Here is a 72,089-nt window from a genome sequence, read left to right on the forward strand (position 1 = left end):
AAGTGAAATAAATCTTGTTCGACTGCCAGTGGTAGTTGTCGAAGACATCAGTGTCATGACTTAGGGACCTTTCTCTCCAAGGAGGCTAAAGAAAGTGCAGAGATGACATCTACCCTGCGGGGAAAGGGCGTGGTGGGTAGGAGAAGGATCAGTATTTTAAAGACATTAGTCACACAGGTCTGTTGAAGAGCCCTCGCCTCCTGACTGGCAACTACTCCACTGAGAGGAAATCAGCTCTCACATTTAAAGTGGGAAATGACTATAGAGAGGGAGAAAATGGTTATTTATTTCCAGACCCTGCCAACTTCCATATTGTGCTCTTGCTGTATCACGGTCACAGACCTATACAATGACAGGAAAAATAATTTCTAATCTTCCTGTTCAAGGAATGTTATTGATCTGCACTTTATCTTTTGTTTTTACTGTGACTCAGCAGGTCAGAACAGCCTCAGTTCCAAGATGTCCACGGGATTAAAATGTGTTACAAGTTAATAGGAGGTGAAGAACTTTATTTCAGCACCAAGGAGAGTGCCCTGCTGTTTTCAAATGGTTTTAGGCATTCAAAACTGCATATTATTCATGAGGCTAGAAAGAAATTTTGAAATGGGGTTTGATAGACTGTGGCTATGAACTCGTTTCACTCATGAGAAAAAAATTCTAATAATTTCTGTAAAATAAAAACTTGCCAGGGTTTTGTGCATGTTCATAATTTCTATGCTTCCAGTGCAATGGAATTAGTGAATCTTTGCCTATTGTCAGGTGTCAAAATCACTGTTTCTGAATGGATCTAGACTAGAGGAGGCTCAGTAAAGTCACGGAAGTGTTACTAACAGATTCAAAGCTCCATGACAACAAGTCTTACTGTCGTTCTCACAACTGTTTCCTTCCTTAGGGCTTGGTAAGTGCTCAGTGAATATTTATGTGAGTCCAGTGGGAATAAATGAATTAATGAGTGATATTAGGTAAGTGACTGGGGGTGAATGGATAAATGCCCATTTGTAATGAAAAGTCATTTTTTTCTGAGTGGTCTCAGAGATCCCTGCATACATGCTGCTCAACAAGAAACTCAAACACATCTGTCCTTGGCCCATAGCGATGGAGTCTGGGTCTCAGACCCTGCCCTTTCTGTGTCCTCAGCCTTCAGTGGGGAAGGTTCTCCTTAGAGACCTGGACATGTTGCTCAGGTGTCAACCGTGCAATCCATCCTCTCCAGGCCAGCACGGCAGCCGCCCACCTCTGGCTCCTCCAATGCTCAGGGCGCCCCGTCAACCTGGCTCTGCCCTGACACCAGATGGACAGGACACAGGCCCAGGAGGCGAGCCCTCCTCCCCTTCCACAAGGCCGCCATGGCTACTTGTCCCTATTTCCACACAGCCCCTTCCTCTGTGCCAAGAGCAGAAAGCATCAGGCCTTGCTTTGCTGAGGGACCCTCAAGAGGCCAGAGGGTCTGAGCCCAGCTGTGCCAGAGACAAATGGCAAGACTGCAGTTCTGCTCTGAGTGGCCACCAGAGAGGACATGGGGTCACCCTGGGAGACTAGAATCTACCAAAGACAAGGCCGAAGGCCAAGAGAAGAGACGAACAGTGAAAGCAGCGTTTAGACAGGTGTTTGCAGCGGCAGAATGTTGGGAAGACTTCTCGGCCTCGGAGTCCCTTTCCCTGGTTTAGGACTAATTTGTGCAAAGAAACATGTGTGAATGGGGTCACGCGTCCTGGTTCCCAGGTGGGCACAGCCCAGTTCTCAGCTCCAAGGAGCCCTCTGGGCTCAGGCGCCACTCTCCTTGGACTGTACTACCAGGGCCCGGGAACGGGGGGGAGCCGCCGTGGAAGGACTGATTTCCATTTCAAACTGCATTCTGCTACTTTGTACTCCAGCACCGCTGGCCAATCAATATTTAATGCTCGGAGGTTCTGACTCTGCGCGAGTCATGTCAGGGGACCTGGGGAGCCAATCTGCGCGAGCTTCGGGGTGATAATTATTCATGGGCTCCTGCCTCTTGTTCTTTCTCTCGCTCGGTCCCACGCTGCAGACTCAGTGCCTTATTCAGTCTTCTCTCGCGCTCGCTGCTGCTGTCGCGGACCCCTCGCCTTCGCCGCCGCTCCGCGTCTGCACCTCCCTGCAATGGCTAAGACAGCGATGGGTAAGGCAGCGCGCCGCCTCCCCGAGCCTGACCTGGAGCCCACCCTCGCCGTCTGCCTTGGAGCTTGGCAGGCATTCGGAGATGTTTTATAGACAAAAAGGCACGAAGGGTAGCACGGAACCGGGGAGGGCTGCGCACGCTGGGGGTTTGGGGAGAGCCGAGAGGAAGGGAGGGTCCTTGGAGACCTAAAGCTAAGAATTTCTTTTTAAAAGTAGACGCAGGTAAGCTGCCTTCCCCTGGCTAGGGAATCATTATGTTGCTGTGGTTAAAAAAAAAATTAAGGCTCAGCGGGGGGCGGCGGGGGGGCTACCTTTAACATTTGCCTTAAATGAGGTTAAGGGGAATTTTGGAAAGTGCTTTGTAACGTCCTTGTCTCTCATCTAGTAAGAAAGAAAGAGGAAGAAGGAAGGAAGGAAGGAAGGAAGGAAGGAAGGAAGGAAGGAAGGAAGGAAGGAAGGAAGGGAGGAAGGAAGGAAGGAAGGAAGAGGAAGGAAGGGAGAGAAAGGGAGAAATTGAGGGAGAGAAAGGGGTTGGAGAAAGAAAAATGCAAAGTCAAAGCGGTCCCGTCTCGGCTGCCTGAAAGATGGGTGGAGAAGAGGGGTGTGGGGGAGAACAAATGGGCAGATTTTATTGTCTCAGTGGCTGGAGAAACCGCTAGTCCTGGGGTGCGGTGCCGGGGGGGTGGGGGGGGCAGCTCCTTTGTTTTGGGGAAGGGAGGGGAAGGAGGAGGTCGGGTGGGCAGCTGCAGGGGGGCGGGGGGAGGGACAGCGGCTCCCGGGCCTGGGGTGGGGTTTCTTTGTGTGAGGAGACAGGGTCCCCGGGGGAGGCACCTGCGGGCTGGGCGCACAATGCGGAGGCCCCACCCAGTGCGGAGCCAGCCCCACCCCCACCCCCACCCCCGCGGGGCGCGGCCTCAACGGCGGGCGGGGCCGGGGCGCAGGCAGCGGGACCCCGGAGCCCGGCTCGCGGGCAGCGCCACGCCCGCCCTGGGCCCCCGACTCCCAGCCTGGGTTTGGGAGGCGCCCTGACCGTCGCCCCCGCCCCGCCCGCACCCTGGCCTCATTGTTCTGTTTTGCAGAGGGAGGAGGAAAGTGGGTGAACATTTTTCTTCTCAAAACCATGTTGCAAAGGGTGATCAGCATAGACGCAGATGGAGGCTTTTTAAACTCCTTTGCTCGTCTTGAGGAAGAGCTTCTGGACCCTACAGATGTGTGTCTGTAATAACAGATACAAAAGAGGTCAGCGGCTTGAGCCACGTGAATATCCGATTCGTAGGTCCGACGGGGCAAAATACTGGCTATTTTCAGAGGCTCAGCTTAGACCCCAGCTGCGTGGGGACGGAGCCCTAGCGCACCCAGGGCCTCCCTCTCCAGCGGGCCTCGTGCCTGGCGCGCTCTCTGGTTCCCGGGCTTGGTGGCCCAGGTGCACAGCCAGGGAGGGGCCCAGGGTCCGAGGCTGGAAGCTGCCCTCCCTGGGACCCGGTGCGGGGAGGCGCGGAGAGAAGCGGCGGGTGTGCGGGGAAGCTCCGCCCTTGCCCCACCCCGGCCGGGAGCTGGGACGAACTTGGGCTGCGTCTTGGCAGGAGAGGGAGGCGGATGGGGAAGGGGGCGGCGGTCGGGGCTCTGCAGTCCTAGGCCCCCTCTCCCCTCCCCACCGCCTGGAGCTCCCGGGGCCCCTCCCTGCGCTCCGCCACCGGCCGGCTGGGCCGGGAGCCGCAGGGCCACACAAAGGCGCGGCCCCACCCGCTGGTGGGAGACCACAGAGGTGACCCCGGCGCGGGTGCGGGAAGGGCTTCTCGCCTCGGTTCCCACCGCCCACGGAGCTGGGGACTCTCCACAGCCCAAGCCCACGGCCACGCTCTGCTCGCCCGGGTTTCCCGGGGTGGGGACCTGGGAGGGACCCCGCTGCGGGCGCGGCTCGGCCCCACCCCTCCCGGCTGGGGCTGCACCGCACGGCCGCCGGGAGGGGGCGCGCGCGGCGAGCAGGCGCCGGGAGCAGAGCCGCCCGCAGAGCCCCCGCCGCGCCCGCCCCGCCCCGAGCTGGGCGCTCGCCCCCGCGGTGCCGCCCCAAGACGGTGCCTGCGCAGTGTCCTGAGCTACCCCCTCCGCCCTAACCCGGCTCCCCTGCCGGTCCCGGAGGGTCTGAGACTGGGGGCGGGGACGCCGGCCCTGCCTCGCTCCGCGCCCAGCGCTTTTGCTGCAGGGGATGCGGCTAACACCCCTGCTCGTCCGTGTTCGTGTTATTTCAAACCATCGTCATTACTATTTCATGATTCCTGGCCTTTCTTGTTCAGAAGGCTTGAATGACTGCATTGGGTTAAGGATGAGCCCTTGTCGCACTCACTCTCCTTCCGCCTACTCCTCCCTTCCCCACCCCTAACCCCCGCCCCACCCCAAAAAGGAATTCTGTCTCCAGTTGCTCATTTTACGTTAGAAAAACGTGTTTTCGGGTTTTCTCGAGATGATGTGTGTGCCTGTGGGTCGGATATGTGCGCGGGTGCTTGCTCACGGCAGGCAGGGCTGTGTGCTAGAGGTTGCTGGAACATTCTCCCCAGAGCACTGTGGCTGCGGCTGTGGGAAGACGCACAGATCGCTGAGATAGGATCTCCGCCATGCAGTCCATAAGATGACATCTATACACGCATAAATATAGGTTTTGCACAAAATCTTAACTCCCCCCCCCCAAATCTGTTCTTCCTGCTGCTGATTCTTGATACAGTCTCAATTCTACACAGAAACGTGCTTGGGGAAACGGTAGCCAGCCAGTGTGCCATTAGTAAAAGCCCCACCCAAATAGGACAGATCTGGTCCTTCTGCCATCAGCGCGCTGCGTCTGCAAATCGCGAAGAGGCGCAACCTCCGCGATATTAAAGTCGTGGGTTTTGAAATCATTCCAGCTGCAAAGCATAATCGATCGATCGCGGGGCGGGTGCTCTTTCCTGACTCGGGAGCAATTACTGTATTCGGCGTGTTTGCTCCAGTCTAGGCGCACAGAATACTCCCCACGCCTCCTTAATGTGGCGGCACCCTCTACATGGGTAGATAAGTAATGGAAGTGAGAAGACCAGGGTTTGGTCAGGATTTCAGGATGAAATTGAATTGAATAGCACTAGCTTATCAATTAATCATATAGAAATATATACAGGGGTGGACAGAAATAGGTTTACAGTTGTGAGTAAGCAAAAACAGTTGTTCTTTTATTATTTATTAATGTATTATTTTCCATATGAACAACTACTGTAAGCCTACTTTTGCCCATGTATGTGTGTATGTATGTATATCAGGTGAATAAGCTGAGCCTGCAGCAAGCATTGTGTGACCTGTTGGCCCAATGCAGATCACTGGTGTGACGGTATAAATGAATACACTGGTGCTGTTTGCCTATGCATGTATGCGTGTTAACATCCTCTGAAAGAAAGTCCAGTATATTTTTAAATAATAAATTAAGATGGGATGATTTGTAATATTGAGATCTAGAATTTGTGTAGCCAAAATAGTTTTGTGATGCGATTTACAGGTTTGTAGTGAATTATTCTAGTGTAAGGGAGAGGGGTGTGTTTTCATTGCTAGAGAAATTGCTTCCACCCTTAGTCACTAACATTTTTAGCAGGGTTTATCTGTTGCATTAAAAACACTTACTTACTGTGGGGTTTTCCCCATTAGTAATGGATAGATTTGGAATAAACATTTTATCATTTGGCCCAATATGCATGCAGCATTTCACTCCGATTCAAGACTTGCTCTCAGCGTTCCAGAAAGCTGAGTCACACAATAAAATACTTTTCCTCCCTATAATTTAGGATCAAATTAGTTTCTGAATTCTGTGAATATTCAGTAGTTGCTATCAACAATAATTTTAAGTTAAATCTGTACAATTAAAAAGTAAATGGAAGATGAATCAATTACATATTAATTGGGGATAAATCCAGACCATCTTTAAAAAAAAAATCCTGATTTATCAATCACCATTGTTTCTCACTCGGAAGGTATGGGGCTGACCATGGACCCCGCCCACCCCTGAGCTGGTTCCTCACTTAAGGCTGGTGCAGTGGCCTCCCCAAGGTGGCTGCCGGCTCTGGGCGTGGCCACCCCGAACCCCTGCAAGCTAACTCTAGCTCACACCAGTTTCCTCTTTGGTTTTGGAAAAACACACATTCTGTGGTCACAGGATGTGTGACCTTATATGAATAATGCAAGAAATCTGTCAGACAAGGGGAACAATACCAAGCTAGCCACTATCCCAGATGTTTCCAGTACCAAGGCCAGTTCCCTTTCCTGGTTCTCTCAAATGGAAACTTTGAAGTCTGCATTAACTTTTCCTTCCACTAGAGGGCAATCGAATTCCCTAAAGCAGCGGTTCTCAACCTTCCTAATGCCGCGACCCTTTAATATAGTACCTCACGTTGTGGTGACCCCCAACCATAAAATTATTCTCGTTACTACTTCATAACTGTAATTTTGCTACTGTTATGAATCGTAATGTAAATATCTGATATGCAGGATGTATTTTCATTGTTACAAATTGAACATAATTAAAGCATAGTGATTAATCACAAAAACAATATGTAATTATACACGTGTTTTCCGATGGTCTTAGGCGACCCCTGTGAAAGGGTCGTTCGACCCCCAAAGGGGTCTCGACCCACAGGTTGAGAACTGCTGCTCTAAAGAGGTAGATTAACCCACCTTCAAATACTTTTTTTAATGAAATATTTTTAATTGGCTTATTCGGTTGCTTATTTGCTACTTTAGTGCTATGCTTTACCCCAGTGGAATAAAAAGGGTTGTGAGCCTGGTCAATTACAATGTATTCTCTTACAATTTTACTTTCTAGTTTCACTACATTGTTACTATAATATCATTTTATGTTAATTTGGGGGGAGGTGGATAAATAGTGGAAAATGGTCCATAGTAATAGAAAAATTACTAGGAAAACACACATTAATGCTTAAACAAAGGAATAAATTAAACAAAAACATTGTTTACTGACTCATTTATTTACAATGTGCTTGATGTTTGGGACACACCTGAATTTCAGTGGCCAACATCCGTGGCCACCTTTGCATTGGTAGGGAATTTCTTTCTCTTATATTTCATGTAATTATAACCCATCTGTAAAGTATTTGATAGTTTCATGTGACTGTGTTCCTCAAGCTTTAATGTGCACATGAATCACCTGTGATTTTCATTAAAATGTGAATTCTGTTAGGATATCTGGTTGAGACCAGACATTCTACATTCCTAACAAGCTCCCCTGGATGCTGATTCTAACCACCAATCGGGTCAGTTTTAGAAACAAAATGTGTGCTATACACGTCCCTTTCATAATCAGCTCTGGTATGATGCCTTCCTATTTTCAAATCCATGGCCAACTTCACAAAATATTTCACTTCCAAACTCACATGCTTAGGAAGTTCATTCTTCTGGAGTTACATATTTTGTGCCATCAATCTCTCTTCATGGGATTTTTAATATATATTCCTGTTGCAGGATGTAGGACTCAGCAAAAGGCCTTCAGGAGAAATGCCCAAAGGAGTATGTGTGCATGTGTGTGCGCAGGCATGTGTGCATGTGTGTGTGCGTGTGTGCACGCGCACACACGTGTGTCCAAGAAAAAATGAATGTGTCTTGTGGTACAGTTGAGAAGGACTGATAAATCAATATTCAGCATCGCTAGCTTACCATTATTTACAAAACAATGAGTTCAATTTGGAAGTTTTTAGTTGTGGGTTAATATACAAAAGTCTGAAACTCCATTTGCCATACAACTTCTACCGAAGCAATTAAAACAGAGGGTGTGTCCTAGCTGGTTTGGCTTAGTGGACAGAATGTCGGCCTGTGGACCAAAGGGTCCTGGGTTCAATTCCAGTCAAGGGTATCAGGGTCCCCTTTGGCCCAGGCCGGGGCTCACGCAGGAGGCAACCAATCGATGTCTTTCTCTCACATCAATGTTTCTCTCTGTCTTTCTCTCTCTCTTCCATTCTCCCTAAAAATCAATGGAAAAGTATCCTTGGGTGAGGATTAACCACAATTAAAAAAAAGGAGAGTGTGAGCTGCATTAACACTGCCGCTCACTGCCCCATACTCACTGTTGGCGCACGCTCTGCCAGCATGTCTTCCTGGACCCGCATGCGGACGCCAAGAGCAGAGTGTGGCTGCAGATCAGAACACAGATTACCTGTGGGCTTCCTGCTTCCTTAAGCCAGGAAAGGACCCCCCCTTTTTTCTCTTAATACTTTCTAAGGAAGTCAAGCCAGAGAGGAAATGGGTCTGCGAGGACCATCAGCAAAGACATCACATGTCAGTCCTCGCCTGCAGTGGGTGGCTGCCTGCAAACATGACCACATTCCTGGAAATGTTATCCTGCAAAACAACACTACACACGAAGAAAATCAAATGAGAAATGCAGTGCTTCCCAGTACTGAAAGCACCCCGGCTAAAACTGGCCACGGAGTGGGGAGGATAAGCCGTAAACGGCTTGACTGGCCCTTTAAATCAGCAGTTTTACTGTGACCGTGCTTTTTCCAAGAATCACTTTTCTGGCACAAAGATTTCTATAACAAGCGACTTTTATTGGTGGATTCACCCCTTACATAACTTGCTAGGCACTAAGCACTTTACACATATGACCTATGTTAACCATCCAGTAATCCTTGAAAGTAGGTCATAGTACAGGTGGGGAAGCTGAGGCACAGAGCGGTGAGGTGATTTAGCCAAGGTACCATAGTCTGTCAGATCCGGAATCTGGGCCCAGACCATCGGCTCCAGAATCCCCGCCTTTAGCCAACACCAGATGCTCCTGGGCCTGCTTCCTGGCGGGGTGACCCCACGGGAGAGCAAACCTGTGAGGTCACCGTTGAGTTTCACAGGCCTGGGGCGGTCCCCCCCTCTCTGGGCCGACTCGCCTTGAAGAGGAAACGCCTTGAAATCGATGACTAGTTTTAGTAGCTCACCTGGGACTTATTAAAAAATTGCCATGATTTGGGCTTTTGGGGAAAGAGAGTTAAGAGATCTCGGGGGGTTGCAATGTAGGGAGCATGTGGCTCTCTGAACGGTGCCCTGAGAGGCAGCAGGGATTTCTGATGTGGACACGCTAGGATGACCAGCTTCTGGGGAAGAATAAACCCTGGACTTAATCTAATCAGTGTCATCTTGGATAACGCATTTCAAAATGGATCCTTCCATTGACCGTAGATATCCAGTTCTAATATTTTGTCTTATGAAATAAATCTAAAGGAAATATGCATCCCAGGCACCCACATTTAATACGGTCGTTGGAATCGCTCCAAGCCCCGCCTGATACTACTGCCTCTGAAGCCGGCAGGCGGCAGAGGTCGCGGGAAGGCTGTGACACCGTGCAGCATTGTTTAATTACCTTTTAGTGAAGGCAGCACGCCTGTCGTTTGTCAAGGAGACACTGGCAGCCGTGGAACCTGTGTTTGTATAGCCCACTTTCCTGGCCGTGATTAAAGACAACATTAGGTGTACACGCTCTTACAAAACACTTTTATGTGGCTGTAAAGGTTAATGAGTGCACCCCGCAATCCCTGCGTTCATCGTGGAAACAGCTTCGCCGGGACCTGTACTTCATAGAAGAGGCCACATGTTATTCTACCCAACCACAGCAAAAAATTTAAGGTTTTTCTTATTAGTGATTTTGCTGACCTCTAGGTTACAATATTTACTGCTTCGAAAAAGTACAAGATTCCAAAAATTTGCTTTCTAATCAGAGTAGATCGTTACGGTTCTTCCATGGCACAGGAAGGTACATTACGAAGAATGTGATTTTTTTTTTTTTAAGCAAAATCATTGCAAAAGCACCACCGGTAGGAGGGCTTATATGGCAGGTATTCTTCCGGAGCAGCTAGCTGTGCTCTTGATGTCAGAGCTTGTAGTCATCATTGCAGCAAGGACTTCCTGTAACGACGACCATCAGTAATAAGAATCGGTCAGTCTTCTAGCTGTCTGTCTTTATGGCAGGGCTAAAAGGAACGGATGCCATGTCTCGAAACCTAGTCCCACAAGCACCTGTACAGGAGGGCATTAAAGTTTCAGTTTTAGCCTCCTGTTTTTTTTCCCCTACAAACTGCAGCCAGACAGTTTACTTTCACTCAACAAATCTACTCATTGTAAGCCTACTAGTAAATAGTAATCTCCCCGTTTGGCCTTCCTAGTGGACAGAAACCAAACTCCCAAGGCAGAGCTCCGCTTAGACGTATCGGCTGTTGCAAAGCTGAGACCAGAGAATCTCGGGAAGATGTCCCTGTTCTCACCCCCAGATGAGCGGAGGGGCGCCAGCCATCTCGGGCCGGGGACCAGGCTGGGGAGACTGGCGCCTCCCTGGGGACCCGGCTTCAGAACATAATTGTCGTTATTGCTGCCTAGAGCTTCTTACTCCCAACACTGGCGTCCACTGCTGTTATTTAAGTCCTAGCTTTATCTGAGAAGTGCCAGCTAGCATCCTTTGCACTAGCATTGTTCACGAACACAAATTACCAGAGTCAATGCTAGTCTTTTGATGCACATTATACATGATCCAAGACTCCTGTCACTTTAAAAATCATCTTTTCACTGGACTTGAGGGCTACATTTTCCTTTTATAGTTTTTTTTTTTTTTTAAGAACAGACACAGAAGATTGAAAAATGTTCAAAAGGGAAAATTAGGATCGGCCTATATTAGACCTTGTAGTTCTTAAAAAAATCTTTTTAATCTTCATATAACGCCCAGAAGATGGGCATAGCACACAGGTTGCTCTGTCTTAAAATGAAACGTGTGAAAGTGATTCGGATCTGCCAGGCACCACATAAATTCAAGGGGTGCGTTTTTCATGATCAGTTAGGTGGAATGACTGGACATTTTATTCATGAAAACCTCAATGCACATGCATTCAGGATGAGTAACGGGGAGCAAGGAGCGCAGTCAGAAACTGAGTCGTTTGCTTTTTGAAAAATACTTCCCAAATAACAAAAATTGAACCCTGGACTGTGTGCTCAGTGGTCAGGGCTTTGGCCTGTGGACCAAAGGGTCTTGGGGTCAATTCCCGGTCAAGGGCATGTGCCTGGGTTGCAGGCTCCATCCTCAGCCCCAGTTGGGGTGTGTGCAGGAGGCAACCAATCACTGTGTCTGTCATTGATGTTTTTCTTTCCCCTTCCCTTCCACTCGCTCTTAAAATCAATGGAAAAAATATCCTCCGGTGAGGATTAACAAAAAATGATAAATAAAAATTGAAATAAAAGTTGAGTGGCTTGTTCAGATAAAAGCGTCTGATATTTTCAAGGGCTTGTGCTTAGGTTCAACTTAAAATTCTTCTGTAAAATTCTTCTTTTAAAAAAAAGAAAAAAAGAACGTTGGCTGAGAAGAAGCAATAACTCATCCAAAGTTCTATTACAGCCCTAGCCGATATGGCTCAGTGGATAGAGCGTCGGCCTGAGGACCAAAGGGTCCGGGTTCGATTTCAGTCAGGAGCACATATCTCAGTTGCAGGCTCCTCCCAGGCCCAGGCCCTGGTCAGGGCTTGTGCAGGAGGCAACCAATCAATGTGCTTCTCTCACATCGATGTTTCTCTCTGCCTTTCCCTCTCTCTTCCACTCTCCCTAAAAAATCAATGGAAAAAATGTCCTCAGGTGAGAAGTTCTATTACAGTCAGTCCCCACTGACTTTCCCCAAAACCAGCCTTCTTTAAGGGAAGGGGCCCGCGGTGGCAGCAGCCAAGTGGAAAGAATTGCTGGGAAAGGCCTCAGCAAGCAGACACCGAAAATGGAAGAAGGCAGACAAGCCAGAGGCAAAACTCAGTAGCGTTTTCTCCTGGCTCCACGCTTGCCCTTTGCCCACATCACCTTGACATTCTCTGCTCCGTGTCACCCCCGAGCAACTGCACAAGCAAAGCAACCAGGACCAGACAGACGGTCAAGTGCACGGGAGGCTTGGTCTGAAGCTCACCCAGAAGTTACAAACAAGGAAAAGCTCTCTGATAAGGAGATACTTTCAACAATAAAGATTGTGTGTGGGTTTAAAAAAAAAATCAGTACTAATAAATTCCACCAAAAAAATGGTCAGGTCAGGGAATGTTACTATTCCATGTAAGAGAGAGTTACCCTGCCTCCCTATTCACTACCTGGTCATCCTTGAGCAAATTATCATTTCTGGACCACAGGTGTCTCAGTTATGAAAGGGGAAAATAATAGCACCTAAATCACTCAGTTGTTAAGAGGATTAAGTAACAGCTAAAGGATAAGCACTTTGTAATAAAAATAATAATCCCCTTTCTAGACCCCTTATATGAATGATGGAAACACTAAATAAGAATATTAATTTGAAGTAAAAATCTAGCCCGGCCAGTGAGGCTCCGTTGGTTTGGCGTCATCCTGTGCACTGAAATGTGGGGGTTCAGTTCCCAGTCAGGGCCCAGGCCTGGGCTGTGGGTTCGATCCCCAGTGGGATGTGTACTGGCGGCAACTAGTAGATGTTTTGTTCTCACATTCATGTTTCTCTCTCTCCCTCCCTCTCCATTCTTCTCTCTCTAAAATCAGAAAACCATCTTTTCAAAATGTTTTCATAAATAAATAAAGTAAAATTTTAAATTATTTGAGATATCTTGGACATATAACATTATATTAGTTTCATGCATATAACATGATTGATATTTGTATATGTTTTAATAAATTCCAATACTTTGTAATTTCCACATGTAATAACAAATCTACTAGAAATTACTTAGAATTTAGGAACTGATCACTACTCAATAATTCCTTGTGATAGAGGGAGAACTGATATTATATTTATTCTTTAATATATTTTTTATTGATTTCAGAGAGGAAGGGAGAGGGAGAGAGAGATAGAAGCATCAATGATGAGAGAGAATTGTTGATTGGCTGTGTCCTGCGCGCCCCACACTGGGGACTGAACCTGGAACTTGGGCAAGTGCCCTGACCGGGAATCGAAACATGACCTCCTGGTTCATAGGTCGATGCTCAACCACTGAGCCATGCTGGCCAAGCTAATATTATATTTATGATGCAGCTGCCAATATAGTGTATCTCCAAGACAAATCCACTCTGGGTAATGGCAAAATTAAAAGCACATTTCTCCTGCATTTATTTCTCATCTTATGTTTTTCTGTCATATTTTGTATATCATCCCACTTTAAGTGTGTGTGTATATATATATATATATCTATATATATATATATATACTTAATGTGTATATATGTATATGTATATACATCTATAATAATAAAAGTATAATATGCTAATTAGACTGGACAGCCAGACGACCTTCTGGACGAAGCCAGGGCTGCAAGGTTCAAGCCCCTTGCACAAATTTTGTGCATCAGGCCTCTATTGACAGTTTCAATGAAAACAGTTTCAATAAAACTGACCCTTCTCACCTGCCCAGTAAGGCTCATCAACATAAAATGTCACATTTAGTAGAAATAAAAACTAATTCCAGAATTATTAAAATGTAGACATCTCCTGAAGAGCAATAGCAGGACAGGGAGAATTATAGCACACACACACAGTCTCTGATTCTTAAAATCTTATTAAACCATCCGTTTCATTCAAATCCCACACCCCTTGGCTGTTATCATCTCTTCTTCCTGCCTCTCCAGTGTCCTCCCTGCCTGGCCCTTTCCTGCCTCCTACTTCCCTTTCCAACACCCTTCCTTCAGCTACATCATTTCTTTCACAGGCATTTTCTTATCTAGATCTGTTTAGCCTTCCTCCCCTCAACCCATTAGTAGAGACCCATAAGGAAGATCCTAGAACCAAACTTCAAATAGAATGTTCCTTAGATGCCTATAGTGGGGGCAAGGATATGGATTCTCAGAGTTTAGTATTATTTCTGAGTCTTTCACGAGAGTAACACCTTTTCAACTGACAGTGTTTCTGGTACCAATCAAGAAAATCTAAGATGTTAGCAGAATCTAATTGTTAGAATAAGAAAGATGTCCTGAGAAATCAAATTAGTGTTCACCCATCTGGCACCTGACTTACCAAAGGCTTAAGGGAGGACAGTTGACTAAGGAAATAAAAGAGCATTTTAACTTTGGTTTTGCCTCCAAAATATCAATTCACATACATGTATGGTACACAAACTAGGAATTACCTCTATGACAAATGCAGATAAGTGATAGAAATACATGCTTACATTTACAAATACAGTAGAGTCCTTGTTCCAAGTTGATATTGTGATGATAACAATCTAGATATAAAAAATACTCTGTTTCATATTTTACGCCATCAAATACAGATAAGGTAGACACCCACTTTCTCAGAAATATGAGATGATGACAACGGAGGAGCTTCGTCTTAAGGCATTGATACAGTTTAAATCCTCCCAAGGTCATAATATATTGCCCTCAGGAGGGAAGCTCAGCCTTAAAGAAAATTCAGACATATCTTCACTAAAAAAAAAAATCTAACAAGGTTTTGAAATGCCTCGCCAACACTCAAAGGAGGAGAGAAAAGAATGGCATCGCTTCTATCAACCAAAAACTTTGTTAAAAGTCTTTTTAGTAGTAGAGCAAATAAAAGAAATGAAATTTAGACTTCAGGATGAACACTTCTTTCTTAGTTTAGGACTAATGTTGAAGAAATATTGAGTTAAGCAGCTTCGAAAGAATTGGATTTCTTTTATCGAAATTTTTCTTTAAATGAAATTAAAAAACGCAGTTGCTCTGTATTGGTGATGCATTGCAGCAAGCTATATAACAACCTACTAAGAGAGGAGATGCAGGCAAATGGAAGTTGGGAGAGACGCTGGGCTTTCGGTCCTCGTGGCTGAACAGAATAAACTAATTACCTAAACCAACTGAGAAGGAAGATGTCCTTCTTGACAAATAACAAATAGCCAAAACTTATTAATAATTTAAACATATAAATTGATGGGCTTAAAGTAACTTAATAGTGCTCACCAATCCAAGTCAATCAGGTTTCATAAAAATAGAAAAAATGCAATAACCAAATCAAACTAAAAATCCTTTATAATATACAGGGTTTGGCAAAAGTAGAGGTACAATTGTTCGTATGGAGAATAATTAATAAATAACACAGGAATAAACTCTGTGTTCTGTGTACTCACAACTGTAAACCTGCCTTTGCCCTATCCTGTATTTCCTCAAAGTCTGAGCAAACTCTACTGGTGTTTTAAATGAAATCATTTTAGTCTATTGCATCTTTCAAGAAGAAAATCAGTGAAGGCGGTCCCAAAAATATAACTAAACGAGTTGACCGATTTGACTTTTAGGAAATAAACTGCCTCAGACTATTGGACCACAGAGCAATCAAACTACCAAACACATCACACACACACACACACGCACGCACCCACACCCACACATGCACGCACATACTATAGATCAAAATCAAGTTAAAATGTGCATCAGGAGCTTAATTTGTAGCATGAAAACAAGGCAGCACAAAAGAGCTGAGAGCCACTGGTTCCATCTATGTTAAGACTCAGACAATGGGAGACAAAGAGGGTACAGTGCAGAGAGAGGTGGGAAAGTGGGTTCAAGGTCTAGTAATCATGGGTGGAGGTTCAGGCCTTCAGCACCAATTAGCGGAGAGCCTGGCTCTGCCACTGCCTGCGGTTCACTGGGGGAGAGAGCCAGCCAGGCCCACAGCTACCTCCCCAGTGTGCCGGGGGCTAAAGGTACCTCCACCGGGAATGACAGCTTTTTTTCCCTGAAAAAAGGGGTGCCTTTAGTCCATGTTTATAAAAATGGGTAAGTTTCAAATAAGGAAATTTTTCAATGAAATCCCTCAGACGCCAGTGCGATCTGAGTGCTGTGAGACCAAGCGCAGGCGCCGTCTCCTGCGTTCGCCCTCTTCTCTGACTGTGCCCTGCACTCTGCCCAGAGGCTTTCGGAAGAAGGCGTTCAGGTTGAATCAAACTAGGTATTGAAGCCAAGAACCTCCGGCCCTCGCTAGTCTCACAGGAAACATGAGAAAGGAAGGGAGAGAGAAGGCGCTAACAGACCTGGGCACTCGCTCTGCGGGAGCCATCCAGGGCACACGTCCTCAGTCACGTCCAGGCCTCTGGGGACTGTCCTTATGGTCACGCACTCGAGTGCCCACTCAGACAGTATGAGATATTTCCTCCCAACGTAGCACCTTACGAACAGTCCCAGAGCATTTCCTATTAGCTCTCCCCTGGTAACAGGAAATCTAACCCAGACGGCCACGCCCTACTCCGCAGTAGCCAAAACTGAGGAGACAAATAAAATTTTGCCCAGAATGAATACACGGAAAGTATTTTATGACACTACTGATTCCAAATCAGGTAACAACGAGATGGTAGGGATGAGAGCTCATGCTGGTGCGGGCGTTCTCACACAAGCCAAGTGAAGTAGAAAGTTTACAATGTTTACTTATTTGGCCTTTCAAAATAATGGGGCGGGGCATATTGTCATGAATAATATATCTGTTGAAACACAACATCTATGAAATTAAGAGGTAGTTGAAAGTTGGAGCAAAGGGCTCAGAGCTTATGATGTAGGCTTAGAAGACTGGGGGAAATAACTATAAATGTGTGTGTCTATTTCATATTTTACCAAGTAAGCAACACATCTCATTTTAATCTATCCCACAATCTAATCTGATGATTAAGTCTCAAGAACAATTACATTGTTCTCCTCCACTACTCTGTTCCTCAAAGAAAAAAACACCACTCTCCACATTTATATACACACAGGGAAAAGAAACAGAAAAATTTCAGGTAACTGCCTGCCAACATATATCACTCTTCAAACACCTGAATAACTGGTGCAAAAGTGTTTTCCTAAAATACCTGGATAACACCACTTTCTCTATCTCCTTGACTGTGACATGAGCATGTAAGGATATACTTACCCATATAATAAGAATATACACTCAGGACTCTCGCTGGTTTTTCTCAGTGGTTAGACCATCGGCCTGTGAACTGAAGGGTTCAGGGTTCACTTCTGGTCATGGGCATGTACCTTGGTGCAGACTCAATCCCTGGCCCTGGTCAGGATGCGTGCGCGAGGCAACCAGTCAGTGTGTCTTTCTCACATCGATGTTTCTCTATCTCTGCCTCTATCTCTCCCTTCCACTCTCTCTGGAAATCAATGGAAAAATATCCTCCGGGTGAGGATTAACCAATATATATATTACATATTATATGTATGCATCATGTGGCTGAATTTTAAATGTGTGTATATATATATGTGTGTGTGTATATATATTATATACATAACTTATATAATATATATACTACATATATATGTAATATATAATATTTTTTTCAGAGTCCCTGCTCAGCAACTCTCCCTGAGTTTTCTCACCATCTGCACCAAGTAAAATCCACAAGTTCAAAAAAAGGTTTCTTTCTTTCTATAAATCTCTATACTTACTTGTGCCAATTAAACAGCAGACGCCAAAGGAAAATGGGAAGATAAAAAGTCTTGGATTCTTTATTTTAAACATCAGTAATCCTAATATACCAACAAATAAAAAGTAATCCTTTCTGGTTAGAAGCCATATGCAGACGGTGAAGGTGTGTGTTACAAATCTGAGCGGATTGTTGGAGGAAGTGAATAGTTACGTTCAAACTGAACTCCACTCTGACCTGTCGCACGCTGCGCACGTTCCCCCACTTCTCTGAGTGTTTGCTTCATCTGTGAGTCTAGGCTAGGATAGTCCCTCTCCCCTGGCTGTGTTGAGACGACTAAATGAGAAAATGCATGCAAACGGCTTAGCCTGCTACGCTGTTTGATCTCAGCGAATGGCAGCCGTTACCAGTATCCGCAGTTCATGTAGCCTTTCGGAAGAGTGGCAAAACTACCACTGTCTGCACATCACTAGGCTGCGTGGATATTGCTGTAGAACCCTTAGGCATCACGTGGGCTGAATTGTAAATGAAGTCACTGGAGAAATACACCTACTTGCAAACATTAGTAGTTGATCGCACGTGCAACCAACTCTGAAGATTACATGGAGCTGCCGGTCACCTCCCACATCCCGGCAAAGGCGCATCCAGCTCTGCTCGCATGCATTGGGGTGCTGTGAACAGAGTGATACAGGCTGACTTTCAAAAACCGATAACAACAGTTGTCAATTCGAAGTATGAAATATCAATAGTGAGATATTATTAGCGCGTTTCTAATAGCCTTTGCAATTGCTTGGGATTTTTCTTATTCTGCATACAAAAGTTTATCCAGCTTATGTGCATTTCAGCCCCTCAACACATGCCTACTCTCTGCAAGAACAACTCGCTCATGGGACTTCGTTTTCAGGACACTTTCTCTGGCAAGCTTCCCTTGACCACCACCCGCGAGGGCCCCCTCCTCTCTGCCCTGGGCCCTCACTCAGGTGTTATTTCCTATCAAGGTGCTTCTTTCACAGTCTCTTGCATTTCCTGTCCTTTGCCCCTGGCACTACCATTTCCTACGCCAACCACGGTGCCCTCAAACTTCATCCAGTCGTTTCTTAAGCGTGTCTCCCAGCGGCAGGACTTTCCGGCATACAGTGGCCAAATAAATGTAAGGAGGGGCTTTTGTCAGGTACCTGCCCTCCTTTGGAAAGGTTTAGTGGCTCCCTGTTACTAGGAGGAATGTCATGGCCAGGCTTTGACAGTGAGAGGGGATGTTACTGATGGGCTTAAACCAGCCCACTGCCACCTCTGCTTCTCAAAGTTTCTCAGAAATATTCCTAAGGGTTGATGCAAAACCAAACTCCTAAGCTTATGTTTCTTTTAAGATTACATTTAAAATTCATGATAGTCTAACATTCTTAGATAAAATCTATCCATCCTTGTTTCCAGGCAAATATGATGTCGTAAGTCACAATCCGTTTCCATGAGCAAAATTTCCGAGTATCTTACCGGAAACCTTGGCGCAGAACTGGCTCCCAGGAAGACTTCCTACCATGGTAGCACAGCCCGTGGCCACGCTGTCTCGCGGGCACAGAGGTCCCCATTCACAGATACCAGGAAGTGGGTGATACTTCCTGGAGTTTTCAACCTTCTGAGAACCCAGAGTCCATGAAAGTCTCCCATGGACTCTTTAGAGCCCAACTCAATGTCCTTCCCTCCATTTTCTCTGGCTGCCGTATGAAATACAAGACACCCAGTTCCATTTGAATTTCAGAAAAGCTAAGGAAGATTGTTTGTAGGTCTCATGCAATATTTGGATTAAACTTGACTCGGTGTCCTATGTGTGTAGTTGCTAACTCTAGCAACCTGACTGTGAACCATTCCTGGCCCCCGCCCCGCCCTCCTCTGACCAGGCAGGCCCCGCTCTCTGGGCACAGCGATCCTCATCCTGAAAACTGAGCTGGAGCAGGCCTGCCGGCGACCTTGACGTAGCGTTACTGCGTTTCATCCAGAGCCCCAGCTTTGTCGTTGGCCTCAGATGACTGCGCTCTGAGGGCCAGTTGACTAAATGCTCCCTTGGGACCTTCCCAATCTAGCATTCGTAGCTCTAAAGCGCCCGGTGCCGCATCTGTTTCTCGCTGGCCAACAAAGGCACACCTGCCGCTAGAGCGCAACGGTATCTTCTGCGGGTTTGCGTTTCCCAAACCTGCTCGCTCTCCCTCGGGCCACAGTGGTGATCAGAAGACCCTGCCAAGAGGCACGTGCTACCCGGGAAGTTCAACACATTATTCCAAGTTAGGGCACCATATGCCTATCATTTTTCTCCCATTTTTCTTAATGTATTCATCTCACTAATTAAAGAATCAACATCTGGCCGTCACTTGTCCTGGTGACCACGAACAGTGGTAAAATGCCCTCGAGGTCGCCTGGGCAGGGCACCCCTTGGAGGAGAAAGGGGGAAAATGAACTGGAAAGGGGAGGTAAGGAGGAAGGAGGTGCCCATCTGAGCTCCTGCAGCCACCTGGCGAGGTGGGCACCCACACTGGGTTCCACAGAGAGCAAAGGAGATCCATGCTGGGTCTCAGGCCAGGTTTTCGATGTGTGTTGAAAGGGGGAGATGTAAGAAAGTGCCCTTGGGGGTGAGGAGAAAGCAGCAGCCTGGGTCCCTGGAGGATGTATCTGCTCACTAGCTATATCCCGGTGCGTTCTCTGCCATCTCCAACGAAGGCCTTCAGGCTGAGCCAGCTCAGGACACCTCCTGAGTCTCACGTACACGCCACAGGCCTGCGCGGGCGCTGCACTGCCCCCATCTCTGCTCGTTTCTGCTCCTGCTTCCTCCAGATCTTTCCCGTCGCTCCGTCCTGTCCTGCCAGATCTCACTCCTCCGCCTTCCTTCCTGTAATCCCCGTCCTCCACCATCTTACCTGACCGGCTGGAACACGCCATTTATGTCCTGTGTAAGAACATGCACTTCAGAGTTCGGGCTTAACCTTTCATCCGCTTATGTTTTGTGAAAGAGAGCAGAGCGGGGTCCCGGGCCGTATATGGAGAAGGCTATTACTACTGAACTTAAATGAAGCATTCAGAGGAAAACGGGGCCCTGGCCAGTGTGGCTCCGTTGGTTGGTCAGCATCCCGAACACCAAAATGTTGCCGGTCCGATTCCCAGCGGTCAGGGCACAGGCCTGGGTTGCGGCTCAATTCCCGGCTGCTCACTGTCCCACTCCCACATCGATGTTTCTCTCTCTCCCGTTCTTTTCCTCTCTCTAAAAACCAATAAAAATGTTTTTTAAAAGAGGAAGCTGAGGGAGGGGAGAGTCTAACCGAGCCCTTTGTTCCAGCCTACAAGGAGAAAATGAAGGAGCTGTCCATGCTCTCGCTCATCTGCTCCTGCTTCTACCCCGAGCCCCGCAACATCAGCATCTACACTTACGATGGTGAGTTCACACCAGAAGGGCTGCCCCTGGGAGGGCGGGGTCCTGTCCTTTCTCCCTCCCAGCTCCTCGTCTGATCAGATCTGTGGCTGGTGGAGCTCGCTCCTCGCGTGCTGGGTCCAGCTATCAGGCCTTACTGCTTGTCTATGGCTCAAAACAGTTCGGACGTGGGGCCGCTAACAGGACTGTATGTGGGAATGGAGGACTTTGTTATTTCTCATCATTTAGCCTGAAAGTGCCTCCAGCCTGCTAATTTCCACACAAAACCATCGAAGTCTGTGCTACTTGTTTTTCATGTGAAGCCCATATTTATGCCAAAAAAAAATCAAGTTTAGATTAAAAACAATTCAGGCTGTTTTCTCCTAAGAATGTCTGCCATTACTCAACGCCCTGTGGGCATTGTTGAGTTCCCCAACAGCGTAAATATTTATTCTCTTAAAATATATCCATAATCGCACGGCAGAAAGAGGTCCTGTATTTTCCACGCAAGGTGGAGCAGAGGGTCCTACGCAGCTCTGTATCCCTATCTGACAGCACAGCAGGGCTGCTCTCAATCGCCGGGACTCGGGTGATTAACACAGGCCCAGCTCTGTGCTCACCATCCGCACACATTCCTTCCTCAGACATGGAAGTGAAGCAGATCAACAAACGTGCCTCCGGCCAGGCTTTCGAGCTGATCTTAAAGCCACCGTCTCCCATCTCAGAAGCCCCTCGAACTTTAGCTTCTCCCAAGAAGAAAGACCTGTCCCTGGAGGAGATCCAGAAGAAACTGGAGGCCGCCGAGGAGAGAAGAAAGGTAACTTTCCTGTACATTTTTAAAATGTATGCTTAGTTATGGTTGACATACATTAGAATAGTTTCTCTCTCTCTCTCTCTCTCTCTCTCTCTCCACACACACACACACACACACACACACACACACACACCCCTGGCTGAGGTTCCAGAGGACAGCACCTGGAAACGTGAGGGCCCTCAGTGGGCCTGGAGTCAGCCTACTTCTAGTAAAGGTTGCTGCTTGTAGACTAGCTAGAGCCAGAGGTCTCAGACACTAAAGAGCTCCACGCCCTGGTGCCCTGCCCCCATCGCGGGCCCCTCGCCCTAAGGGAGAAGGCACAGCCTCAGGTAACTTTACTCCAGGGCTGGTGGTGGGAGGCGTGCAGGTCCGTGCTCCTCCCTCAGGTCTGCGTCCCACCCCCAGTGCAGTTTGCGGTTTTCCTTGGAACTAGGAACCACGCCTCCTCCCTCTGAGATTTTTCCTGCCAGATGCTCCCCGGGGATGAGTGCCAGGCGCTGGCCCTGCCCTCCCCGTCTGAGCTGCCTGGTGAAGTTGCTCCTCCCACGGGCAGGATCTGCCCTGGGAACTATGAGTGTCTCCTGTGCTCACCTAAGCCTGGATAGCATTCTTTCTCCTTTTCCACTGGTTTGTGTTAGAGACCTTTTCTTTTGCCAAATTTTAATTCTTCACAATCAGATGGCCAAGAAAAGCCAAGGGTATTAGAAATGGAGGGCACTCAGAAACCCCAAGGACTTTGCACACAGCGGCAGTTCTGTCTGCATGTATCTGTACCAACGATGTGAATGTGGGCATCCATCCCATGAAGATACCTTTAATCAACCCAAGTGGAATTACTTTAGCTAATTCATACCTACATTGTATTTTCCACAGACTTTATCATCATATGTTTCTAGGATTATTTAGTTACTAAGAATATACTCTATGCCCAATCTTGTGATTTGAATGTAAACTCTGCATTTATAATAATTTTTAATTTTATTAAGATGTTGTCTATAAAAAGCCAACCCAGTAAACACTTCTATGTGACATGTATAAAGAGAATGAAGACAGTCCTTCTAAAAACTGAAATTTCTAACAGGGAGTGCAGGACAAGCACATGCCTGTGTGTGTGTGTGTGTGCGCGCGCACATATGAATATATGTGTGCATATACATACAGATATATACATATGTATGTAGTATCAACTAACAAGCCTCAAAGATTAGAAGTCCTCAGGCTAACTTTTCTGAACCAGAAAATACTGTCTGTTTAAGGTGAGAAACAACACGATCTCCCTGTGGTTGAAAACCGTCTTGCTGTGTCCTGTCACACACTGATCGCGATTTCACTTTCCACTGCAGGGTGATGTTCTTGAATGTCGGAGGAGGACTTCTTTACTTCTTACGTATATATTTATTGAATTTTCCCACGTACTGTTGCTCTAAGTCAGAATTTTAAAAGGAGGAAACTAGCTACTAACCTGAGTGTATGTATAGAGCATTGCTCTAAAAATATTTGTTCGCTTTGGGGGTTGTTAATTATAGCTTTCCTTGCATAGCCGAGCTAAGTTAATTTCATCCGTGACCATCCACCAAGACTTGGCTGCTGACAGATATTAATTATGACTGTAACAGCAGCGAGCGGGCCGCATGCAGGCAGTTAAGTCCTCCCCATGCACTGACATCAGAGGACACGGGTATCTGTCCTAGGTTCACATAGGCAGGTTCTGGACTTGGTTAGAATACAAACTCAGTGACTGAGCTAAAATGGAAACTTAGAGATGAAAATTCAGCATCATGGTTCAGGGTGTTGCTGGTGTTTCTAGATTGGGCACTTAATTGGAAGGAAATCCTTAAAAGAAAAGGAAGAACAACACAAAGATGATCAGTGTTAACTGGGAGTTTTCATAAAACTCCGTGAGTTAACTACTTGCTGGTTCTGGTAAAATTCCTGCCCCATAACAACAGTAACTTATCAGCAATGAGACATTTATACAATTGAATTGAACTGGAAATTGGCCACGTGGCTAACAGACATCGACACGTATAACCATCTGCATTATGACTCCCAAGAAAAACGTTTTTTGGAACCCTTTAAAATCAGTATTCCTCCTCATTTTTGCTATGCCTTCTTGTTACAGTCTTCAAGGCAAAAATCATTATCTAGATTATGTCCTGGCAGTAGGGCTTTAATTAGAAGAAAATACAACTAATTAACAGAAAGTATCAACCGAAAAAATCATTAATTGATTTTATTCTGGTGGGTCGTACTGACTTAATTAGTGTTCATTTGAAGAACTGTTCATTCTCTTTAAAAAGCCTTCAGCAAGTGCATATATCTCAGCGATTATCTAAGCCAGGACATGCATATAACCAAAACCCGGCTCAACTAGCTAACACGAGAGCAGGGTGTGTGACTGAAAAGTCTAGGAGGGGTTGCAGCTTCAAACCAGCTGGATTCAGGAGGCTGAGCAATATTGTCAGAAAACATTCTTTCCATCTGCTTCCAATTGGTTTCAATAGTAAGAGTGTTTAGTTTCAAAGAGTCATCCCAAATTATTGTCCTCTAAAATTAGCAGCTCCTGCAGAAAGAGCTCCTCTTTCCTAAGAGTTCTACCAAAAGCCCTGGAACTAAGTCTCGATGGTCTGTCCTGGATCACATGCCCGACCTGGGGAGACAGCACTTTGATTGGCTAGCCTGGATCACATGACCGGACGAGCCTTCGCTAAGATCTCTGAGGTTAGAAGTGAGGAGGAGTGATAAAGACTACTGACATGTTCTTACCTGAAGAAAGGGAAATGGATGTTGACAAGAACAATTACAAGCATCCACAGTTTTTATCTGCAAATGTTAGATAACCATTAGAATAATGATTTTGCTCATGCACTATTCACTTTGTAATTCTCTTCTTTAGCCCTGCTGACATCCTGTGTGGATATTTTCATATAAAAAGAACAAACAAACAAAAACCCATCTATGCAGCTATTTAGACCAGCACTGCCCAGCAGAAATATAATGTGAGCCACAGATGTATTTTAAATTCTTTGAGCAGTCACATTTACGAAGATAAAAAGGAAACATGGAACTAGCCACGTGTGGCTACAGCTGGAGGGCACAGAGACAGCTGATTAGACCTGGAAACTTGTAGTGAACAATGGAGGACCTTTAGGCCTAACTTTTCCAAAGTGGTACCAGATAATTATTCAGATTCAACTTTACCTGGTATTCTTCCTTACATACTCTCTAATAGTTACATTGATATAAAGTCACAAAGAAACTTCCACGCTCTGATTGCAATCTTTGCATTATACAAACCAGCACAGGTGGAGTTTAGGACCAACAGAAAGGGGTGGGCTCTTCTAAATCCCACACTTCCTTCCTTGCCTACCGAGGTCTCAGTTTATGTCAATTCCTCACTATGGGGAGGGGGCTCCTCCAAGCCCCTTTTACTTGTTACTCTCTCTTGTGGTCATAGGTGCTCAGGACTATTTTTCCTTTGCAGTCCTTAGCACAATTGGTGCACACAATTGGTGAGCATATGTTTATCTGCATATTTACTTAGCCCTATATCCCTCATCTAATCTAAGAAAAGAGGAACATGCAAATTGACCACACATCCACTATGCCCCAAGCCATACCCACCAGCCAATCCGAGTGACTATATGCAAATTAACCCAACCAAGATGGCGGCCGGCAGCCATGGAGCTGGAGCAAGCAGGAGGCTTGGTTGCCCCGGCGATGGAGGAAGCCAAGCTTCCCGCCTGTCCTGGCCAGCTGTGGCCTCAGCTCAAGGCAACAAAGTTTCAATTATAGAAGATAAATAAATCCCAGATACCTGCTTCCAGCCAGCCTCCATTGGGAGCTTGGGTGGCTGGGGGCCGTGGCCAGCCTGCAAACAGCCATCAGCCCCTCACCCAGACTGGCCAGGCACCCCAGCAGGACCCCCACCCTGAAGGGGCTGTGGTCAGCCTGCAAACAGTCATCAGCCCTCACCCAGGCTGGCCAGGCACCCCAGCGGGGACCCCAACACTGAAAGGGTTGTGGCCAGCCTGCAAACAGCCAGCGGCCACTAACCCAGGCTGGCCACACACTCATGGGGTGAGGGTTCCCACTGGGGGCCTTGGCCAGCCTGAAAACAGCCATCAGCCCCTCACCAAGGCTGGCCAGGCACCCCAGCGGGTCCCCCACCCTGATCCGGGACACCCTTCAGGGCAAACCAGCCAGCCCCCACCCATGCACCAGGCCTCTATCCTATATAATAAAAGGGTAATATGCAAATTGACCCTAACAGCAGAACGACTGGGAATGACTGGTCACTATGACACACACTGACCACCAGGGGGCAGACGCTCAATGAAGGAGCTGCCCCCTCGTGGTCAGTGCGTTCCCACAGGGGGAGCTCTGCTCAGCCATAAGCCAGGCTGATGGCTGCCAGTACAGTGGTGGTGGTGAGATCCTCTCCTGCCTCCTCAGCAGCACTAAGGTTGTCCGACTGCAGCTTAGGCCTCCTCCCCGCTGGCAAGTTGGGCATCCCCTGAGGGCTCCCGGGCTGCCAGAGGGATGTCTGACTGCCAGCTTAGGCCCAATCCCCCAGGGAGCGGGCCTAAGCCGGCAGGTGGTCATCCCCCGAGGGGTCCCAGACTGCAAGAGGGCACAGGCCGGGCTGTGGGGCCCCCCTGAGTGCACAAATTTTTGTGCACCAGGCCTCTAGTCTATACTAATAAAAGCGTAATATGCTAATTAGACCAGACAGCCAAATAACCTTCCTGATGTCATTTTGGACATCCTTCCAGATAAAGCCGCAGTGACGGGGGCCGAGGCAGAGGCAGCTAGGTGCAGTCAGGCAGGCAGGGGAGCAGTTAGGGGCAATCAGGCCGGCAGGGGAGCAGTTAGGCAGGCTGGCAGAGTGGTTAGGGGCAATCAGGCAGGCAGGCAGGCAAGTGGTTAGGAGCCAGCTGTCCCAGATTGCGAGAGGGATGTCCGACTGCCAGTTTAGGGCCTAAACTGGCAGTCGGACATCCCCCAAGGGGTCCCAGATTGGAGAAGGTGCAGGCCGGGCTGAGGCACACCCCCCCCCCCCACCAGGCACAAATTTCATTCACTGGGCCTCTAATTAGATTATAAACTCCATGAAAATACACGTTATATCTTCTATTTAATAGTGCTTGGCCATAGTTAGTACTACAAATATTTTTAAATGATAACTTGCAGAACAAATGCTAAAGTGGCAATATGTAACTTGTTTTTGTTTCATCCTCCCATCATAAAACAAAATCATAGTAAGTTTCCAAATGACACCTTCAGAAGTTACACTAAGTACACTCTACAATCCAAAGAATCCTCCGTCTGGGGAAAACCACTCAATCAACAGATATGTATTGAGCATGCTCTATTTGACAGGCCCTGTTCATCAGGGAGACCTCACCAACCTTACATGTCAGTGGGGGAGACACAGCAAGTACAAAAATGTACATGTCAGGTGATACTAAATAAAGCAGGCCAAAGGGAATTGGTGGTGCTGAAGTGAAAAGCTCTGTTCATGTGGGGTGGTCGGGAAAGGCTTCTTGAATATGAGAACATTGGAAAAGCAGCATGAAGGGTAGAACATTGGAAGCAAAGAGAATGGTGAGTGCAAAGGCCCTGAGGTAGGAGGATGCTAGGATTGTTTGAGAAATAACAAGGAGAACAGTGTGGCTGAAGCAGAAAGAGCAGGGGGAGACTGGTAGACAGTGAGCATTTTAAGGAATTTGACTTTGAAGTAAATGGAAGGTCACTGAGGAAAATAAAACCATTTCATTGCTTGATATGAATTGCAACTTCTTTTCACAGAAATATCTGCTTTAAAAAGCTGGGTGACTAGAAAAATAAAGAGTTTTAGATAAATAGAGAAGACATGAATGGTTCCAGGACTACTGATGCCCAGAGAGGATGCAGGAAGTGTTTTCAGGACAGTGGGTAGACCAGCAGTTTGAACTAGTGGATCTGGGTGGGGGTGGGCGAGCAGTGAGGTGAGATTGTGGAGGGCCTTGAATGGCAAGTCAGGTGCTCACATTCCGTTTAGCGACAAGGAGTCGCTAAAGGCTTTCACAAGTACAGATGTCCAGCTTCGCCCAGTGGTCAGCTACATTTCCACTGCCCTGGACCCATTGCCTCTCCCATATACTACACATTTTTAAAGACTCAGCCTGTCAAACATACTACATTTAAATAAGTATTAATAAATTCCTGTGTCATGGTTATAGTCAAAGGAATCTGTAACTGCCAATAATTCTGACCATCATAAAATAATAAACATTTTCTCACTCAATTGATATAATTCTAACTCAAAGTAAATACAGAGATAGCTGTGGTCATAGATGTGAAATATGATTTCTGGTAGGGCTTTTAAAACATAAAAAACTATGCGTTCCCCTCCATTAGCCCCTGCTCCTGAGAGCTCAGGGACCACATCTGGGCAGCAGTGACCTGGGCTGTGTTGCGGGGCCTCTGGGTTCACAGCTGGACGGCTGCCCCGAGGCGCCTCCACGCACTGGGAATTCACTCCGTGTTAAGTGTCCTGACAGTTTCCCGGCTCCTCGCCCCATCTGCTGACCCAACTGCTGCTCTGACCATCTGGTTACTCTGTTGGACCAGCTTCCCTCAGGATCCTCTGACCCAGAATTAATGCTCCATTGATTAGCTGGTGGCAGTTTATTATTTAAAAAAATAAGACCTTTCCCTCTTTTTCTCCCTTTTTTAATTATCTCTGGGAATCCACGGTCACCTCCGTGAGACCATACTCTCTCATGAGGGCAGCTTGAAGCTCATATTCTGAAATCAAAGTTTCCATAGTGCAGCTGACCCACTGGGACAAAATGGTAGGAACACTTAGTCATCCATCCTTCCACCCACCCATTCATTCATTCAACAAACATCACGTAGCAGGAGGCAGAAGAGCCACGCTAGCCGTGCATCCCATTGGCTCAGGACAACGTCAGCTTTACTCCTGCTGTTCTGATATCATCGGTATTATTTCAATCTCCTACGTGTCCTGGTCTGGACAGTACATGACACGGACATCCTAACCCGGTGATGGTGAACCTTTTGAGCTCGGCGTGTCAGCATTTTGAAAAACCCTAACGTAACTCTGGTGCCGTGTCACATATAGAAATTTTTTGATATTTCCAACCATAGTAAAACAAAGACTTATATTGTTGATATTTATTTTATATATTTAAATGCCATTTAACAAAGAAAAATCAACCAAAACAATGAGTTTGCGTGTCATAGGTTCACCATCCCTGTCCTAAGCCAAGCGCAGTGTTTACGAGTGTTTCTTAAAGCGTGGTGGTTAAGAGCATATGGTTAAGAGAATGTCATGATTCAAAGCCTGTTCCACCACTTAATGGCTGTGTGACTTTGAGCAAGTCACTAAACTCTCTGTCCTGTTCTAGCCATCTGTAAAGTGAGACAAATAATAGGGCCTACATCACGGAGTCACTGTGAGAATTAGAGGAGTTAATTACTCCACACAAAGACATATAACCAGCACCGGGAAAGCACTGTTAGCTGTTACTGAGCAAAAGCACACCCAGTTCCTGACTTCACAGATAACATGTTCTAGCAAATTCATAACTTTATAAAGAAAAGAAGTTCCTCAGTAATGTAAATACTGAAATGTTACCATACAGTGTATTTCATAAATATTTTTAAATATTAAGAATGTTATTTATCCAATTATAAAGAAAAATAGTTTGATAAGTGGCTTGAAAATTTAATGTTATGAGAAAATGATGAAAGCTGAAGGATTTAAATGACATTGATAAAATCTTGTGTTAAAATTGATTAAATTATGAAGAATGCCACTCAAACCAGCCCTGTGACGTATAATTGGCATCCTGACAATATTGGCACAATGAACTCCCAAGTCACTTAACTGCTGAAAGAAAAATGTGTTGCTTATTTTTATAAAATGGCATAAAAGTAGGTCATTAGTCACCAAACTTGATAAACTTATCTTTTGCATTTGTTGGCAACTCGCATTGTAGGTGGCAATTAACGTCGAACCAGGAAAAGAGGGGGTGGACTGTACAGCAATAGGTCCTGAACTGAAGGGCAGGGTTATTCGCAGTTCCCATTACCATGGCCACAGACTCCTCACACGTGTCCAGCTCCCCGGGGGCTGTGTCCCGAGGAGTTGACCCAATAAATGGGCACAGGCTTTCGCAGAAGGGCTCGTTCTAAAGACTTTGGATTTTAATCATTTTAAATTTCTTATCCTGCTTCTGGTCCTTCAACACAAAGTGAATATTGCACCCTTTCATTTCACACACTCCCATTCAGTTGTCATATTTTAACAAGACATTATTTGAAACTTTAATTGGGTTAATGTTTTCTTCATCATTAACAGTAAATCAATCATTAGATGATCTCATGAGTGTCTGATAAATGGCGCTAGATGGAAAGTAACACACCCAAATGATGAGAAGGGACAAGAAAATGATGGGACAGAAAAATATTTTACTTCAGAAGTGAATGAAAACTAGCCCTTTCTACATGCGGTCTTAAATCTCCTTTGTGTACCTAACATAAAGTGAGCTTTACATACCCCTCAACTCAAATGTATCTTCCATTCGCTTGCACAGTAATTAAGTCTTCTACTCAGTAATATAAGAAATGGCAGTGAGCTCTCTGGGCAATGCTGCAGTGTTCCCACATGAACAATCGCTCTTCTCCCAGACGCATCATCTCTCCCTCCGCGTGCCTCTCATGTACTTACTCCAATGATGCCAAGTCCAGCGTGACGCCTGGAAAAGGCGTTTGACGATCACCTGCCTGTCATCCCCACAGCAGATGGAGAGGGCTCCTCGGTCTCCCAGGATGCCCCACTGGAGGTCTCGGGTCTATAAATACATTTGCCTTGATAACAGCTGATCACTCCCATGCCCTAATTTCCTATTTCAGAATTGCAGTGACCTTCTACATGAGGCATGCCACTCAGAACTGTCCCTCCATGGCCACCTCCTTTTCCCTTGGACAATTTATTTTTAGCAGCTTTCAGCAAATCCCACCTGTGTCAGCCAGTCCCTTGCTCTCTGCTAATCTACAGAAGGGAAGGACAAAGCAAGAGGGCCTATGTGACCATGTCAGGAGCCCGACTTCTGCAAAAATGAAGGCAAATGCTTCCACTCCTGTAGGTCACGCCTTTATTCTGCGCCCCATACTCATTGTGTGTCATGTTTTCATGCACTTTTCTGGATGACATGCCTATTTGCTCATTGATAGAAATAGTGGGATCAGAACCAGCTGTGACGTGGGAGATTCCACAAGAATCAGGAGAGAATCAGTTTCTCCCTGACGTGGGGGATTCCACAAGAATCAGGAGAGAATCAGGAAGGGAGTTAAAGTTTTGGCAGTGGTATCTGGGCGCTAGGCTATGAAAGAGGGAAAGAGAAATGCGTTCTGCAGCGAGGGAGTGACAGAGACTTGGGGCCCAAGGAAAGGCCCTCGAGACTCCTTCAAGAAGCTGTTTGAGTTGAGTGCATCTGAGGAAGGACCAACATAGGGAGCCATAACTATTTTCTCAGCGAGGCATTCATTTCATAATCGCTGTCTCAGCTGCAGTTTCTCAGAGACACAGATAAGTGTCAGGTTGTAGCCATGCGTTCGCTGAGACGCAGTGGCTGTCGCCGTCCCCTCCAGTGCCGGTCTCTGCCGTGTGGCAGTGGCCGCACGCAAGCGCACCCTGCACTGCTGCCTCGGTTTCTGTCTCACCCCGTGAGCTGCGCTAATGAAACGCACTCGCACCCAGGCTGGGCCTCTCATTTCGCCCCACTGGGTGCAGAAATGCTAACGCCATGTACCGGGCATTTCAGCTGAGCCAGTGCCACTCCCGGATGCAGCAGGCTAGGCCTCTCTCCACCACTGACAGTGGGGCCCGCGGGCGCTTGCTCCCACAGACCCAGGGTGCCCCACCTCGGCAAGAAGTCGACAAAGGTGTGTGTTGCTATCTTAGCCTTTTAATTCCAAGGGCTTCCTTTCCCAGACCTTTTCCCCTGCTGTCTCCTGATGGTCATCAGCTCTTTTGCAGAAGAAAATTAAGAATGCAAGATCCAAAGTTAACTTGAGCACCTGGAAAATTAACAGTTACACAGTTACCCCTTAATAACTACCCGAGGTAACTCTCTCCGCAGAAAAATGGCCATAAAAAATCCAGGGGGCTCCCATTTATCCAGGTGGGCCCATCTAGCCAGGTGGCTCCTATGTAGCCAGGTAGTTCCCATCTATCCAGGGGGCTCCCATCTAGGTAGCTCCTATCTAGGCCACCAGGCTGGGTGCGCTGAGGAGGAAGAGGGGAGGGCCTGCTAGTACCCTATCCAGAGAAGAACCACCCAGAAGCCCTGTCCACAGAGAGGGCTTGAAGTTACATCTTGTTGGGCTTTATTTTTGTCTATTTGGTTTTCTTTCCTGGCGCTGCCTCGGGGTTTCCTGTCCATTACAAGAGAAACCTCGATTCCAATCTTACCTCTAGTTCTCAGACACGTGGCACCCTCATTTGTGATAACCCAGACTTCTCTCCCTCTGGAAGTGCTCCGGTCTGGGGGTTACAGATTGACTGCGTGTCTGAGATGAAGGATCAGTGGTTTCCTCCTGTTTCTTTGAGGTCCTCACTGACTGTGACATTTTCTATCGCTGCCGCCCATTCAGTGGATGAGGGTGGTGCAGAGGAGGGAGGTAGGAAAGGGTTGTATCATCACCATGAGGACCCTGAACCCACTGATGTCAATAACTCAAGATGTTTGCACACAAATATCCTGCACACAGGAGGCAGCCAGAATTTTACACCTGAGTTTAGCTGTACCAGTAACAATAATAATGGCTTCCATTTGCCCAGTACTAGCTTACTCTGTACTGGACACTAGCTGAGTGCCTTGCAAACATTTCATTTGATGCTTATAAACAATCCTATGAGATAGGCACTATCTTTATCCATATGCCAAAAGGTAATAACTGCGTAAAGACTTTCTCGGAGAAAAACTTTAAACACACACACACACACACACACACACACACACACACACACCTTCAATCAGTCTCTCTTTCTCTCTGAAACAATTCAGTAGCCCTGGTAGCAGAAAAGGAACAAAGTCGACGCAGGAAGCTTCACCAATAGTCCACCTGCAGGCAGGAGGACGAACCAGCTAGAAAGTGCTTTTCATGTTTCTCCAGGAAAGCTCCATTTGATTTTGAACTTGTTTTGTGTTAACATTTCCTCCTTGTTTTTTATATCGGTTTAATGCAAACTATAAGGAAGCAGGAATGTGGCCCACGGAGACGTCAGTGAAACCATCATGGGGTTAAAACTAGAAGTGGGCTCAGCTCCCAGGATTCTCTAATCTCCCATGTCAACATGTTCCTGATAAAGGTCGGAATAAACACATCCACAGGACTCATCAGGCTTTCTGTAGAATATCACCATTTTTCCACGTCTGTAGAACTTTATCTGAGTTTCTATCCCTGTCAGATCTCATACTGTTTATACATCAAGATTTATTTAGTAAGACCCCATGACCACTACCTTCAACTATTGATGCTTTTAGTGGTATTAATACTTAACAGCCCATGGAATATATTTCTTATCTGCCATTCTGTGGATACTCACATTTTATCCATCTCAGAGGACCAGCCAATCCCATGGAATTGCCCAGAAACAATGAGCGTGTAATAATTTAGTCTTACCCCTGGAAAGTCCAGTATTAAACATCTATGTAGTTGTGGAGGAGCAAATGAATGTGGAAAGAAGTTAACACATCCAGGGTCACCAACACAGCTGAAACATGAACACAGGCCTGTGCCAGTGTGCTTTTCAAACATACACCGAGAACTGCCTGCATTATAATCACTAAGAATACTGGTCAAAAATATAGGCTCCTGGGTCTCACTAAACAGCCACAGAATCGAAATCTCTGGCGGTGGACACCAGGCCTCTGCTTGTTTACCAAGCTCCCTGGTGGCTGTTAACATTCATGCGCAGAACTGTGCTGCCCCCTGCTGCTGCAGGTGAATGGCAGTCCAGAAAATGCAGAGCAAAGGCAGGGGTGAGGGGTGTCTGCTCCTGGTGTTGCTGCTCAGATCACTAAGCAACCACAGGGTTTCAAAAATGACCTAGGTGACCTCAGAATGCTACAGAGAGGTCACAACAAAGACTTCCTGTCGTCTGCGGCCTTAAGTTTGCACTATAGACAAGTCTCCAAGGATAATTTGGCACAAGACAAAAAGGGGGGGTTAGGGAGGGGGAGAGGGGCACGGAATTAAACCGGGAAGTGAGTGTAGTGATTAGATTGGCGAAAGCAGGAAGTTCGTTGCAGCACCCAGCCTACAGCTGATCTAAAATAATGAGGCAGAAAAAAGACCGACCTTGCTACAGTCCTCAGGCTGTACACCTTGTCCTCAGGCTTCAGTGGATGTTGCTACCCAGTGATTAACGACAGCATCTCCTGTCACATAAATGCATAGCAGCAACTCATAAAAAACACAGGAACAAAAACTCCTCAGTGAGGGTTAAATGTTTCTTCTAAGACAGCCTGTCCAGAAAGCTCACATCTGAACATCCAGCTCCCTCCTGTAGGAAACCCTGAGGCATGGTGGTAAGGGCCCAATGGCCAGCGTGCTCCGGCCAGACACGCTGCTTGTTTGCTAAGAGCGCGCTGGGGTCTGGGCCACCCCTCCTCCAGGCTCGCGTTGGGTGCCTAAGAGGACGTGTTTCTCTCTCCCAGTCTCAGGAGGCCCAGGTGCTGAAACAGCTGGCGGAGAAGCGGGAGCATGAGCGGGAAGTCCTGCAGAAGGCGCTGGAGGAAAACAACAACTTCAGCAAAATGGCCGAGGAAAAGCTGATCCTGAAGATGGAACAGATTAAGGAAAACCGTGAGGCTAATCTAGCTGCTATCATTGAACGTCTGCAGGAAAAGGTAATCACCTCGGCGTCCTAAGCAGGTGCATTCCTCAGACACCGCTGGGTGAACTGCAAATCTGGCACCAGAGACTGGGTCAGAGCCTGTGCATGCGGGCACAGCTCGCCCCGTGCTCGGCCCTCAGTGTAGACAGACCTAGTGGGGCTGTAACATGGGCCGGGCTTTGGGCCCCATCGGGAGGCTGGAATTGTGTCAAACTTCCAGGGGGAGTGGGTTAAGGGGGCCTAGTTCATGCTTTTCCAATGTAGGAAAGACCACTGCACTAACCTTCAGAGCCAACCTATTGGAAATATTAAATTAGGACCATGCAATGCTTCATACATATATACTATATAATGCTTAATTTTAGTTTAACCACTATGTAATGTTAAGTACATCAATATTAAGTTGGAAAAATATATTTATCAGAAAAGGACAGAGTATGTATGAATGGTGGGAACCTGTTGTCTCCACCTAGGAACATCTACGTGGAAAGCTCGGCTGTGATAACACTGCATGGAGCCAAAGTGAAGGGGAGCAAAGGAGAGGTGTTCATTTCCTCACGTCCATACCCTGGTGCCATTCTCTCCACCAAATGTAAACTCGGTCCCACCAGTCAGGATGAGTGGTGCTGCAGATCCTCCCCAAAATGTTCCTTCTTGCCCTTCTGTGGGCTCTGTGCTATACCCAGCCAGGGCCACCACCACCCACCACCTCCACTATTGCCATCATCACCACCACCACATCACCATCACCACCACCACCATCACCACCATCACTACCACCACCACCACCATCACCACCATCACTACCACCACTATAATCACCACCACCACCATCATCACCACCACCACCTCCACCATCACCACCACCACCATCACTACCACCACCACCACCATCACCATCACCACCATAATCATTACCATCACTACCATCACCATAATCACCACCACCACTATCATCATCACCACCACCATCATCATCACTACCATCACCACCATCACCATCACCATAATCACCACCATCACCACCACCATTCTCACCATCACTACCATCACCACCACCATCATCATAATCACCATCACCACCACCACCATTACCACCCCTCAAAACCTTCCTTTCAAAATGGACAATGTAGCTATGAGTAGTCAACTTCTGTCCATTTTCAAATATCAGATTAAGCCTTGTGAAAGAGGGTCTTTGAGATAGGCTGCCTCAATCCTTTTCTGAGCAGTCACCCTCCCCACCTGTCCTGGGTGCGATCGCATGCTAGGCACTGGAGATGCAGGGAGATATGGACTGTCCCTGTCACCAGAACACTGAGTGAGAGTTTAGACACTCCCGGCCCCTGTTTTCTGATTATTTCTTAGGAAGCTTCATGTCGTCTGTTAGAGTTGGCCCATCTCATCTACGAATCCGGCAGCCTCAGCTTGACATTCTAGTGATTCTTTGTTTTTTTTCACTCCCATTCTCTGACTACAAATATCAGGCCAGAACCAAAGGAAATCAGACCTTAAACCTAAAATATATACAGTGAATTCCATGGAGATTTTCATGGGCACCTGGACTCGGGAAGGCTCAGAAGCTTTGCTGGGCAGGGCATGTGAGGCTCTGGGGGTGTGTGAGGTTCGGGGTGACCTGGGCAGGAGCCAGAACAGCCACTGGATGCCTCAGTCAAACCCTAAAGTTGCGATTTAACTTCCTTGTGTAAGCCCAGTCCTTTCACACTCTCAGAACTATTTCACCTACAGTACATGGGTCAGGTCAGCATTCGGAGGAGACACCAGACACCAGCTCGCTGCAGGTTACATATGGTGGTACCATAGTGAGCGCTTGACTGAGATGCAGGAGAGCAAAGCTCCACTGGCTAAAATTTAGACCCATGGCCCTGAACATTCCTCCATGTACCCTCAGTCTCCACTTTCCCACGCAACTGGTGAGATGCCTGCTGACAGGTTCTGGTACCATGGACAGCGGAGAAGCACTGTGTTCCATTCAGGATCATTGTGACTCCTCCACCTTTACCTCACATCCTAGGCCCTAAAAAAACCCACGTGGCATTGCTAGGCATGGGCACACTCATCTCATCACAGCAGGATTCGCATTCGACCTGCAGAAAGTTCCCCACCTGATACATCAGGAACCCTGAGCAGCGGTCACTGTTTGGATTTACACAGTGGCCGTAACAGTGAAAATTCTCTTCTGGTCATAGTTTCGGTTGAATACAATGGTTGTTGTTTTTTTAAGATGTCGTAAGTCTCCTAAGAGCTTCTGCAATGTGACACATATTGGGTTCCATGTGTTCCTTTCTTGGGAAATGAGAACATTTCCTGAAGGTAGATGTCAAACGAGGTTCCTTCCAGTCAAGCACACCGCATGCAAAGGAGCGGGCGGGTTCCCCCAGTTCTGCGTAGAGCAGACAGCGGGCTCCGTGACCCAGCTTGTCCCTTGGTGTCTTGCAGGAGAGGCACGCTGCGGAGGTGCGCAGGAACAAGGAGCTGCAGGTGGAACTGTCCGGCTGAGGCGACGGAGGGTATGGTGCGCCCCGCGGCTAGGAAGTCCCCCTGCCTATAGCATAAGGGATCATGCGATATCAGTATGAGAAATGTGTGACATGGTTTAAGAAGAACTCACTATTTAAAAAACACACAGAAACAGAATCAAAAATAAAAGAAATTAATGCGGTCTCTTTGCAGAATGTTTTGCTTGATGTTTAAAAAAAAATACCTTGGTTCTTATTTTGTAAATACTTACATTTTTGTTAAAAAATACAAGTATTGCATTATGCAAGTTATTTCATAACCTTACATGTCCTGTAACAGGCTTTTGACGTTGTGTCTTTCCACGCAAATGAAATCGCTGGGTCTGTTCCTTCCGAAGCTCCCCACGTCTGACTCCCTTCCTTGCCTTTCTCATTCCAACAGAAAAACGAGGTCAGTAGACAGTCTATGGTGCTAGAGATCCACCATTGCCTAATGACCTAGACAGCGCTGTCATCCCTGAACTTGACCGAGCCCATCCCTAGACCACAGGTGTTATGACTCCACACCTAACTCTACATTTGTTCATTCATCACCTACTTACTGCCTAGAAATGGCAAAACCAGGCTAAGAATACCCACCAATCGTAGCATTGACATTCGCTTCTACTGGATTGTGTGCTCCCGATGTGCTTCGGTTTTAGAAAGGGATGGATGAGAAGACAGGCCTGAGATTAATCTGGGTGGAAGCAAAAAAAGGGACCCTTTAAAGTGCTGTTTTAAACGGCTCCAGCAGCCGCGAAATCGCTCTTCGTGAAGTGGGCTTAGTTCTCTCCTTTAAGTTCTGTTGATGGAATGAATTAATTAACGTGTCAGGTGGCTTATTTGTGGATGCCATGATGGACGATGTTCATTTTAAGCTCTTACCTATAGAACAAGTACATGATGCTACTGAATAGTTTTCACTTGGAAACTGTGAGCTGGTCATTGCGTTGAAATACACACACACACACACACACACACACAAAGTCAGAAACACTGCGGACTTTCACACAAGCTGGTCTTTCTTCCCCAGTGTGAGGCAATCCTGCCGATTAAAAAAATATATATCACTCCATCTGCGAGGGCTGACACAGTGAAGGGGGTAGGCAGGGCACTGTGCCAACTAAGAATCACCAGACATCCACGTCAGGACCTATCACAGTTTTGAAGTCGTTTCTCCCCACCTCCCAACTCCCCAAGGTTGCTGCCTGCATATTTACTCTTCATTAGTGCTCTTTCCTGTATGTCATTGTGAGCAAGCTGTGATGAATAAAGAATTGGAGTTCTGTGAACTAATCAAGGGTTGGTCTGTTCTCTTGCCCCCTCACGGGTCTGAGCCCAGAGTCCAGATCTGCAAATAGCCAGTGGATTAGACCGTCTCAGCAGCAAAGACCTGGAGCGTTTGAGACCTTGCTTCCCGACATATGTCGTCAGTTTGGCTCAAACTCACAAAAATTATCTAAAATAAACAAACAAGTAAATAAGCAAAGAGACAGTAATTAGAGCCTGAGGAAGCCAGTGCGTGCTGGCGCCCTTCCCCTCTGGAGCGGCAGGCGGCCTCTCTTCTCTGTCCCTCTCTCAGGCCTGCACGGCAGGAGGTATCTTTGATCTGGTCCCCTTAACCACCTTCAGGACTGATGGAGGCACCACAGGCTCAGACCGAACCGATCGTTCTGAGGGTGAGAGCCCCTTTCAAAAACCCTGGAAGGTTCCTGGCACCCCCTCAGGCTCCCCTGGCCCCAGGCCACCTCCCCAGCCTGTGAAAGTGCGGCCTCCCTGCCCTCCTGCTGCATCCGCACTGCCAATCACAAGGTGCACACATGGGTACAGCGGGTCCTGCCCATGGCCCAGATGGTCCTACAGGACCAGTGGAACCACGTCCAGTTTAGCAGGAAATCATAAATAATTGAAACCACACGGATTTATGAAAAAAATAAACTGGGCTGTCATCCATGGCAGTGCTAAGAAGCCAAGTTGAAGGTTGAGGCCATCTGATCTCCACCTTGAGCATCTGTACTTGTGGGGAAAATCTAGCCCTGCAGCACTATGCACACAAATGCTTAAAAACAGGAGCTCCGTGATCCCTTTTTTGGAATATCAATCAGCTTCTGATTGGTTTACTTTGGTGGTAACTAGAGTCACAGGCATTATTTTCAAGGGTAAGAGAACAAAAGGGTAAAAAAGAAAACTCTAGCACACAAAAGCTTCCCGTGCATATTTGTGTCAACCACCTCTGCAGGTTGTAATTCCCTAACACACCAGCCCCACGGCTGAGGCTCCCACAGACCCTTCGTGTATTCAAGGTAGGAGCAAGGTTTATGAACACTTATTTAAACCCATTGGTCCCCAAAGTCTCTTCAGACCTGTTTGTGATGAAGATGGTACCTCACCCCCTAAATACCCATTAAATAAGGAATCGATTCGGTTCTGCGAGCTCTGTGACAGACAGTGAGCCTGGCCACGATGGTCTGCAATGGGACACACTGTCACGGAATTGTCCCCTCTCCGTCTTCTTGGGTCATAATCAACTCTTCTCTCTTCCTTGCCCCCCACAGTCCAGTGGCATCCATCCTGTATCAATGGATAAGGATGTGATGGATGTTTTATTTTTTTTATTTTTAGAGAGAGAGAGGAAGGGAGAGAGACACATCAATCTGTTGTCCCACTTATTCATGCATTCATTGGTTGACTCTTGTATGTGCCCTGACCAGGGATCGAATCCATAATCTTGGCATATTGGGACAATACACTAGCCCACTGAGCAACCCAGCCAGGGCATGATGGATATTTTAGAGGCCATCCATTTCTACATCCAAGAAGCGGGCCTTTCTGCTAACTTTTAGGTTAGCAGCAGCACTCAGGTCTTTGAGGAAAAATAAATGCTATGCTCTCCTATTCCAATCGTACTGCCGTATTTTTCCTACTCATATCGACCAAGCTTCTAGAAGTTGTTTCTCTTCCTTCACCTCGTATGTACCCCTTCACCTACCGCCGTCTGCCTTCTGCCCTGTCTCCAGTGAAACTAGTCCCACCTGCACCAATGGCCCCTTTGCTGCTAAACCAAATAGAAACTCAGTCTGGCCAAGACGACCAAGGTCAGCCCCAGGTCCTACCTGCCCTAAGAGTCTTCCTGGAACCTCTCCCACCCGCTCAGCTGGTGAGCCACCCACCTCTCCGGTGTGCCCCCAAAGCGCTCTGTGCACAACACTGGAAGCGGCCAAGGACTGCGGCTAAGGTGGAGGTTAAGGTGCCCAGCTTTCGGACCCTGGGCAGGTGCTTGTCTCCTTTAAATTTCCTCACCCGGAAGTTGGGGTGGTTTCCGGACTCATTGTTCTCACCTCCTCACTCTCTCCATGCACCCTGGCCCTCTGCCCTGTGACTCAGTGGTACCTCCCCTCAGAGCAGGCCGTGGATGCTGGGTGTAGCCATGCAGCACACTGACCCCTGCAACGACAAGGGACTGGACCGAGTTGAGGCTTGAAATGTGCAGAGGCTTGCCAGCTTTCACTCCCAGCCTGTCGCCAGGGCGTGCCACCCAGGGGCTGCTGGGACGGGGGCATGACCCGCACCCACTCAAACACCTGGGCTGTTGCCATGCCTGGCCGGCACCAGCCTGGAACCGGAAAGAAAACATGCAGGAAAAGTCAACGCATCATCCTGAGCCCCCGAGACTTGACGTGGCGTGTAACACAGCGTTACTCTGAAAGGGTCCATGTGACGTCTGAGACGATCGCTGAGGTTAAAGGAGCGAATATAAGATGCCTTCACACGGCACCGGGTGCGCAGTAAATATCCAATCGTTATTCATTATCAACATAGGTCACCTGCGCTTTACTTTCTGTTTGCTTAGCTGTTCCTCTCATTTAACCATTAGTTCCTCTAAGGCAGAATCTCTACATTTATTATTGAATCCCTAGCATTGAGCAAGTGTTACACACACACACACACACACACACACACACACACACAAATGCAGGAGCAAAATGAATGAATGCGTCCAGCTGAGACGAATACGTAGCGCCGTGCTTGGCCTCTGTGGGCACTTCATAAATATTCGCTTCCATCAGGCTTCCTTCCGCTGCAGCCCAGCAGTGTCTGCTTGGTTTTACATTCTTTGAAATTAAGCTTTATGTCCTGCAAAGGACCGTTTTAGATGATCAGAAACTTCTGTGAAAATTGGAAAACTTGCCAACACCTAACCATGGAGGAAAACAGGTTTAAGTTACTAGGGTGAACTCACTGACAGGGATTGAACACCACTGACAGAAACCGCCGTCCTGAACACTGAATGCGCATTGTCCCCTTTAAGCCTCCAATTCCTTCTGTCAACAGCATCGTTTCCAATGGCAACCCCGGGACACTGCTGCCCCGGCAGGCGCCTGTCCCACCCAGGTGGCCTGGGGCTCTGCCTGGCTGTTGGTGGCCACTTCCAGGCCATTCTTCCTCCTCCCAACACCCATTCCTGACTCTCATGTCGCCAGACCACTCAGTCTCTTCTCTCCATTGTTGGCGGTCACTGCCAGCCCCAGGCACGCGCCCCTCGCTCCCTGTGATTTCTAGTTCCCGGTCACTGTTACTCTCTTCAACCCCATTCCTGTCCTGACCACTGGCCATTTTCATACCACGCAGATGACGCTTCCACACTCTGCTCCGAGTCCCATGACATCCCCTCCTCTGGTGAGCCTGCCCCTCTGCTTTCTCTACGCCACCCAGCTCCTGGCTCTGCCCTAGACCGAGTCGTTATCAGGACTCACAATCCCTCCACCATCTCCATGCCAGGAACCCCATCTTTGGCCTTCGCCTCCTGTTTTTCCAGCCGAATCCCTGTCCTTCAAGAACCCAATCCCTGGGTCGGACCTCGTGTGTCCTTCCCCCGACGGTCATCACGTCCCCCTTTACCAGCTTCTTTTTCCTGGCAATCATCGCAGTCTCTCTCGTCTATGTCCAGACAACTGCCTCCCTCAGTGTGCTGTTTCCAGCTGGCCAAACCCATGACCTACTAAACTAACTCTCCACTGAGCCCACGCCTGTTCCCATGCAGATGAACACAGCTATCCTGACTGGCCTTCCTTTAAATTCAAGAACATAAACCTCAAGCAAGCCTTTCACATGTCCCAGCAACCACGCTTTAGTTCTCTTAAACCTCCTCGAACTTCTAACGTCTCCTTCTCATCGTCACACCCAGCTGATGACTCACTGAGAAACGAAGTAATTGGGATACGATACGCGTGGACCCCAGCAACACATCCCTGCCCCTCACACTCCTGCTCCGCCTTTTCTGCTGTGGCCAGGGATGAGCCATTTCTACACGAGGCCCAACTTCTCTCACCAGCTCAGATGGATCGCTCCGGGAATTCTCCCCCCTCCCTCCTATGTCATGTTTCTTTCTACGGCACCAGCGTTAAACATGCTATCACTTCTTCCCTCCTAGAAAAATCCTATTGCACTTTCCCACCAGCCACTGACCCATTCCCCAGCTCCCTGTGCAGCACTGTCTCACTCACTGCCCTTTCTCTCCTCCTCATCGCTCTTGAACCCTCTCCATGAGGCCTCAGCCCACACTGCGCTGTCCTTACGAGGCTTGTCAGGCTCCCCACGATCTCCATGCTGCTGGGTCGAAGGTGAATTCTCAGCCTCATCTTGTTTGACACTATTTGACATGACTGATGCCTGTCTCCTCTATGGCATCTTTCTTTTTCTCTCTTTCTTTCAAATCCTCACCTAAGGATATGTTTGTATTGATTTTTTTTTATTTTTTTTTGAGTGAGAGACACATGGATCAGCCGCCTCCCATACGCATCTCAACTGGGGATCAAACCCACAACCTAGGTATGTGCCCTGACTGGGAATTGAACCCACAACCTTTTGGTGAACAGGACGATGCTCCAACCAACTGAGCCTCCCGGTCAGGGCTTCTCCCTGATATCTTCCTTCTCAAGGCCGTCACTGCCCCGAACGTAAACATCATCTACATACCGACAGCTCCCAAACCGTTATCCCTAGACTCGTCGTCTGAACTTCAGTCTCATAGAGCCAGATGAGCACTCAACATCTGCATTTGTATGTTTGTACAATGGGCACCTCATTTCAACATGGCCACTGCAAAGCTCCCCTCATTCATTCCCTCCCATCCTGCTCCCTCCGACTTCGACTTCATTTTCATCCTTCTAATTGCTGTCAAAACAATGTAGTCATCTTTCAGACCACCAGGGGGCAGTGTCTGATCACATGTGCCGACAACTCTTTAACCCCGGCAATTGTTTTACACGGGAAGCACCCCTGTCCACTCATCTAAGAAATAAAAGACTTGGACATAAAATACTACCCATTGCTTTGACATCACTAATTAAATACATGATGACAAATATTGTGGTTGGATTAAAATGTATTAAAATGGAAGAAAAAAAGAAATGTGTTTCATATCCATAATCTATAATTATCCTTATCTAACGGAACACATCTCCACTTCCCAATTGGCCACCACTCTCACCACCCAGCCGCTGGTGCAGCAGGTGCTCACCCCGGTGACAAGGAGTCCGGCTTCCGCTCGGCACTGATGCTGTCTGAGCACTTTCAGCCGCTGCAGCCTTCCCAGTGAACGGCACTGCTTCCCCTCCTCACAATTCATTCAGATAGACAAGAGGCGATTATCACTTCTGGTTGGCAGATAAGGAAACACGGAGGGCGCCCTGCTTTTCGGGGCAGAACTGCTTTTCTGGGCAGAATTGAAAGCGGCCTCCCAGTGGACAGGCTGCCCAGCACTCACTGGATGCAGCACCAGCCCCAAGATCGGGCCCCGAGCGCTGCCATCGCCTGGGGAACTGGGATGGCCAGCTGCTCTCCAGGTGAGACACCTAGAGGTGCTATTCCTGGCAGAGAACCAGGGCTATGAAGAAGGTGGTTCCCAGAGGCCTCGGCAACATCTTCACCAGGAACCATTAATGGGAGATCCCAGAGACTGTTCTAGAAAATAAAAGCCGTAAGAGCTGGAAGGTAACAAGCCAGACTTTGCTACCTGGTTATTTGATCAACTGGCATTCATTAAACGGCACTGTGGGAGTCACTGTGGGGCTGGCGATGTATAGAATAGTGTCCTTACTCTAAAGGAACATAAATCTAATTATGAGAGCATGGCATCGAGTCACAAAACATTTGTTCACAAAATATAAAACAGACTCTGCTTCTCTGTGGCTGAGTTCAACAGAGGTTGTCAGTAAGGATTTGTTGATTACTTCTTAAGTTCCAACTATGAGGAGGTGTAAGAATGTGTATAAAAGGCCTGTGTTTGTCCTTGCAGACCTTACACTCTCATTGTAAAGAGTATGATTTATTCTGTTTATTAATTTATTCACTGAAGATTACTGGACCACCTATAACATTGGAGTATCATGAGAAGGAAGAGGGAGATGACTAACCTGCAATCCCACCCAGGAGGAACTCAGCCTGGTAGGGGACACACACCTGTAAACAAATGGTTTACTTTCAATGTAGTGTGTGTGCATGGGAATATATATAGACAGATAAGTATATTATTACTTTGAAGATTGAACTATTTGTAGGTAGATAGTGTTAACATGAGCATGAGAATGAGAAGAAACATCACCAAAAGGTGACATTGGAGGACAGAGGGTGTTTTTCAAGTAGACTCATGAGTGAAGGGTCTTCCAGGTAGAAGGAACTTAGTGTGCAAAGGCACTGGATCAGGAAATGGCATGATGGTTCATTCATGGCTGAAGCACAAGGTAGACACTGAGCAATGACGGGAGGTGAGAATAGTAGAGAAGCAGGGACTAGATGGCAAGTGGAAGGGGACTTCAGCTTCACACAATAGAAAGCCATCTATATATATAAAGAGCCAGGGGCCATCACAACCGAATGGATGACCGAATGGAGGACCAAACAGGCTGAGTGAGGTGACAAGGCCGGCAGGGAGGTTAGTGAGGGATGACCAAACAACTGAGCACCAGGCTATGTGGGGCGACCCTGCCAGCAGGGGGGTTAGTGAGGGACGACCAAACGACTGAACAGCAGGCTGGGTGGGGTGACCAGGCCGGCAGAGGGGGGCAGTTCGGGGTGACCAGGCCAGTAGGCGGAGGCAGTTAGGGGTGATCAGGCAGGCAGGCAGATGAGCAGTTAGGAGCTAGCGGTCCCAGATTGTGAGAGGGATGTCCAACTGCTGGTTTAGGCCGGATCCTAAACCAGCAGTCGGACATCCCCCAAGGGGTCCGGGATTGGAGAGCGTGCAGGCTGGGCTGAGGGGGACCCACCCCCCATGCACAAATTTCGTGTACCGGGCCTCTAGTTAAAGTATGACGAGGAGACCAGGGCAATTTCATCTGTGTATTAGTAAGATTATTTTAATTGCTTTGTGGATGATGGTTTGAAGTAGAATAAGATTAGAGGCAAGGATATAAGAGTCTATATCAATAATCAAGACAAAAGCTAATGAGAGAGATGGAATGTGGAATTATTTAGGATGTAGAACCAAAACCACAAGGCAGCCAATTGATACTTGATATAAGGGATGAGAAGTGTCAACAATTATGTATTTCTATTGAGACTTCTTAGTTTCTATTGGGTCATGACTAGGTGCCCTCAACTCACCCCTGCCCACCAGCAATAGGAGAGGAAATACAAGATAATGAATGAAAGGAGTTCAGGAGAAAGAGCTCAGGTGTAACTATACCGAGTTCAAGAAGCAGGTGAAACACCTAATGGAGGTGGCCCATAAAATGGTTGAAAGCTGAGGTAGGAACAAGGATAGTAGATGAGACCAACCTGAACACAGGAGAGGTAAGGAAAAAGGTGACACTCCACAGACTATACAGCCAAGGTCATGGTGAAAGCGGGCCCTGAGGAAAAGTATTCTGGTGATAAGATGCAATATATGGTTTAGAGACTAGAAAATCTCAATCAGAGAGGTGAATGGAGGTTGGTAAATTTTTCAGGACATGAAGAATATAAGATTATCATTTATGTTCACAAAATAAAAGGCAGGACCTCCCAAATTTAGTACCAAAAGTAGAGTTTCCTGGTGAAGAGGAGAGGGTGGTATAATATTTGTTATATACTTGGCACTGTTTTAAGCACTTGACATATATTAATATACAGGGTGGGGCAAAAGTAGGTTTACAGTTTTGAGTACATGAAACAGTTATTCTTGTTATTATTTATTAATTATGACATTATTTTCCATATGAACAACCTCAAACCTACCTTTTTTTGCCCACCCTGTATTGAATCTTCCCGGTACAGTGAGTGGATATAATCATTATTATTTTGTGAGTGAGGAACCTGAGACTCAGAGGTGTCCAGTAACTGGATGGGGTCACACAGGTAGTGAGTGGTGGCGCAGGTGCTGAGCTGTACAGCCACCCTTCCATCCCTTCACCACGCTGCCTCCCAAGCTCGTGGGCTGCTCTGACTCGGGGCCTTCCCTTTGAGCCCGTCCACCGCCACCACCATGTGGATTCCAGGGAGGTCTGCTCTGTCCCCTTGCAGCACGGATACAAGCCAAGACCTGTAAAGTCTTTACTAAGTCATAAAAGAGAATAAAGTGGAAACACAGGAAGAGCACTCGGAAAACTAATCCGACTAATAAAACCCAAGTCTCTGATGCTTTTATAGTTGGGCTGCCCTGTTCTTTATGCTTTGCTCTGAACACAGCACTCCGTCCAGCGGCTGCCATCCCTACACGCCTCTTGCCTGACTCCCTCACCTTCACCGGGTGGTAAAACCCATCTTTAAAATGGGTGATATGGACGCCTAACTTGAAGAACGTCGTTGTTAGTGAAGCTTCTTCCTCATTTCTACGGCTTTACCAGCAGGCCCACCTGTACCCAGGTGACTGACATCACACCTGACATTTTTCTACCAGTGACACTTCCTGCCCAGGACCCCCTGCCCACACCCTTCACCGTGAAGTGTGTCTTCACTCTTCCATGAGTTACCCAATACACCACACCAAATGCTGTGTCCACCTGAATTAGACACCTGTAAAATGGGAGTATTTCCCCATAAAGTTACAAGTGTTGGACCAGGGAGGAAGCTTAGGACATAGAGAGGAAAGGACTGGACTTGACAAAGTCTTGCTAGAAGAGTTGAAGATGAACTTAAAATTTCAAGCCCAAGGAGTACAAGATGGCAGCAGTGTAGGGGGATGCTAAACTCACCCTCCTGTGAACAAAATAAAAAATACACTCACGTAGGTAGCAATTGCTCCTATAAGACAACCTAACACTGAATGGCCAGCTCTGACAACAAACAAGGGAAAAGGCTGGGGAGTGGAGGGAGCCCTTGGGGGCTATGGGAACTCCCTGGGACACTGCTTATGGTTCCCTCCACCTACGGGGGCAGTGGGAGCGCTGCTGGGGGCTTTGGCCTTCCTGCAGTATCACCATGCTGCGTTCACAGCATTGTAGCCTGGAGCTTTGGCCTCTGAACAACGGGAGCAGCAGGAACATCAGATGTCAGCACACCCTCCTGGTCTCCCCACCAACAGCTGTTCCCCAACCCCCCAAAGGCCCTGCCCTGGCCCCTGAACACACGCTCGGCTCAGCACCTACAGCCTCCTGGCACTTACAGCCGGCACAGGGCTCGCTTCCACATGGACCACCGGAGAGAAGGAGGAGGGAGACTGGGGAGAGAAGGCTGGTGACTGTGGGGATCCCCTGTCATGAAGTTAGTGAGCACCATTGCTAGGTCCCCTGCACCTCCATAGGGCAGGTGGGGTTCTGTCCAGCTGCTTGGGCTTGCCTGTAGGGTCACTGAAGTGTGTTCTGGACACATTGCCTGAGCCCATTCCAACCCCAGCAAAGGGAGCAGGCAGGGCCAATAGGACAGTACTACCTGCACCTGGCCTCCCCATCTGAAACTGCTCTGGCTCCACTGGGTGGGCCAGTGCCCCAGGCACCTTATGAACCCACCTGGCTTCTACCAGCCTGCCAAAACCACCCAACACGGTCTACACAGAGCCACTTTTGTTTAATTCAAATAAACAAACAAAATGAAAAGACAGAAGAATATCTCTCAAATGAATGAACAAGAATTCCCAGGTGTTGGGGGAAGATTAGGGAAAAGGAAATAGTAACTTGCCTAACAAAAAATTCAAAGAATCAGTCATAAGGTGGCTCACCAAACTTAAGTGGAATAAAAAAACTTAGGGAGAACTTCAACAAAGAGTCAGAAAGTATAGGAAAGAACCAAGCAGGCCTGAAGAATACAATAACTGAAATAAAAAGCACATTATAAGAAATCAACAGTAGATTAGCTAACACAGAATGGACCAGTGACCTGGAGACAGACTAGTGAAATCAACCAATCAGAAAGAAAAAAAAAAGAGTTACAAAAATACAAAGATAGCTTAAGGGACTTCTGAGATAACACCAAGCACTCAAACATTTGCATTATAGGGATCCCAGAAGGAAAAGAATGAGAAAAAAAAAAAGGAACAAAAATTTTATTTAATAAAAAATAATGGCTGAAAACTTTCCCAACCTGGGAAAGGAAACAGACATTGAGGTCCAAAAAGCATAGCATTCTAAACAAGATGAACCCAAAGATACCCACACCAGGACATATTGTAGTTGATGTGGCAAAAGTTAAAGAGACAGTCTTAAATGAAGCAAGAGAAAAACAAGTTACATTCAAAGGAGACGCTATAGGGTGACCAGCTGATTTCTCAGCAGCAACTTTACAGGCCAGAAGGCAGTGGTTGGGACCTCTTTAAAGAGCTGAATACAATCTAGAATAATTTACCTAGCAAGGAATTCAGGAAGAGATAAAGAGCTTCCCAGACAAGCAAAAACTAAAGGACATCATCACCATTAAACCAGTTTTACAAGAGATGGTGAAGGTCTTTCAATAGAAAAGGAGAGGCCATAACCAGAAATAAGAAAACAGGAGAAAGAGAAAAGCCTTACAGGTAAAGCCAAATGATAAATACAACAAGTCAGATATTCAAAAGCTACTAGGAAGGTTAAAAGAAAAAAGTATCAAACTCAGCTTAAACTATAGTAAGTAGTTAGGAGATGAACAATACAAAAGATCTAACATAAAGCATGGAGGGGGTAAAGTGGAATCCTTATTGAATACATTTGAACTTAAATGCCTAGCAGCTTAAAATCAACTGCTACAGATAAAGAATGGTATATATAAACCTTATGGAAACCACAAGCCAAAGACCTACAAAGGATGCACAAAGAACCAAGAGAAAGGAACCAAAACAAGACACTAAACAGCAAACCACAAGGAAAGAGATCAAAAGAAGAAAGGAACAGAGGACAAGTATAAAAACAACCAAAAAACAATGAATAAACTGGCAATAAGTACATACTTACCAATAATTACATTAAATGTAGGTGGGTTAAATGCTTCAATAAAAAGACATATAGATGGACCCTTGGACAGTTTGGATTAGTGGCTAGAGCATCAGCCTGCAGACCCAAGGGCCCCAGGTTCGATTCCAGTCAGGGGCACATACCTTGGTTGCAGGCTCCTCCCCTGCCCAGCCCTAGTTGGGGCATGTGCAGGAGGCAACCAATTGATGTGTTTCTCTCACATTGATTTTCTCTCTGTCTTTCCCTCTCTCTTCCACTCTCTCTAATAGATCAATGGAAAAATATCCTCTGGTGAGGATTAACAACAACAAAAAAGACATAGGTAGATGACTGGCTTAAAAAAACATGATCCATCCATATGCTGTTTCCAAGAGACACTTCAAATTGAAACATGCACCCAGACTGAAAGTGCAGAGATTAAAAAAAAAAAGAAAAAGATATTTCATGCAAGTAGAAATGAATGAAAGCTGGAGTAGCAATACTCACATGAGACAAAATGGACTTTAAAACAAATACGTGAAAAAAGACAAAGAAAGACATTGCATAATTACAAAGGGGTCAATCCCAAGAGAGGATATAACAATCACAAATATCTACTCACCCAACATAGAAGAACCTAAACATATAAAGTAACTATTAATGGACATAAAGGGAGAAATCCACAATAATCTATACTAATAAAAGGGTAATATGCTAATTAGACCAGACATCTTCTGACATCCTTCCGGACAAAGCCACGGTGGCGGGGGCTGAGGCAGAGGCAGTTAGGGGCAATCAAGCAGGCAGGCAGTTAGGGGCCAGTGGTTCCGGATGGTAAGAGGGATGTCTGACTGCTGGTTTAGCGGGATCGGGCCTAAACTGGCAGTCAGACATCCCCCAAGGGGTCCTGGATTGGAGAGGGTGCAGGCTGGGCTGACGGACTCCCCCCCCACACACAAATTTTATGCACCTGGCCTCTAGTACAATAATAATAGGGTATTTTAATGCCCCATTCACATCAATGGATAGATCATCCAGACAGAAAATTAATTATGAAACAACGGCCTTAATGTCACAGTAGATGAGATCAACTTAGTAGACATTTGTAGAACTTTTCACCCCAAAACTGCAGAATACACGTTTTCTTCAAGTGCACATGGACTCCTGGAAGGGCCTTACTATGCGCATTAGGGCTTTTGCAGAACCAAATATAGGGGTTTGCATTGCTTCCTGGTTCAGTCTTGCAACCATGTTCCTTCTGTTCCTTCTCCAGGATACACCACACATTAGACCACAAAACAAGCCTCAATAAAGTCAAGAAAACTGAAATCACATCAAGCATCTTTTCAGACCACAATGGCATGAAACTAGGAATCAACTATGGGAAAGTACACAAATGTGTGGAGATGAAACAACATCCTACCAAGCAACCAATGGGTCAAAGAGGAAATCAAACAAGAAATCAAAAACTACCCTGAAACAAATGAAAAGGAGAACACAACTTTGTAAAATGTATGCGATGCAACCAAAGCCGTTCTAAGAGGGAAGCTCCTAGCTTACAGGCCTACTTCAGGAAGCAAGGGAAATCCCAGATACGCAATCCACCTACACCAAAAGGAACCGGAGAAAGAAAACAAAAAACCTAAAGTAAGAAGGAAAGAAATAGTCAGGATCAGAGTAGAAATTTTGAAAAGTAGAAAAGGTCAATAAAAGTAAGCTGGTTCTGTGCAAAGATAAATAAAATGGACAAACCGGTAGGCAAACTCATCAAGAAAAAGAGAGGAAAGCCCAAATAAACGAAATCATAAATGAAGGAGAAGTTACCACAGAAATACAAAGACTCACTGAAGCGTGCTGTGAACAATTACACGCCAGCGAGGTCGACAATCCAACAGCAATGAATGCATTTCCGGAAGCACATCACCTTCCAAGACCAAACCAGGAGGCAATAAAACCCCCTATATTTGGTTCTGCAGAAGCCCCAATGCTGTAAGGAAAGCAGGCCGCCCAGGAGAGCGCACTCTCCTTGTTGGATAACCTTCCATCAGGGAAACGCTCTGAGGCCAAGTCAGCCCTGCTGTCCCCAAGCGGAGGGCGGGGGCGGGAAAGGGGGGGAGAGCCTGCTGGAGGCTTCTGTCCCGCCTGCAGGAGCGCCAGGACCTCCATCGAGTCACTTCACCTGTGCCTCGCTTCCCTCCCTTTAAACAGGATACCCCATTTTCCTCCCCGGAAAGCCTATGCTGAGGTCCAGGGGCCTTTGTCTACAGCGGCTTTGAACTTGTTGGAAGGACGTCCTGCACAGGTTGGCGTGATCCCGCTCCCATGGAGGTAGGTCCATGACAACACGTGCAGGAAGGTGACCCGCCTCGTGGTGAAGCCCACCAGTGTCCCCGGGGTCAGCAGACACGGAAAGCACCCCTGCCGGAAGCTGCTGGCCGGGAGCGGGGAGGAGACCCGGGTCTAGTCGTCACCATTTGTGTAAGAGAAGGTGACAGACCTCAGGCAAGGCCAAAAGAACGCACCCAACCAGGAAATCCTGAGGGGTGTGTGTGTGTCTCTGTGTGTGTGTCTACATGTGTCTTTGTGCATGTATCTCCTGTGTATCTCTGTGTGTCTGTCTGTGTGTCTGTGCGTGTGTCTGTGTGTGTCTCTGTGTGCATGCGTCTGTGTGTTTTGTGTGTCTGTCTGCATGTGTCTCTGTGCATGTATCTCTGTGTGTCTGTGTGTGTCTCTGTGTGTCTGTGTGTGTCTTTTTGTGGTCTATGTGTGTGTCTGTGTGTGTGTCTGTGTGGTCTGTCTATGTGTGTGTCTGTGTGTGTGTCTATGTGTGGTATGTCTGTGTGTGTCTGTGTGTCTGTCTGTGTGTCTATGTGTGGTCTGTCTATGTGTGTGTCTGTATGTGTGTCTATGTGTGGTCTGCCTGTATCTGTCTGTGTGTGTGTCTGTGTGTGGTGTGTGTCTGTCTGTACGTGTGTCTGTGTGTGTGTCTGTGTGTGGTCTGTCTATGTGTGTGTCTGTGTGTGTCTATGTGTGTGTCTATGTGTGGTCTGTCTGTGTCAGTGTGTGTGTCTGTATGTGTGCCTGTGTGTGGTCTGTCTATGTGTGTGTCTGTGTGTGGTCTGTGTGTGTCTGTGTGTGTCTATGTGTGGTCTGTGTGTGTGTGTCTGTATGTGTGCCTGTGTGTGGTCTGTCTATGTGTGTGTCTGTGTGTGGTCTGTGTGTGTCTGTGTGTGTCTATGTGTGGTCTGTCTATGTGTGTGTCTGTGTGTGTGTCTATGTGTGGTCTGTGTGTGTGTCTGTGTGTGTGTGTCTGTGTGTGTCTATGTGTGGGTCTATGTGTGGTCTGTCTGTGTCTGTGTGTGTGTCTGTGTGTGTGTCTATGTGTGGTCTGTCTATGTGTGTGTCTGTATGTGTGTCTATGTGTGGTCTGTCTATGTGTGTGTCTGTGTGTGTGTCTATGTGTGGTCTGTCTATGTGTGTGTCTGTGTGTGGTCTGTGTGTGTCTGTGTGTGTCTGTGTGTGTGTCTATGTGTGGTCTGTCTGTGTCTGTGTGTGTGTCTGTGTGTGTGTCTATGTGTGGTCTGTCTATGTGTGTGTCTGTGTGTGTGTCTATGTGCTGTCTGTGTGTGTGTCTGTGTGTGTCTGTGTGTGGTCTGTCTGTGTCAGTGTATGTCTGTGTGTGTCTGTGTGTGGTCTGTCTGTGTGTGTGTCTGTGTGTGTCTATGTGTGTGTCTATGTGTGGTCTGTCTCTGTGTGTGTGTGTGTGTGTGTCTGTGTGTGGTCTGTCTATGTGTGTGTCTCTGTGTGTCTATGTGTGTGTCTATGTGTGGTCTGTCTGTCTGTCTGTGTGTGTGTCTATGTGCTGTCTGTGTGTGTGTCTGTGTGTGTCTGTGTGTGGTCTGTCTATGTGTGTGTCTGTGTGTGTGTCTATGTGTGGTCTGTGTGTGTGTCCTTGTGTGTGTGTCTATGTGTGGTCTGTCTATGTGTGTGTCTGTGTGTGTCTATATATGTGTCTGTGTGTGGTCTAGGTGTGTGTCTGTGTGTGTCTATGTGTGTGTCTATGTGTGGTCTGTCTGTGTCAGTGTATGTCTGTGTGTGTGTCTGTGTGTGGTCTGTCTATGTGTGTGTCTGTGTGTGTCTATGTGTGTGTCTATGTGTGGTCTGTCTCTGTCTGTGTGTGTGTGTGTGTGTGTCTGTGTGTGGTCTATGTGTGTGTCTGTGTGTGTCTATGTGTGTGTCTATGTGTGGTCTGTCTGTGTCAGTGTATGTCTGTGTGTGTCTGTGTGTGGTCTGTCTGTGTGTGTGTCTGTGTGTGTCTATGTGTGTGTCTATGTGTGGTCTGTCTCTGTCTGTGTGTGTGTGTGTGTCTGTGTGTGGTCTGTCTATGTGTGTGTCTGTGTGTGTCTATGTGTGTGTCTTTGTTTGGTCTGTTTGTATCTGTGTGTGTGTCTGTGTGTGTGTCTATGTGTGGTCTGTCTGTGTGTGTCTGTGTGTGTGTCTATGTGTGGTCTGTCTGTGTGTGTCTGTGTGTGTGTCTATGTGTGTATCTGTGTGTCTGTGTGTGTGTCTATGTGTGGTCTGTCTATGTGTGTGTCTGCTTGTGTATAAAATACAGTTGTGCAGACAGGAGCTTGGAGATACCAGTTCCATTAGAAAAACTAAGTTATCTATCATTGCTTCCAGAAAGCAGATTCTAACAGCCTCACAACAGCTTCTATGGGTTACCGAAAAGCCTGAAGAATACCCACATATGCTTGGCCAGGAGGTGAGAGATGAGGGGTTGCCAGCACTGTCTATCCACCCAGAAGTCTGTGGGTTCCTGCAGCCAAAAGCCAGCTTGTGATTGTCCAAGTGGCGTCAGCTCTCCCTGCCCTGCTCGCCTCTGCACTGGCTTCCGGGCGCTGATATCCACATGCCAGGTGTTCTCAACTAAAAGGTTTCTGGAGCATTCTACAGAGAAACATGAATAAGCCACAGCCACCGATCTCTAAAACACAACCACCCTAACAGCCAATACTTAGACACACAGCCCAAGCTCATAACCAGCCTGGCGGCCTTTCGTCCCTTTTTAGAATAGCAGAATAAGAGACTAAGCAAAACCAAACTCCTGCACGCAGACAACAGTATGGCGATAACCAGAGGGAAGGGGGTGGAGGGAGGGAGAAGAAGGCAAAGGGGAGGTAAATGGTGACAGAGGAGACTTGACTTTGAGTGTGAATACACAGTACAATTTATAGATGATATCATAGAATTCTATACCTGAAACCTATGTAATTTTGTTTAATAACTAGAGGCCTGATGCATGAAATTCATGCAAGAGTAGGCCTTCCTTCCCCTGGCTGCCGGCACTGGCTTCACTCTGACACCTGGGACCCAGGCTTCCCTCACAGCCCCGGCTTCCTCCGGAAGGTCATCCAGAAGGATGTCTGGTCTAATTAGCATATTACACTTTTATTATTATAGATGTCACCCCAACAAATTCAAGACAAATTTAAAAATAAATAAGTAAATAAATAGCAGAATAAACAGATCACCTAACACTCTATGCCCCTCCATGTATAATATGTGCCCCTCCTTGTATAATATGTGCCCCTCCATGTATGATATGTGCCCCTCTGTATGTATATAATGCCCCTCTGTACGTATATATAGATGTCCCTCCATGTATATATATTTATTCTCAAATGCAGCCCAGGAGCTGCTTACACACCTAAAAGTCAACTCTGTCGTCACTCACTGAGCACAGCCCATGCACCACAGTTCAAATTACTGTGCCATGTGACATCTAGTGCGGGGACCTAAGCTCAGTTGGTTTTTTTAAACATGGTTCCTTCCTTCTAGAAAGTCACAGCAGCATGAGGGAGACAACTGAAAATGGGACAGGAGCCAGACGCAGTGGTTCTCAACCTTCCCAATGCCGCCACCCTTTAATACAGTTCCTCACGTTGTGGTGACCCTCAACCATAAAATTATTTTCGTTGCTACTTCATAACTGTAATTCTGCTACTGTTATGAATCGTAATGTAAATATCTGATATGCTATATGTGTTTTCCGATGGTCGTGACCCACAGGTTGAGAACCGCTGCTTTAGAGGGAATTGGGAGAGGTTAGTGAAAGGATCAGACTCGGAGCTGTAAGATGGGTAAAGTGTGGGACTCTAATATATAACAGGCTATAGAAGGGAGAGAGAGAGAGAAAGAGAGAGAGAGAGAGAGAGAGAGAGAGAGAGAGAGAGAGAGAGAGAGAAGAACCCCGATCCTGGCTGAATGGGGAGCCATGGATTTCACCCACAGACAAAGCAGGACTGGAACTTCCCCACACGTCGCTGTGGGCTTGGAGACGCGGAACGTGTCCTGGTGCTCAGATGTTGAAGAGCCAAAGCTGGACCTAAAGAACAATCTGGACGTGAGCACAGGAGGCTCTTCCCACACGCACGGCCGCTGCGAGCCGGTGGCCCCGGCTGAGGCAGCAGGCAGGTCCCCTCGGCTGAGCTCTGCCCGGGAGCCCACACCTTGCATCCCAGGGCCCCTCCCATTTAGACGGGCTCAGTAGTCCTGAGCTTAAAATGCCGTGTCCTTTGCGCCTGCAGAGAGAGGGGCAGAAGAAAGAGTGAGCAAGCAGAACTCAGCAGGACTGCTGGGGCGTAGGTAGGAATATGCGTGAGGACAGGCCGGCCACGGACGTTGGTTGAGTGCGCACTGTTGGGAAAGCGAGACGGATACTTAACAAATGGGGTCCATGCCTGTCACCATGGCAGGTTTCATATGTGGGAAATGTCATTTTATGGGAAAAGGTGGTTTTTAATTGAAATGTAAGTGTGCATGGAATGGGTAAGAACCGGACAGATCCTTGCTACAGAATCACTGGAGCTATTTCTCCGTGATCAACAGCAACACAGGCAGCCTGGGTCCCCGTCCTGAGCTCCCAGCACAGATGCGTCACTGACGGTGGCTCAGCCAAGAGGAAGCCCTGGAGCCCTCCTCAACACAGCTCCCCGGGCGGTCTCTGTCGATCTAGAATCATCCAGTCATTTGTTTATTCAACAAATGTTCGCCGAGCACCCACTATGTGCCAGGCATCGTGGCCGGTGCTGCACGATAACCGCACACAATACGGTCCCTGCTCCCCGAAGGGTTAGTGTGATGAGAGGTTGGCATTTAGTGCAAAAGATATTTCCACCCTGACTTAGGCTAGCCACTCATCTTACAAGACAAGAGAGGGAAACAGACTCTTACTTCTGTTAACTCAAGGTCTCCGGGACTTGAACTTGTGGGTAGACTGGGGAAGAGTATTACTTATTATACACTAGGAAGGGCGTCCATTAGTCACCATCTCTTGGGCTACGTTAACAGATAATCCAATAAAAATGCATGTTAAATGGTAAAGAAGGTTACTGCCTTACTGTCTCAGAGACTGAACTGCCGCTCAATATCCCATAGTAACACAACCCTCATTATGACCTGGTGGCATTTGGTTACCCAGAATAACAGCTATGGCCCAGGGTCCCTCACACTGAGTTTTAGCCAAGGAGACACAAGCCAACATGTATTTGACAGCTTCTAGACTCTTCCCAGGAGACAGATGATACATACACTTTGCCTTCTCCCTCCTCACACCTTCCTCCTCTGGCCACCTTGAACACAGATGCCATAATATGAACTGTAAGGATGAGGGCCACATCCTAGACCAGCCGTGGGCAAACTACGGCCCGCGGGCCAGATCCGGCCCGTTTGAAATGAATAAAACAAACAAAAAAAAAGACCGTACCCTTTTATGTAATGATGTTTACTTTGAATTTATAGTAGTTCACACAAACACTCCATCCATGCTTTTGTTCCGGCCCTCCGGTCCAGTTTAAGAACCCATTGTGGCCCTCGAGCCAAAAAGTTTGCCCACCCCTGTCCTAGACACAGTGGAGTGATGTTCTGGGAGAATCCTAGGCCCCTGAGGACTTCATGGAATCTGCTCAGCACACCAGTCCAGGCCGGCTTTCTTACAGACTTTTACATGAAAAAGAATTAAACCCTTTTAATTTTATTTAAGTCATTGTTACTTTAGTTCTGCATGACTCGAAGCAAAAGCTGACCCTAACGGTGCATCCTTATGCTGCCTGTGCTGTGGGTGGGCGTCAGCAATGGTGCGATCCAGTGGCTCCGGCTCCATTCCTCTGCCACCCCCTGGGCCTCTCTGCTCCAGGAGGGGGACCCTTCTCAGGCTGGTAATGATGGAGGCGCAGTGGTTCTGGGACTCATGTCTGCACATGACAAAAATCTACAAAGAGGCGGGCAAGTGGCCTCCAGTTTTCCCAGAAGCGAGAAGAACGTACAAAGGCGTCCCCAGCAAACCTTTCCCCTTGTATTGGGCCTGAATTGAATCCTGAAACAATCACTGGCAAGTGGACAGGAATACCCTGAGACCAAATAGAGCCACCCTGGAGCCAGGGCGGGGCAGCTTCCTCCAGGCAGGCACTCCAGCGAGGGAAAGGGCTGGAGAGCCAACAGAAGTGAAGTTGTGTTAGAAGGAGGAAAAGCGACGTTCTGGGCACTTAGGAGCACAGCACGCCGCCCAGATCTCGTGGCCTGAAACGACTCCCCCGCAATCTTACTTCGCTTTCGCGCCTGCCATCTGGGCAGGACTCGGCACAGCACCGCAATCTTACTTCGCTTTCGCGCCTGCCATCTGGGCAGGACTCGGCACAGCACCGCGCCGCTGCTCCACGCGCCATCCCAGATCCGGGGGGTGGGGGGGGCGGGCGCGGGGGCTGCTCCGTGCCTCTGTGCCTGGTCTCCGCCGGCTTCCAGCACAGAAGGCGGCTTCCTACTCCCGACGGCTCGGGGCTCTGCGGGCACCCCCCCAAGATAGAAGAGAAGGAGGGGTGCTGCGTAGCCTGTTGTAACTCGGCCTCCCTCTGTGTCCTTCTCTTTGTACAGCAAGTCACACCGGCCCAGGTCAAGAGCGGGAACAGAAATCCCACATCTTGATGGTTCCGTGGCAAGGCTCTGGGAGGAGATATGAGAGTGGAAGTGTCGCTGCGACTTGTTTGGGAAATGCAGTCTGCCCGGGGTGAATGGAGGTTGAGAAGCCAGCAGCAGTGTCTGCCACCGGAGATAAGACGTATCTACAGACATCCACGTGCAAGGTGACAGCTGCCGTGAGACGTAGGGACACGTGCTGCAGCAGTATCTGTGCTGTATTGTCATACTGTCACCGGCTCTCCTCTGCTCAAATATGTCACGCCTGGGTCACATGAGCTCTACACCCTTGGGTTCATTTCACCCTCTGAAGCGCCCATACCGTGGGCAGAAACTGCCCCCAAACCCACTTGTCCCAGGGAGGCAGCCATGAGCCCTGGCGTGATGGAGGCGGGTGTGACGGGAGGCAGGTGTGACGGGAGGCAGGCGTGATGGAGGCGGGTGTGACGGGAGGCAGGTGTGATGGAGGCGGGTGTGACGGGAGGCAGGTGTGACAGGAGGCAGGCGTGATGGAGGCGGGTGTGACGGGAGGCAGGTGTGATGGAGGCGGGTGTGACGGGAGGCAGGTGTGATGGAGGCGGGTGTGACGGGAGGCAGGTGTGATGGAAGGCTGTGATGGATTCTCCCAGAATATCACTCCACTGTGTCTAGGATGTGGCCCTCGTCCTTACGGTTCATATTATGGCATTAGGGGCAGCCAGCCACTCTGTCTCTGGGTTACGGATGCACTCACTGTCGCACAGAGGACACACGACGAACAGAGGGACTCGGGGCCATGACGGTGAGTAGGTTTAAAATGAAAAGCTCCCTCAGTGGGGAAAGCGAACTAACCTCTGAATCATGCCCCTCCTGACCACACTTCCAGATTTGCAAAGCCCCTTTCATTACTCAAACCCACCATGAACACTCCACTATAGTCACACCTGCCTCCTGTCACACCTGCCTCCTGTCACACCTGCCTCCTGTCACACCTGCCTTCTGTAACACCTTCCTCCTGTCACACCTGCCTCCTGTCACACCCGCCTCCCTCACACCTGCCTTCCATCACACCTGCCTCCCGTCACACCCGCCTCCATCACACCTGCCTCCCGTCACACCAGCCTCCCATCCCACCTGCCTTCCGTCACACCTACCTCCCGTCACACCTGCCTCCTGTCACACCTGCCTCCTGTCACACCTGCCTTCTGTAACACCTTCCTCCTGTCACACCTGCCTCCTGTCACACCCGCCTCCATCACACCTGCCTTCCATCACACCTGCCTCCCGTCACACCCGCCTCCATCACACCTGCCTCCCGTCACACCAGCCTCCCTCCCACCTGCCTTCCGTCACACCTACCTCCCGTCACACCTTCCTCCTGTCACACCTGCCTCCTGTCACACCTGCCTCCCGTCACACCTGCCTCCTGTCACACCTGCCTCCTGTCACACCTGCCTCCATCACACCTGCCTCCCATCACACCTGCCTCCTGTCACACCTGCCTCCATCACACCTGCCTCCATCACACCCGCCTCCCATCACACCCACCTCCATCACGCTTGCCTCCCGTCACACCAGCCTCCCGTCACACCTGCCTCCCACCTTCCACTTTGCTGCAGAACATTAACTCAACCTCACTCAATGGTCAGAGCACAGGTGAGGGCTACCAAGCGGTGTCTGCTCACTAATTCGTGAGGCCATGATCACTTGTTTGAAATACAGTGAAACTTACAAAACAACAAATTTAAAAAGTGACCCATTTTGGCTGAGCAGCCAGCCATGGGCAAAGAGTAGGGCCTGGCAGGCCTGAGACCAGGAACTGAAGTCCGGCCTCAGTGAGCTCCTTGCTGACCCCTGAGCCCTGTCCCCGCTCCCTAACGTGGAGGGTTCAGAACTGCCTTGTTTGGGAATTCGCGGTGACTTGGGTGTTGGGATACAAACACCACGATCTGGGCTCTGGGGTCAGCCTTGCCTTCGAAAGCGGGAACTCCCACCAACGCCAGCCTGGGAGCCTTCCTCTAACGGATACAGCCTCCCACAGACCAGCCTCAGCCGCCTCCAAGGCGTCACACCCGCCTCCCTGAAAACAGTCCCTAAGCCCTGGCCGGGCCGCCCACCACCGGCCATCGGAGGAACAGCGGTGAGTGGAGGCGCCCACGGGGACGCAGCCTGGCTGGCCACGCAGCTCGGGGAGCTGCACCCATCACAGCAGCAGAGACAGCACGTGGCTCCCCCGTGGGCTCCAGGAGCTCGGCCACAGGAGGCGCAGAACCCTGCACCCCCCTGAAGGTTCCAGTTGCTGCCTCAGCCAGCCGGGCGCTGTGGGCCTCTGGTCGGGTGAGCACAGGGTCTCTGCACGGCACCTGCAGTGACGAGTGAGGCCAGGGGCCCTCTGCCGTCTGTGCGCAGGTCGTAGGTTGGTGCATCTGAAGCCAGAGGCCCTGGGTCCGGGTCCCAGGACAGCCGTTGTCCAGGTATATGTTGGGCAAGTTGCTGTAACTCTCCGCATCAGTCTCCTCACTTGCAAGATGCGGTTTTATCGTTAAGTTTTCCCGGGAACTCACAGTTTAAAACAAACAAACATCAACTACAGTATTTTGGTTCCAATATTGAGCTAATCTAAGGGCCACAAGGCAAGGCTTCAGCTCTTCTCCACTCTGACCTTCTGTGTCCTCCTCTAGAAAAGGCTCTGGTGACCGGAGTGGTGCTGAGTTGGGCCCCCTGGAGCCCTGAGCGGTGTGGCCTGAGCAGTCCCTCACCCCACGGAGCCTGCTCCCCTCACTGCTCAGTGGAACGAATGTTATCTATTTCTGCATGTAATTGTGATTTGTAAGTGGACTAATCAATGCATGTAAAAAATCCGTGAAAGGAGGCTAACTTAATAAAAAGAATAAAATGGAAACTAAATTTTTATCATAAAATTAATAAATTCATACAAATAAAAGTAAAATGGAAACTGAACTTATAGTATAAAATAGAAACTAATTTTTTAAATGGAAACTATTATAATCAATATATGCAAATATGCCTTGTAACTGTGTGAAAGGTTACAGACATATCCATTATTAACTTATCCTTTTTCCCCACAATGCCTAAGGATACAAATACAGTTTAGTGCCTAAAATTTTACCTGAGAAAAGTAAATAAATTAAGCTGTGATCAGCACACAGTAATTCAAATAAATATTTGGAGAGTCAAGAGCTTAGGTGCGGAGTCAGACTGCTTGGGCTCAATCCCAGCAGTGTGGCCTCAGACAAGTCGCCTAACCTCTCTGCGCCTCAGTTTTGTTCTCTCTGAGTGGAGTGACAGCTGTCACTATCTCATCTGGTCATTGTGAGAATTAAATACCCTCAACAAGTTGACACAGAAGAGTCCTAGAAAATGTCTAACTCATGGTGAGTGTGCAGCAGATGCTACTGGTTTGGTGAATCACACATCCCATGTCAGCCTACTGCTTCCCCTAAATGGCTCAGAATCTAAGAAGAAAATAGATCCCATGTAACCCAATGGTGCATTGTGCCATTTTGACAGAGCTACCCCTTTCTCAAGACACTTGACTCTTACTTGCCAGCAATCTTTCAGCATATGCATGCAATCATCATTTATGTCAATGCTGCCCCTGGATTGTGCAGTGCAGAGACTTAAAAGCCAGATACGGGACCCTGATAACTGGACACAAGAATGTGAGTGTGCGCACCCACGAGGACGGCACACATTTTATCAGCAATAGAATAAAGGGCCATGCGAAGGGGATGGCTGGGAGAGAGCAGAGGAAGGCTGTAGAGAAGGGACATTTTCAGTGGGCCTTGAGCAATGCGTAGAAACTTGCCAGGTGGCGTTGGGGGCTAGAGAGGAGACGAAAGGGAACCCAACTGAGGCAAACAAAATAAGCAAAGCTCAGAAGCATACATGTGGGGCCAGAAAGAGGAGTCTGATTGTGAACAGAGTGCGTGACAGGCTGGACCTGGCAGGGGTGGGGGGAGGAGAGGAGTCCTGAGAAATGTGTAATCAGGTCATCATCTCTCAAGACGGGGGTGCCTCTCACAACCGCATCACCGGACGTGTGTGTTGAAATGCAGGCTCCTGGGCCTCACCCCAGAACTCCTGAAGCAAGCTGTCTGGAGAGAGACCCTGGGGACCCGCATTGTTAATAAGCGCCTCGGTCCCAGGTGCTGAGGTGGAGGAAGACCCCGGAACAAGGGGGTTTAACCCCATGAGAGGCGAGGAAGTTCCACACGACAGCAGGTGACGCGGCAAGCTCAGTGAGTCCTCCTGGGCATCATGAGCACAGTGCATGGGCCTCGGGAGCCTGAGGGTTGAAGGAATTGGCCAGCTCTGGAGGCAGGACAGTGCAAGGAGCAGCACCTGCTCACCACAGGCAGAAGGGCCCCGGCAACGCCTGTGTGCTCACCGCACCACGGCATGGCCACAGCAGCTAAAAAGAACGGCGTACAGTAAAGATCTCCAAGAAATAATGTTGATTGAAAAAAGCAAATGACCAAGCTAAGCAGAATATGAGCTACCTTTTTATTTTATTTTATTTTTTTAAATTTTTTTTTAAATATATTTTATTGATTTTTTACAGAGAGGAAGGGAGAGAGATAGAGAGTTAGAAACATCGATGAGAGAGAAACATCGATCAGCTGCCTCCTGCACATCTCCTACTGGGGATGTGCCCGCAACCCAGGCACATGCCCTTGACCGGAATCGAACCTGGGACCTTTCAGTCCGCAGGCCGACGCTCCATCCACTGAGCCAAACCGGTTTCGGCGAGCTACCTTTTTATAAAGCAAACTCACATGTCCCATAACCCCACATGTGCATATACATATATGTCAATGCTCAAAAATATTCTAGAAGGACCTTCAGTGCACTGATAATAACAGTGACTTCTGGGAACTGGTTTTGCTTGGGAAGACTGTCAAGGGAAACGCAGACTCATCATATCATCCCATTTCTATAAAGAGAATGTATCACCGTGTGATAAAAATTTACTTTGAGAAGAGATCAGATTAAAACGGATTCTCTCTCATTATTGATGTTTCTATCTCTCTCTTCCTCTCTGAAATGAATAAAAAACATATAAAAATAAAAATAAATAAATAAAACCGAGCTGGCTCTGAAGACAACTTTGCCCCTCTCCCCAGTTTTGCTTCCAAGGCGACATTGGCTGAGCACCGCCCCCATGCGTCTCCACTCAACCAAATGAGAGCTGGAGACCAGGCAGGACAAAGCTAAGGTCTTCTTCCGAATAAACCAGGGCAGCTGAGCTTCTAACCTGAATGAACACATGACACAGAGGACCCTGAAGCTCCCTCTCCTTCCAGCGGGGCTCACTGTGTAAGTGCTAGGGTTCAGCTGTCTCCAGGCAACCTGGAGGGAGGCTTTCATTGCAGCCAAAGCTTTATGGCTCTGAGGAAAGGAGTGCGTGACCACTCCACCGAGGTAATAAAGAACAGAAAACCTGGTGTGCTTTCTTCCCTCGTATGTTTTAAGTTCTAGCTCCGGCGTCATGGAATGGGAGGGTATTCTGCTAGGAATTGCTCATGGAGAAGGAGGTTTTCCGTTGGGATTTGCACCAAGGGATATAGCAGCAAAAATAGTGAGATAACACCTAATTTTCTGTGCACAACCATCATTAACTCATGCAAGGCCTTTTACAAATGCCGGAGTCGACCCAAGAAAACCTGTTGAAGTCACACACGAGAAACTGCCTAGCAGCCGAACCTTGTTGTTAAATTGAATTAAGTGTTTTATGTGTCACTTTTTGAAAAATAAACTGCACGACACGTTTACCAGACCAGGAACTGCAGAAATACTTAAGGTTTTGCCCTTCCGCAATTGAGACTAGTATATGTCTTGATTCCCTAGAGGCAGGCTTTCCATTGCGGGACTGTAGACGGCATGTTTAGGGGAGCTGTGGGTTGTTATAAAGTGGGTCAGCGAATGCTGTCTGGCCTGTCTTGCTGTGGATGCCCAGAGCAGAATGTCCGAAAAGCTCTGAGAGGTGACTCCGTGCTTTGCAAATTCTCCCCTCTGTGCTGATTCAGCATGTCGCTCATTGACCTTAGCATTGCCAGCAATAACGTTTCTTTTTCTTTTTCTGTACATCACTTACAACAGAACAGAATGAAATAAACCTTTAAACAAGAAGGCATTCTGTGTTTTCCACTTTAAGTGCTCTTAGTCCACCATTAGTATGGGTTTTATAAATAAACTAGGGGCCTAGTGCACGAATCTGTGCACCTTGAAAGGAACTGTGAGCTTCGAGGCTACGGTGGGCACAGGGGCAGGTCTCGGCCCATCCTCCGCACCCCTGCCTGACCCCTCCCACCATGCCCCCAGTCCCCTGTCTGCTGGCAGCCCTGCTCCCATGCGTTGACGGCACCAGCCCCCCTAGCACCTGCTGATGGCGCAGAGTGATTGGGGCCAGCGCCAGCAGTGGGTGTGAGTGGGGCCAGTGCCATCAGTGGGTGTGAGTGGTGGCTGCTGCCCTGATTGCCCCTCAGGAGCAGGGGGAGGTGGAGAAGCCCTGAGGGGCAATTGGGGCAGGCACTGGGCACTGGCAGTGGGTGCAAGTGGCGGCTCTGGCACCAGCAGCAGGTGCAAGTGGGGCTGACACCGGCAGCAGGTGAGAGCACCTGGCACATGGGAGCAAAGGATTTTCAGTAACCACCAGAGGCTCGCCCCATGACAGCGACTGGTGCCCTGCTTTGGTCTGGCGCCCCCACTCACCTGCTCCACCATCCTGCCTGCTGCCGACGCCCACCATGTTCCACATGTGCCCCCTGGTGGTCAGCACATGTCATAGCGACCGGTTGTTCTGCTGTTTGGTCTATTTGAATATTAGGGTTTTATATAGATAGATAACAAGCTTCCCAATTTCCATGAAATAGAATATAATACATGCAAATACATTTTGCCAGAAGGTATACTAGTGATCATAAAAGGCAACAATGGAAATGGAAATATTCATGATTTGGGTTCAGGTGCTCTTATGTTCAAAACATCTGGAGAAGGTTAGGGGGATCTCTTGACTTATCCATGCCAAATCACAAGATGCTAATATGATCCATTATAGGCTGTGACTATGTAACAAATCATATATAAAGATATCCGTCCAGAAAATACTTACCTGGTGTTTTCTGTGTCCAAGACACACAGGGAATACGGGGGGGAAAAAAAAGTAAAAAAAAGAAAAGAATAAATCCAGGATCCATTAATATCTATGCATGGTAAATCAACCAGGTAATTCCTACAGATGTTTTCAATCCAACATCTTCGGCTGTGATAATCACCCCTTATAGTCCTGCTCAATCTTCTTCGGGGAGTTTTCTAGCACACAGGTTGTCTTGCTTCCTACCACGTAGCCCACCTGACCACAGCCTGAGGAGCCAGGTCTGAGCCAGTGGCCTGTGGCGTGCCTGGTGGAGAGCTCCTCCCCAAAGAGGCACGTCTACAGCATGAGGTCTGACCATCCAGTGAGCTATTCTACATTAGACACATTTTTTAATTTTTATTGATTGATTTTTAGAGAGGGGGGAGGGAGAGAGAGAGAGAGAGAGAGAGAGAGAGAGAGAGAGAGAGATTTGTTATTCCACTCCTTTATGCATTGGTTGGTTGATTCCTATATGTGCTCTGACCCAGATCGAACCCAAAACCTTGCATATTGGGATGGCACTCTAACCAACTGAGCTGCCCGGCCAGCCCTATACAGGACCTATACGAAGGGGTGACGTCACGTCGAGGAGGGAAAGCAGGGTGTGAAATGTCTGACTGGTATGGAAGAATCTGCTCATGCACCTTTTTTCTTAAATGCGTCACAATTCTGTGGGATTGTACTCCATTGGATTCAATGAAATGAGTGATAGAAGAGTTTTCTTTTTGTGTCAATATTTATAAAACACCAGCCACTCAATCCTTGACAAATATTCAAAATTATGATGAAAAAACTTAAACTTCTATTTTTAAGTGCTCAAAACTCAGAGAGGAGATATGCAAGCAAAGTCTTGAAGACGGGCGCTCTGATGGAAAAACTACAACTGCGAGGCAGAAAGGGCTTTGCTGCGCTGTGAGAAGCAGACCGTGAGAGCACCCATCGACGTCACTAACAGCAAAAATAAAGTGACCTTTATTCTGGGCAAGAAGGTCACACTTGGCAAAGGACCTTACAATACATGACAGGTTCCATCACGGAGGGACTCCAGGTGTCCATCGGTGGCACCGGAATGACTGTCCCCACACATGCCTACCCTCCCCACGGTCCCCAGACTTCGTGATTAGGCCATCACCTTGGGTTTATCCCATGTGCGGCCACCAGGGTACTTATTTCTTTATTGTTACCTCAAAAATCAACTCATATTTAATTCTCCCCGGTACATAATAAAATAACACAACTTTAAAAAGTCCCCGTTTGGGCCAATCACAGGCATTCTACGCACCCACTGGTGAGAGCCCAGGAGGCACCATCTGAGAGAAGCTGCCGGAGGGCTGAGCCTCTGGCCTTCCAAACACAGGCGCACACCACCACCTGGAAGGATTCAGATCCGCCTCCAGCTCAGGGAACGTGTTTGGTTAAAGCCATGGTCGGCAAACTGTGGCTCGCGAGCCACGTGCGGCTTTTTGGCCCCTTGAGTGTGGCTCTTCCACAAAATACCACGTGTGGGCGCACGTACAGTGCGGTTGAAACTTCGTGGCCCATGCGCAGAAGTCGGTTTTCGGCCTGGGGGAGTCTACTTTGAAGAAGTGCTGTTGATATTTGGCTCTGTTGACTGATGAGTTTGCCGACCACTTTAACCGTTAAAGGAAGGCCCAACAGTGATCCAAGATGGTCACTTTGTTCTCGCTCAACAGAGAGAAACCGATCTTGTTCGCCAGCTTCCCCTGTGCCAGCGCTCTGTTAGAAAACAGCCGGACGCTGTAGCCAAAGTCAGTCAATGACACCAGAATAAAGAGCGGGAAAAGCTCCCAAACGTTCCTTCAGCAACGTTTGAGTTTCAGTCACCCCTGCATTGAATGCCAGCTCTCACCGGCTCTGTGGCCTCGCAGCAGGTCACTTAACCTTCCAGCCTCAGTTTCCTCCTCTGTAAAATGGGAATGACGAGACCAGACTTTCAGAGGCATAACCGACGCCAGCCAGGTACCTAGTAAAACACCTGGCATTCAGCGAATGTTGAATTTAAACAGCTCCTTTGCTCCATAGAATAAAACAGAAAACCGGTTGCTCGGGACTAGCCAGCGAGGAACTAGCCCTCTAATGCCAGCAGATCGTCAATGACCCGCAAAGAGAGGACAAAGATCCTACCCACCTTCTTCAGCAGCATCGGAGCTCTCCCTCAACTGCTGGAAAAAGTAAAATAATTTACTCGCAGCCAGAAGTGTGGCAGTGGCTTCAGGGTGCAGCACGTGGCGCTTGGATTTCGCTGCGGGTGCACGCGCACACACACACGCGCGCCCTTGTGTGTTGGGCTGGTGTGGGAATGTAGGAGTTCCGTGACTGAGAATGATCCGTCCCTTCTCAGATTTGCACAGGTGGCTGCGACACGACCTTTCTCTTCCCATTTGCCTTGAGAATGACCTGGACCTCCTGGCTCTGCTTTGCTGTCCCCGAGTTGCCATGAGTGCTGGCTGAGATGGCCGTGAGGCCCGTGGACCAAATTAGCATCATTGTCATGCATGAGCCAGGGACATGCGCTAGGCTCCCTGACTAGGCGTCCCGCGAGGACCCAGATTTCACGCACACCAGCCCCCTTTGGCTCAACACCTCTGTCAGCTCCTGACCTCTGGGATCCCAGTCAGCAGACCCTGTGTCTCACCCTACCTCTGAGCCTCCCGCTCAGCTGTGATGACTTCCCCACACCTCCCCCTGTGTGTCAGCACATGAGACAGAGTGTCGGTGGAAATATTTGCATCATTAAAGTAGCTGTGCCCGGGGGGGTCTGCTAACGGCTCCCCAGTATCCACTCTTCCGGCCCCACACCCCGCTACCCCCAAACCTCACTCCCCCGGAGACTGTTCATGACATGCCCCGCTGTCCCTGGTGTTCTGGAAACAATCAGGCCCCGCTGGGTCCCACGTGCGCCTGCCTTTATCTCCTGCCGCGCCATGGCCCATGCGCCTCCCGCGTTAGTGATCCTCCGAGGCCAGAAGAGACGTGACTAAGGCCAAAGTCACACTTTCCCACAGCGGCCAAAGCTGCCTTATTGCTCAGGAGGCTTTGTATCTTTATCCAGAACTGATTTGAAATGCCCCAAAAAAGAAATTTTTAGAAGTATGATCAGAAAAGGAGACGTAAAAAGGCAGCAATGTCCTGTGCTTGGTACTTAGTGCTTCTTGGGAAAGAGACACATTTGTGGGAAATCATCTCTGGCCTCGGCAGACTGCGCACTAATGGATTCGTTTTTGTTATCAGCGACGTTGGAAACAGTGGCACGTCCGTCAACAGCAAGTGGGCACGCCCGCAAGGCTGCGGGGCTTGAGTTTGGGAAGCAAGCAGGTTTGGGGGTCATTTTCTGGGTCCTGATTGTGGGTTGGCAATCTGGCCACAGAACTGCATCGCGTGGGGCAAATAACTTAATAACTTAAACCTCAGTTTCTCCCTCTGCAAATGGGGCTGAGTCTATGTCTTGCGGAGGCTGCAGTGAGTTTAAATGACAACTTAGTATTGCGCGCCGAGCAGGCTGGGGCCGCGCAGTGCCTATGGTGGGTGGATGGTTGTCTAAGAAACGGTCCCCCCCTCAGTGAGTGCGCCCCCTACTGAGGAGAAAAGTGCAAACGTCCAGTTATAATAGAACAGAGCTGGGGTTGGACTGACAGCCCGGCAGCGTGGAGCAAGGGCCATTAGGGAGGAGACAGGACACAGATGCTGGCATCATCCTGTGTCCTTTGGGGGAGGCCCTTGAGCAAGGACATAGCCTCATGATCCGTGTGGCCCTGACCCTGCATTTCATGTGCAAATATTCCAAGTACAGTTGGCCACTCTCTGTGACTGTGGGGCCCATGGAAACCATCATATGTGTCCTTTTCAAAGCTGGAAGGCGTCCTGAACTAGATCCGCCTCGAAGACCTGGCCACTCCCTTTATCTTCTCGAGGCCTTTAGGGTCCATCCCGCATCACACTGTCGCTCAGCTGGACAGAATCTTCCATCAGCATCGTCCCCTGAGGAGGGAAACCAATTTCCTGGAGAAGAAACAAAAATGGCCTTTTCTCCCTAAAATGGTCTCGGTAGCTGGAAGGCTGGTCTGAGGGTCGTTTTTGTCTGGACCACAGAGAGCCCGCGGAGGAGGCGCCACTGGGTCCGGAGGACGGGCTGGCTCGAGGTCGAGGTTTTACCTCATTTCTAACAGCGAGGTTTTACCTCATCGCACGTTGCGATTCTTTGGCAACGTGCTGGTTGTATCTCACGGTAAAGGGTTGGCAAGGAGGTTTCCGCGGGAAACTGAGCAAGCGGGACGCCCCTGCAACAGCCCGGCGATGGACGTCCCGGGGCCAACGCGCCTCGCAGAGGCCGGCCCTCCTGAGCTGCCTGGGGCGTCGGCCTGCGAGGCCTGGGGGACATCGCAAAGGTGGCGGCAGCAACTCAGGTCACCACCGGCCCCCAGGAGGTCAACTGGTTCTTTTGCCACAAAAGGAGGCAGGGTTCCGAAGGGAATTAGAAACAGCCCACCAGGCTGTCCCTGGCCCCCACTGAGTCCTGCTGAGCAGAAGTCACAGGCTGCCAGCCTGCAGGGACCCCCCCGGCACCCCAGCCAGTGGGTCCAGAAGGACAGACGGGGCAGCTCAGAACCCAGGCCCAGCGCAGCCCCAGCCTGGCAGTGGCGGTCACAGGGGGCAGGGCGGGCAGGGCTCGGCTCTAGGGGACCCGGAAGGCGGGTCTCGGTCGGAGGGTGATGGCAGTGGCGGCTCCGGAATGTACATTATGAAGGACACTGAGGCAGAAGTGTGGATGGAAGGGGCCAGAAAAGCTGAGTGTTGGTGCGCTTTACATGGGGCTGAGCAGGGGCCCGTTATCCCCACCAAAGTGTAGGTGCTGTGGAGCCTCGGGAGCATAACTACAGCCTCCCCCACACATGCGAGCCCCCCACACACATGCGAGCCCACACACACACACACCACACGCACACACGTGCACACACGTGCAGCACACTGCACAATAGGGAGGCTTCTGGAACTCGGAATCCTCTGAAGTCACTGCTCTAGCGTCCCAAGCAGAAGCCAGGCCGTCCCGAGGGGACAGGCTCCAGCTGCCGGTCAGCCAAGCTGTCCTTGTCCTGTCTGCGCAGCAGGAGGAGGCAGGGGACCGGACCCCGTGCCAGGCCGCTGCCTGCAGCCCCCAGAGAGCAGTTTCCTTGGTTCGCAGACCGGGAGGGAGACGCCTGGAGGCCGAGGCCGGACACAGGCAGAGCCCGGGATCGGCTGCGTTTCCTGTCTCAGCGCAGACTGTCTGGAGGGGAGGCCAGCTGCCCGGGAGGTCTGTGTGGCCAGCGGTGGCCCCGGGAGGCTGAGTCAGGGGCCGGGGCCGTGATGGGAGGTGGGGGAGGGGAAGTCTTGCCCAGATAAATCCCTGAATGTTCTGGGGAAGGAGACGGGTCCCCGACCTGGGAAGGAAGTCCTCCCCTCTTACTTCCTTGTCCTTCCTCTCTCTTCCCGCAAGCTAGAGGCAGGATGAGCTGTCCGGAGGAAGAAAAAAGAAAAGCAGCATTTAAATTACTGGAGGTCACGTCCTGTTGGGCAAAACAACAAGGCGGAGCCCACTCCCACAGAGACCTCGGGCCATGCTCTCTGCCAAAGGCACCTCAGTCAGTGCTGTCTTCATGGCCTGGGGGGCAGCGGGAACCCACAGATCCCCCGGGCTCTCTCCTTGAAACGAACCACTCACGTCCCTCCTACTGCAGACGCTTCGGGCTCCCCGAGAGCCGAGGGGTGCAGTGACCCAGGAGGCGGTGTCTGGGGATTTTTACCTCCACCCACGCCCTGCACGTGTGGCCCGGAGCATAGAGAAGGGCCCTGGTGACAATGGGACAGCCAGGGAGAGAGCAGTGGAACCACAGTCCTCCTTTCCGGTAATTTAGGGCTGACGGACGAGTAACCTAAGAAATAGTCACACCTGTTAATTTTCGGATGAGACGTAACTGTTTTCAGAGTGTAAACCTGAAGCCGGTGCTCCTGCGGTCCAGTCTGCACCCAGTGGCCACCACCGGCTCCCCCCTGGTCCCCGCAGGACCGCAGACAGCAGCCCGCCAGCCCCGGACGCCTGCGCTCCAGGAGGTGAGCGACCTGGAGAGATAAACTGTCCAGTCGGTCCCTGGGCGCTAGGCCGAGCCATCCTAGGGAGTCATACGCTCTCTGACCGGGCCGGCCATGGGCGGTGCTGGGCAGGGAGGCAGCGCCTGGTCAGCCAGCCCAGGAGCGTGGCCATGTCCGACGGGCATGTCCAGGGACAGGGTAGCCGTACTGAGCAGGGCTCCTGTGCCCGTGGCTGCGCAGCCCCATGGAGACAGGGGCAGCAGCAGAAGGCAGCCGAGGCAGTGCCTTTAGCTCACCGGCCCCTCTGAAGAGGGGGACCCCCAGGGGCCCGCAGAGGGACCGTGCGCCGGCCGGGAGCGCCCCTCGTCCCCTCGGCAGCTGGGTCTTGTGAACCGACCCGGTTAATTCGTTTACACGTCGTCTCAGTTCCTGCGAGCCTC

The 72,089-nt window shown here is 48.5% G+C and overlaps 1 protein-coding gene across 1 annotated transcript; it reads left to right on the forward strand.

The window, feature by feature from the left end:
- The first annotated feature begins 1,958 nt into the window (after positions 1-1,958).
- Positions 1,959-38,430, forward strand: STMN2 (stathmin 2). The gene is made up of 5 exons (XM_036338758.1): positions 1,959-2,140; positions 20,817-20,912; positions 21,533-21,705; positions 34,440-34,631; positions 37,076-38,430. Exons 1-5 carry the CDS (start codon positions 2,122-2,124, stop codon positions 37,133-37,135), a joined length of 540 nt encoding a protein of 179 aa, XP_036194651.1. The 5' UTR covers positions 1,959-2,121; the 3' UTR covers positions 37,136-38,430.
- The last annotated feature ends 33,659 nt before the right edge of the window (positions 38,431-72,089 follow it).

The sequence above is a fragment of the Myotis myotis genome, unplaced genomic scaffold (assembly GCF_014108235.1).
Source record: "Myotis myotis isolate mMyoMyo1 unplaced genomic scaffold, mMyoMyo1.p scaffold_m19_p_16, whole genome shotgun sequence".
In the NCBI taxonomy this organism is placed as follows: Eukaryota; Metazoa; Chordata; class Mammalia; order Chiroptera; family Vespertilionidae; genus Myotis; species Myotis myotis.

Coding starts and splice junctions, on each gene's coding strand:
- STMN2 (XM_036338758.1), top strand. Junction 20,913..21,532: donor CAGCATCTACACTTACGATG/GTGAGTTCACAC, acceptor TTCCTTCCTCAG/ACATGGAAGTGAAGCAGATC. Junction 21,706..34,439: donor CCGCCGAGGAGAGAAGAAAG/GTAACTTTCCTG, acceptor TCTCTCTCCCAG/TCTCAGGAGGCCCAGGTGCT.